This window comes from Bubalus kerabau, chromosome 14, assembly GCF_029407905.1.
Source record: "Bubalus kerabau isolate K-KA32 ecotype Philippines breed swamp buffalo chromosome 14, PCC_UOA_SB_1v2, whole genome shotgun sequence".
Lineage (NCBI taxonomy): Eukaryota > Metazoa > Chordata > Mammalia > Artiodactyla > Bovidae > Bubalus > Bubalus kerabau.
In genome coordinates, this window is record NC_073637.1 from 3724575 (window position 1) to 3785522 (window position 60948).

A 60948-nucleotide genomic window follows, 5' to 3' on the forward strand; every position below is an offset into this window, starting at 1 on the left:
GTCCCCCGAGGCACAGCTGTGGGTGAGGACCCAGCCCAGCCCCAGAAGGCTCAGGTCCCTAAGAGGGGAGGCCTTGCCCTGATGGTCTCCCCCGGTGGGGCCAGGCCTGGGTCTTGCAGGAGAACAGCACCGCTCAGTGGGCAAGATCAGTGCCCGGGAGCCCTGATATCGTATCAAGCTGTTCCCAGGCAGAACCCTTCTCCTCCCCAGCATGCTGGGTACCGAATTCTCCACACTTCATCCCTGGTCCTTCCTATCCCCACTCCAGGCTCAGAGCCTGCGTCCCAATACAGTTCTCAGACTCCTTTCCCTCTTTCCCTGGCCTGGGGGAGTCAACCGGAACCCCAGCAGTGGCCCAGCCCCTGCCTCAACCTGCCCACAAAGGTCGAGCCCCAGGAACCTCTGGCCTGGATATCTGAACTCTTTGCTGTCCCCTGGGGGGAGTGGACTGTCAACTGCAGTGTGAGCCCAGCCAGGATAGATGGTGCACCTCCTCGAGGAGGCAGGGGCCCCCTACTTGATGCACTGGACCTCACAGATCTCAGCATCTGCAAGGTCCATGCTGTTAGTAACAGTCTGTGTGCAACAGAAAAAGATGAGCAATGTGCCAGGATGGCCACTCCTAGGTACATATCTGAGAAAAGTAAACACGCTAATTTGGGAAGATGCTAGAACCATTATTTACAGCTGCCAAGATATAGAAACAGCATGAGTCTCCATCAGCAGAGGACTGGATGAGGAAGAAGTGGTGTATATCCATATATATACACGTGGATATATATGAACATATAGAAATATATATGTATATATACACATGTATAATATGTATGAATATATGTATAGTCTATATGTGAATATATAGAAAGTGAAAGTGTTAGTCGCTCAGTCGCGTCTGACTCTTTTCCACCCCATGGATTGAGGCCCACCAGGCTCCTCTGTCCATGGTGTTCTGCAGGCAAGAATACTGGAGTTTCCATGCCCTTCCCCAGGACCTCTTCCCAACCTAGGGATCAAATCGAGGTCTCTTGCATTGCAGGCAGATTCTTTACCATCTGAGCCACCAGAACTATGTGGGAAATACTACTCAGCCATAAAAAAGAATGGAATTTTGCCATGTGCAATAAGATGAATGCACTTGGAGGCCATTGTGCTAGAGAGGGAAGTCATACAGAAGAAGACAAATACTGTTATGTTATCACTCATACGCAGAATCTGAAAAATAAAACAAAAAAGAACCAACTCACAGATATAGAGAACAAACTAGTGGTTACCAGTAGGGAGAGGGAAGGAGAGGGGCAGTAGAGAGGTGGGGGACTCTTCTGTATACAGTAAGCCACAGGGACATATATTGTACAGGACGGGAGATGGAGCCCATTTTTATGGTAACCATAAAGGGACTATGCATTTAAAAATTTTCAGTCAATATATCCTACACCTGTAACTTAAGTGGTATCATACATCAACTCCAATTTTTACAAAGTGGGACATTCACCCAATTGAACTGTATGAGTGATGTAAATGAAGGTTTACCTTTCATTCACATACTTAGCTCAATATGAACAGAGAGAATATGTCCCCTTTGCTTACAGTCACACAATTGAATTTCTAACGATGATGGACAGAATTACTGCAGGACACACGAAAAGGAGGATGACCAAAAACAGAAGGACCGGCTAGCAAGACAATATTGAATGAATGAAACAGATATCAGAAGTTTGCAGCATCGTAATACACTTTGTGGAGAAGGAAATGGCACCCCACTCCAATACTCTTGCCTGGAGAATCCCATGGATGGAGGATCCTGGTAGGCTACAGTCCATAGGGTCCCTAAGAGTTGGACACGACTGAGTGACTTCACTTTCACTCTTCACTTTCATGCGTTGGAGAAGGAGATGGCAACCCACTCCAGTGTTCTTGCCTGGAGAATCCCAGGGATGGGGAAGCCTGGTTGGGCTGCTGTCTGTGGGGTCGCACAGAGTTGGACACGACTGAAGCCACTTAGCAGCAGCAGCAATACACTTTGTATCTGGACTGAACTAGACACTTATATGCACCAAAGAAAACAGTTTCAAATAGGATGAGAAGCTGAAGAGTGGAAAGATCCAGTGATGATTACTGTGAAGGAAAATTGGAAAGCAGGTCTGCCGAGGATGTGGTGGTTAATGCCGAGGTTCTAGGGCTCGGTGAAGGCTTGCATGTCCAGAAGGTCTGGGCAGGACACAGATCAGATCAGATCAGTCGCTCAGTCATGTCCGACTCTTCACGACCCCATGAATCGCAGCACGCCAGGCCTCCCTGTCCATCACCAACCCCCGGAGTTCACTCAGACTCACGTCCATCGAGTCAGTGATGCCATCCAGCCATCTCATCCTCTGTCGTCCCCTTCTCCTCTTGCCCCAATCCCTCCCAGCATCAGAGTCTTTTCTAATGAGTCAACTCTTCGCATGAGGTGGCCAAAGTACTGGAGTTTCAGCTTTAGTATCATTCCTTCCAAAGAAATCCCAGGGCTGATCTCCTTCAGAATGGACTGGTTGGATCTCCTTGCAGTCCAAGGGACTCTCAAGAGTCTTCTCCAACACCACAGTTCAAAAGCATCATTTCTTCAGCGCTCAGCCTTCTTCACAGTCTTACTCTCACATCCATACATGACCACGGGAAAAACCATAGCCTTGACTAGACGAACCTTTGTTGGCAAAGTAATGTCTCTGCTTTTGAATATGCTATCTAGGTTGGTCATAACTTTCCTTCCAAGGAGTAAGTGTCTTTTAATTTCATGGCTGCAGTCACCATCTGCAGTGATTTTGGAGCCCAGAAAAATAAAGTCTGACACTGTTTCCACTGTTTCCCCATCTATTTCCCATGAAGTGATGAGACCGGATGCCATGATCTTCCTTTTCTGAATGTTGAGCTTTAAGCCAACTTTTTCACTCTCCACTTTCACTTTCATCAAGAGGCTTTTTATTTTATTTTATTTTATTTTTCTTTTTTTTTTAATTTTATTTTATTTTTAAACTTTACATAACTGTATTAGTTTTGCCAAATATCAAAATGAATCCGCCACAGGTATACATGTGTTCCCCATCCTGAACCCTCCTCCCTCCTCCCTCCCCATTCCATCCCTCTGGGTCGTCCCAGTGCACCAGCCCCAAGCATCCAGTATCGTGCATCGAACCTGGACTGGCAACTCATTTCATACATGATATTTTACATGTTTCAATGCCATTCTCCCAAATCTTCCCACCCTCTCCCTCTCTCACAGAGTCCATAAGACTGTTCTATACATCAGTGTCTCTTTTGCTGTCTCGTACACAGGGTTATTGTTACCATCTTTCTAAATTCCATATATATGCGTTAGTTCCTCTTCACTTTCTGCCATAAGGGTGGTGTCATCTGCATATCTGAGGTTATTGATATTTCTCCCGGCAGTCTTGATTCCAGCTTGTATTTCTTCCAGTCCAGCGTTTCTCATGATGTACTCTGCATATAGGTTAAATAAACAGGGTGACAATATACAGCCTTGATGTACTCCTTTTCCTATTTGGAACCAGTCTGTTGTTCCATGTCCAGTTCTAACTGTTGCTTCCTGACCTGCATACAAATTTCTCAAGAGGCAGATCAGGTGGTCTTGTATTCCCATCTCTTTCAGAATTTTCCAGTTTATTGTGATCCACACAGTCAAAGACTTTGGCATAGTCAATAAAGCAGAAATAGATGTTTTTCTGGAACTCTCTTGCTTTTTCCATGATTCAGTGAATATTGGCAATTTGATCTCTGGTTCCTCTGCCTTTTCTAAAACCAGCTTGAACATCAGGAAGTTCACAGTTCACATATTGCTGAAGCCTGGCTTGGAGAATTTTGAGCAAGACACAGGGTGGGAGGTGGGGGTAGGAAGTTCTAAAGTCTGGGAAGAATATGGGACTACAGGAAGGATCCAGAATTCTTGGCAGGATGCATCTCAAGGAAGGCTCCAGAAGGTCTTCAAGGAACACAGACCCTGGAGAAGGTTCCAGAAGGCCAGGCAGGACCTGGGGGAGTAGGGGCAGAAGGGTGTGGTGGCAAATGTCCCAGAAGGTCTAAGCAGAAGCCAAGGCCACAGGGAAGGTCAGTAATCTGAGCAAACACAACTGGGAAGGTTCCAGAATATGGGGTAAGATATGGTTGTCATGGGGAAACTTCCAGAAGATCTGGGCAGAAAAAGGAGACAAAATATTATAGATGCTCTGGACAAGAGGATGGAAGGGGTTGGGAGCAGTGAGTCAGGGGCTTGGGGAGGGGGTAGGTCCCCGAAGTTCTGGGCAGAACACGGAGAGTGTCGAATGCTCTAGAAAGTTGGGCAGGTCAAGGGTGGTGGGGGGCTAGAGACCCAGACTTGGCCTCAGATCAGTGTTGACAGATCCTGGCATTTGACCCTGCTCCCCTAGAACAAGGTTGCAGAATCCCACTGACACAACTCTGCCAGCCGAGCCCCAAAGCATCCCCACCCATGGGGTCCCCTCGGCTTCCCCAATCCATCTAGCAGCCCCACCCCTGGGTACAGGAGCCTCCACCTGACACATAGCGATGCATCCCCATTCCAGTCTCTGCTGTTTCTGTTTTAGGCCCTTCATTTTGGGTTGAATTTGCTGTCACTTTCCGGGTTTTTGGAGTTGGAAAATGAGATCCCTGGTCTGTAGCGTTTCTGTGTGATTGTATACGTTCTTATCCTGCCACGTCTGGTTTTGTTCTGTAATACTTTTCTTATCACGTTTCCCAAATATTTTCTATTTTCTACTGGGAATGATGAGGGTGGGAAGTAGGGAGGGCATTGATATCTAGAATTGTGTTCTTAATTTGCAAACAACAGAAACGACTCTCTTCTTGCTTAATCCAGTTAGGAAAGGTACTCTGAGTTTCAAAATCCCTTCTGAATGCAAAATCTCCATCCTCCTTTAGCTCTCACGCATTTTTCCACCTTGAAGTGCTCATGAGCTGATACGAACAGAGCCATTTCCACATCTCATTCTATACCTCTTCAACTTCGGGCTGTACTTGTCATGTGTTTTATTTCTAAACGGGGTGAGGAGTCAGTGTGTCTTGCAGTGGTGATCTCAGGCGGCCTTGACCTGCAGCAGCTTGAAGCAGGGCTTCAGTTACCGGCCAGAGACTGAGGACGGACTGTGCAGTGAGCACATGGAATCTGAGGCACTAGACCAGTGGCAGACAAAGGCTCGATCTAGAGTCAACAAGCTTTGGCTACATTCCGCACCCTGGGGACCACCACACCTACTCCGCCTGATTGCGACCTGCACTCTCCGAAGCCAACAAGTATCTCTTTCAATAGGGGCTTGCAGTCCCATGGGGGGCACTTCAGAGACTGCACTGGCACACTGGCAGCCACGGCAGTAATGTGGCCAAGGCCCTGTCAGTCTGGCCTGGCTAATCCAGCTGAGGAGCAGAGAACCCAGAACACAGGGTCACTGGCAGGGAGTGGGAGGGTGGCCTGCAAGCCCCTTCTCAGCCAGAGTAATCAGAGATCCCAAGCACTCCCCATCCGCCCCCCACCCCACTCCCCGTATGGAGTGTGTGCTCAAGGCCCACATCCTTCTTTCCTCCAGGAACATGAGCTCCAAGGGAGCTCCAGGGGCGTGATCGTGGGCTCCCCACTCTCCCAGGGACCCAGCAGGCACACAGCTGGAGCCCTCCCTGTGCTTGGGGGATCCATAGTTTGGGGTCATGAGTTGTCTCACCCTCCCCTGGCAGCTTTCCCAGAAGGTGCATGTTCGTGTCACCATTTCTATTTTCAAGGAAGAGATGGATGCCCTGGGCTTCAGTCACCCCCCAGAGCCTCCCCCTCCCGCCTGTACATCATAGATAAACACACAAACACACACACACACACACACACACACACACACACACACACACACAGATTCACACACACACACACCCGCTGAGACTCAGAATGAAATTTCAATTAATCTGTAGATTAATTCCTACTCTATTGGGAATTAGTATTCATCCGCTTGGTTATCCTTCTATTTTTCAAGCATTTAACTTCAACAGAAGACCTGGTAGCTAGTTTTTCAAAAATTGAGTCTGATTATTTCAGCCTACAGCTTCACTGTGAGTCAGCTTTGGTTCCCAGTGTTCTTCAGGTTTTAGTCCATTTCATTAGGAATGTGACGTTTATCACAGGAAGCCTACTCATCGCAGCCACTCATTTTCTTTATAAGGTCGGTGACGGCTGATTTATGCTTCCCTTTCCATTTCTGATATTGAGAATGAGAATTTACTTTTCTTCCTTGTGATCTCATCTTCTATTTTGCCGATACTTTGAATCCCTCCAGATAGCCAACTTTGGCTTTGTGTGTTTACCTCCTATTCATTTCTCCTCTCCTTTTTGTATTTCCTTCCTCATTTCTTTGGGTAGGTAATCTATTCTTATCTAACTTCCTGAATGGAGGCTGGGAAAATATTCACCCTGTTCTTCTGCTAGATGCCTGTGATGTGATATATTTTCACTAAGCATCTTTTCCGCTCTTTTCCCTGCACTTTTAACATGTAATCACCTCACAATCCTTTAGACCTTACTGTTACCCAGTATCCGCTGGGGCCTCTCTTCTGTGTAATTGGTTTAGGAGTAGTTACCAAGAATTTGGGTATTAGCTAGTTCTCTTTTGAGTAATGATTCTCCCTCAGTTTCACTGTAACAGAGAAGGAACGCTAGTACTATCAGTCATGGAGACTTGTGAAGCTGGGCTATGTCACGGCATGAACCTGCCCCGCCACCCCGGCTCCTGCCCAGACCTCCTGGAACCATCTCCCCGCTCCGTGTCCTCTAACACTTTCAGGCATCGACCTCCGCCGGGCGCTCTGACGAGAGTGCCCCTGGGGGCGCTCCGAGCGCGGAGAAACCTTCTGGAAGCCGCGCAAAGCCCGTTGGGAGGCGCCACTCAGTGCTTCCGGGTGGAGTGTGAGCGCCGAGCCGGAGCGGCCTGTCCTCACACACCCGCGGCGGTCGCACTACCTATAGCCTGCGGAACCCCTTGCAGGTCGTGTCCGGGAAGGTGCCAGAAGGTTTGGACAAGACGAGGGTGGGGTCGGGAGGCAGTGGAAAGGAAATTCCACGGTCTGGCTGGGACACGGGGGCGGGGAAGTTCCACGGTTCTTGGCAGGACGCGCGTGTCAGGGAAGATTCCAGAAGGTCTTCGCAGAGCACGGGGACCGAGGGTTCCAGAAGGTCTGCCGGCACATGGGATGCCCCCGGGGAACGTTGGGATCGCCTGGGAAGGCCATGGAGCACGGAGACGTTTCTAGCAGCACACGACAGTTGTAGCCCAGAACAAGACGACGGGTGGACAGTGAAGTCAGGGGCTTGTGGAGGAGATAGGTCTCCGGAGCTCTGGGCCGGAAGGGGGAGTGTTGACGCTTCTGGAAGGTTGGGCAACGAATGGGAGGTGGGGGCTGTGCTACAGGCCCGGAGTCGGCCTGAGATCAGTGTCGGCAGATTCTGGGATTTGGCCCTGGGCCCTAGAACAAGGATGCGAGATCCTGCTAGCGCCACTCACACCGCAGAACTCCAAAGCACCCCGCGCCCATGGGGTGCCCCAATCCATCTAGCAGCCTCGGCCCTGGGTACAGGAACCTCCACCTGGCACATAGCACTCCCTCCCCTTTGCGTTCTTGGCTGATTTTGCTTTAGGGCCTTCGTTTCGGGTTGAATTGGCTGTCACTTTCTTGGGTTTTGAGATGGAATATGGGACCCCGGGTCTGCAGCATTTCTGATGGATGCTTGTCTCCCTACTTTTCCTGCCGGGTCTTGAGGCTGTTTAGGTCTGGTTTTGTTTTGTAATATTTTTATTATCGTGGTGCCCCAAATAGGTTGTGTTTTCTACGGGGAATGAAGGGGGTGGGAAGTAGGGAGGGCATTATTATTTTGGAACTGTGTTCTTCTTAATTTGCAGACAGGGGAGGTGACTCCTATCTTGCTTAATATCCCTGTAGTTAGGAATGGTACTCTGATTGAGGTTCACGGTCCCGTATGGACATGAAATCACCATCCTCCTTCATCTCTTACGGTCTCTTCCTGTTATCTTTTTTGCCTTCAAGTTCACACTGACTAAGGCGAATGAGCCGTTTCCACATCTCGGTTCTATTACACCGTCTGCTTCAGGCTCTAGTTTCACGTGCTTTATTTCTAACTGGGATGTGCAGTTAACTGTCTTGTAGTGGGACCTGCCGGTAAGTAGACAGGGGAAGTCTTCTTGTGTTGAAGCATATTCATTTTACCTTCATTTTTGAAGTATCATTTCCCTTCATTAGAGTAGAGGTCCTGGTGCACAGTGTCTTCACTCATTTGGAAGCGATTGTCCCTGAGGGTTGTGGCAAGACCAGACATGGCTGCTGCCCGGAGGTACTGCCTGGGTTTCCTCTGGCTCACGTTCAGATTGTCTCTGACTAAGAATCGTTTTCCACTGTTCAGCTGTGGTCCATCTAAGATTGCTCTTCCTTGTGTGAGATTTCCTATTGACCTGCCACACTGAACTTTTTGGGTTGTGGGCTGATGGCCCAAGTCATCTTGGGAAATTGTCGTGCCTGGCATTATTTCTTCCGAGATTGGCGCTCTCTCTTTCCTCTCATTCTAGGACTCTGCTTAGGTGGATACTAGGTGTGGGACTCTGACCTATGCTGAGTCCCGCTTTGGCTCTTCTGTTCATTCCTTTGTTGGCGTTTCTCTGGGTATCAGTTTGGATATTTTGTGTAAACCTTTCTTCACATTTCCTATTGCTCTGTTTTGTAGCATCTGCTTATCTGTTTGTCCCGTTCAGTGAGTTTTCATTTTCAGATATTTTGTGTTTCTGTCTTAGGATGTTCGTTTCTTTCTCTTTCTGGAGGTTGTAATGCCTTCTAGGTTCCTTTGCCTGGTCTAATCAAGTTGATGTCAGCCCTATTAATAGAAGGAAAAGCAATTTAATTTTGTATGTATGGAGGCCCCACAGCTATAGGACCTAAGAAGCAATCACAGGAAACTGTTTATGTGACCTTCTAGATAAAGAATTAATTATTTGAGAAGAATTTAAAAGAAAGAGGGATTTTTCCTTGTGGTACCACATTAATGAAGATGTAACAAAGTTTGTTTATGCCCCCATTCAGCCTCAGTATCTCCCTGTCTTCCACCATAAGGATGCTCTCCAATCCTCCTCACACAGGTGGAATACCTTCCCCTGGGAGTTTTTCCTCTTCCTTTCAGGGGAACAAAGTAGGGTCAGAGCGTGTCCTCTTTTACTGGGTGTTTGTTAAGTCATATTAAACCAAAGTAATCATTATGCAGAGTTGGTGTATTTTGTGGAGGTGTGCCTCGAGTCCTCTTAGTGTCCTCTTCAGCTTAACCTGGAATGTTCGCACGTTAAAGCTGAGGTGGCAGGTGTCCCCATTTTTCATTGAATTACGCGCTTAGTCTTGAACAGAGGTCAGGTAAGTAATTGTGTCTCATTCTAGGGGGCAGTGATGCAGCTGACGTTCTAAGTTAGCCCTACATTGTGGGAGAAGCTGGATATTTAATGAGGCGTTGCCATGGAAAAAAAAGGAAGTAACGGTGAATGATGGGAGCCAGTGGTAAACCAGTTTTTGAGTGTTGAGCGCGGCCAGTACAGCAGAGCTCTCATATCAGATTTGAAGTGTTTACCTAGAGGGCAGGTGGCGGCAAATTGACAGATTTTCCTGGTTTGCAGTTTGAAGGTCTTGAGTGATGGTCCTGAGTGGCCCACATGGCAACAGGCACCATGACTGTCTATACATGAGCTGTTGTGGTAATTGCTGAGAAGTTTAGACAGAGTTGTCCACCTGTATTGCATGGCTTTCAAAAAAGGACAGCTTTAGTTCTTAATGACCGCAAGTCAAGAGGGTGGGAAGAAAACAGGAAATTTTAGTTTGGAAGGATGTAGCCAAATAATGAGGGAACAGGACTAGAAGAATTCAGGGTTTAGTCCAGTTTACAGTTCAGAAACCACCTCAAAGGTAGACAGCAGAAGTAGAACCTGATATTCATTCAGTGGTATTACCAAAACATAATTTTTTCTCTCCTTGGATACCCCCATTTTTGTTGGAGACAACCATAGTGAGACTGCGTTTGCCAGTTAGTCTAGTTGCAATCAGCTTGGCTTGATCATTCCAATGAGTGCAACAAGAATAGAGGTTGACCATGTAAAATTTAAAACACTGTTTGCTGGAACTTTTCATGAGGAGTGACTGATTGGACTTCTGAAGCCCGCTCGAGGCTGAGGAGCCAGTTCAGTTATTTGCCATCAGATGTTGTCTGCAATACCTAAGGTTTGGGTGAATTTGTCCTTTCTCGAGGGTCCCAGACCATCCTGAGGTTCCTGTGCTTGTCAGGAAGTGACCTTCCTTAGTGACCACGGAGGACTGCCAGAGGCCTGTAAGCAAGCTGCGTGTGTGCTCAGTTGCTCTGACACGTGCGACTCTTTGCAGTCCTGTGGACTGTGGCCCCCCAGGCTCCTCTGTTCATGGAATTTCCTAGGCAAGAATACTGAAGTGGGTTGTCATTTCCTTCTCCGGGGGAAGCTTCCTGACTCAGGGATCAAACACACATCTCCTGCATTGGCAGGTGGATTCTTTTCCGCTGAGCCACCGAGGAAGCCTCATGATCATCTCTAGGTCCATCCATCTCTACTGCTGAACATGGCATTATTTAGTTCTTTTTGTGGCTGAGTAGCATTGCATCATGTTTTTCACCTCTTCCTTTGTCAATGGACATTTAGGCTGCTTCCATGTCTTAGCTATTGTAAATAGTAGAGCAGTAATCATCGGGGTACCTGTGTCTCTCTGACTTATGGGTTTTCCCAGATCTATGCCCAGAAGAGGGATTGCAGGATGATATGCAGCTGTGATACTCACTGTTTGAGGAACCTCCATTCTGTTCTCCCGAGTGGCTTCACCAATTTACATTCCCATCAACAGTGTAGGAGGCTTCCGTTTTCTCCACAGCCTCCCCAGCATGTGTTATTTGTAGATTTTTATATGATGGCCCTTCTGACGAGTGTGACGTGATATTTCTTCACTAGAGTTTTGGTTTCCATTTCTCTAATAATTAGTGATATTGAACATGTTTCATGTGCCTTTTGGCCACCTTTATTTATTTATTTTTGGATAAATACCTATGTGGGTCTTCGGCCCATTTTTCATCTTTTAATATCTATATTGTGATGTTGATTCTGCTTCTACATTTTGGAGATTGACCCCTCGTCTGTCTCATTGTTTGCGAATGTTTTCTCCCATTCTCTACATTGTCTTTTCATTTTTGTTTATGGCTTCAGTTGCCGCGCAAAAGCTTTCAAGTTTAATTCAACCTGTTTTAATTTTGTTTTATTTCCATTACTCTAGTAGATCCGCAAGGGATTGCTGTGATAAATGTCAAAATGTCCTGCCTATGTTTTCTTCTGGAAGTTTTATAATGCCCGGTCTTATATTTAGGTTGTGAATACATTTTGAATTTATATTTGTATGTGGTATGAGAAAATGTTCTAACTCCATTCTTTTACGTGTAACTGTCCCGTTTGCCCAGCACTGCTTAATCAAGAGACTGTCTTTTCTCCATTTTATATTCTTGCCTCTTTCACTGTACATTAATTTACTGTAGATGCATGGCTTTATTTCAGGATTTTTATCCTTTCCCACTGATCTGTATTTCTCTTTTTCTGCCAGTACCTTACTCTTTATGAGGACTGTATGAAGTGTGGCTACAGTCTGGGAGTGTGGGAAGTCTGGGAGTGTGATTCCTCCGGCTCCACTATTCTTTCTGAAGATTGATTTGGCTGTTGCAGAACTTTTATATTTCCATGCAGATTTCAAACATTTTTGTCTAGTTCTCTGAGAAATACCATTAGTAATTTTCTAGGACTTGTATTGAATACATAGATGGTTCTGAGTATGAGAGACAATTTGACAATATTGATTCCTCTAAAGCAAGAACATGGTCATATGGTTCCCTCTGTTTGTGTCATCTTTGATTTCTTCCATCTGGATCTTACAGTTTTCAAAGTAGAGGTCTTTTGTCTCCTGAGGTATGTTTATTCCTAGGATTTTCACTCTCATTTTTCTCACTGTTATTTGATTATTTATTTTTGACTGTATAGAGTCTTAGTTCCTGTGCAGATGTTTCTCTAGTTGCATCACAGGGGGCTGCTCTCTAGTTGTGGTGCGTGGCTTCTCGTTACACTGGCATCTCTTCTTACAGAGCTTGGGCCCTTGGTCTGGAGGAGTTCAGTAGTTGCCGCTCCTGGTCTCTCGATCACAGGCTCAGTAATTGTGGCACACACAGGCTTCACTGTTCTGCAGCATGCAGGATCTTCCTGGACCTGGGATTGAACTGGTGTCTCCTGCACAGACAGGTGGACCGTTTACTCTGTAAGCCACCAGGGAAGCCCTGGGGTGTCATTGTCTTTTTTTTTAACTTTTTTTTTTATTATTAAAGGATAATAGCTTTACAGAATTTTGCTGTTTTCTGTCAAACCTCAATATGAATCAGCTGTCGGTTTACATATATCCCCTCCCTTTTGAAACTCCCTCCCATCTCCCTCCCCATGCCACCCCTCTAGGTTGGTACAGAGCCCCTGTTTGAATTTCCCGAGCCATACAGCAAATTTCCATTGCCTGTCGATTTTACATATGGTAAAGTAAGTTTCCATGTTACTCTTTCCATACGTCTCACCCTCTTCTTTCCCGATGTCCATAAGTCTATCCTCTATGTCTGTTTCTCCGTTGCTGCCCTGTAAAAAGTTCTTCAGTCCCATTTTTCTAGATTCCGTGTATATGTGTTAGGATAGGATACTTATCTTTCTCTTTCTGACTCACTTCACTCTGCATAATAGTTCTAAGTTCATCCACCTCATCAGAACTGACTCAAATGTGTTCCTTTGAATGGCTGGATAATATTCCATTGTGTATATTTACCACAACTTCTTTATCCATTCATCTGTCGATGGACATCTAGCTTGCTTCCATGTTCTAGCTATTGTAAATAGTGCTGCAGTGAACAATGGGATACATGTGTCTGTTTCAATTTTGGTTTCCTCAGGGTTCACGCCTGAGGAAGGAGTGGGATTGCTGGGTCATATAGTGGCTTCATTCCTAGTTTTTTAAAGAATCTCCATACCGTCTTTCATAGTGGCTGTATCCATTTAAATGCCACCAACAGTGCAAGAGCGTTCTCTTTTCTCCACACCCTCTCCAGCATTTACTGTTGTAGACTTTTTGACGATGGCCATTCTGAGTGGTGTGAGGTGATATCTCAATGTAGTTTTGCTTTGCATTTCTCTTATAATGAGCAATGTTGAGCATCTTTTCATGTGTTTGTTAGCCATCTGTGTGTCTTCTTTGGAGAAATGTCTGTTTAGTTCTTTTTCCCACTTTTTGATTGGGTTGTTTGTTTTTCTGGTATTGAGTTGTATGGGCTGCTTGTATGTTTTGGAAATTAATCGTTTTTCAGTTGATTCATTTGCTATTATTTTCTTTCCGTTCTGAGGGTTGTCTTCTCACCTTGCTTATAGTTTCCTTTGCTGTGCAAAAGGTTTTAAGTTTAATGAGGTCCCACTTGTTTACTTTTGTTTTTATTTCTGTTACTCTAGGAGGTGGGTCATAGAGGATCTTGCTTTGATTTATCGAGTGTTGTGCCTATGTTTTCCTCTAAGAGTTTTATAGTTTCTGGTGTTACATTTAGGTCTTTAATCCCTTCTGAGTTTATCTTTGTGTGTGGTTTTAGGAAGTGTACTAATTTCATTCTTTTACATGTAGCTGACCAGTTTTCCCAGCACCATTTATTGAAGAGGCTGTTTTGTCTCCATTCTATATTCTTGCCTCTTTTGTCAAAAACTAAGGTACCCATAGGTGCATGGGTTTATTTCTGGGCTTTCTATCTTATTCCATTGGTCTATATTTCTGTTTTTGTGCCAGTACCATACTGTCTCGATGACTGTGGCTTTGTAGTATAATCTGAAGTCAGGAAGGTTGAATCTTCCAGCTCCATTCTTCTTTCTCAAGACTGCTTTTGCAACTCGGGGTCTTTTGTGTTTCCATATGAATTGTGACATTTGTTGTTCTAGTTCTGTGAAAAAGTGCCATTGGTGATTTGGTAGGGATTGCAGTGAATGTGTAGTTTGTGTTTAGTAGTACAGTCATCTTCACAATATTGATTCTTCCTCCCCAGGAACATGAAATCTCTCTCCATCTGTTGATGTCATCTTTGATTACTTTCATCAGTGTGATATAATTTTCAGTATAGAGTTTTTTGTCTCCTTAGGTAAGTTTATTCCCAGATACTTAATTCTTTTTGTTGCAATGGTGAATGGGATTGATTCCTTAGTTTCTCTTTCTGATTTTTCATTGTTAGTGTATAGAAGTGGAGTGATTTCTGTGTATTGGTTTTGTATCCTGCAACTTTGCTAAGTTCACTGATCAGCTGTAGTAGTTTTCTGATACTATCTTTAGGGTTTTCTATGTACAGTATTATGTCATCTGCAGACAGTGAGAGCTTTACTTCTTTTCATATCTGTTTCCTTTCCTTTTTTTTTTCCTTCTCCGACTGCTGTAGCTAGGACTTCCAAAACTATGTCGAATAATAGTGGTGAAAGTGGGCACTCTTGTCTTGTTCCTGATCTTAGGGGAAATGCTTTCATTTTTCACCATTGAGAATAATGTTTGCTGTAGGCTAATCATATATGGCCTTTACTATGTTGAGGTAGGTTCCTTCTGTGCCCATTTTTTGAAGAGTTTTCGTCATAAATGGGTGCTGAATTTTGTCAAAGACTTTTTCTGCGTCTATTGAGATGATCATATGATTTTTGTATTTCAGTTAGTTAATATGGTGTATCACATTGATTTGCATATATTGAAGGATCTTTGCATCCCTGGAATAAACCCAACTTGATCACAGTTTATGAGGTTTTTGATGTGTTGCTGAATTCTCTTTGCTAAAATTTTGTTGAGGATTTTTGCATCTATGTTCATCAGTGATATTGTCCTGTAGTTTTGTTCTTTTGTCTTGTCTTTATCTGGTTTTGGTATCAGAGTGATGGTGGCCTTGTAGAATGAATTTGGAAGTGTTCCTTCCTCTGCAATTTTTGGAAAGTGTTTTAGAAGGATAGGCATTAGCTCTTCTCTAAATGTTTGATACATTCTGCTGTGAAGCCATCTGGCCCTGGGCCTTTGTTTTTTTGGGAGATTTTTGATCACAGCTTTAGTTTTAGTGCTTGTTACTGGGTTGCTCATAATTTCTATTTCTTCTTGGTTCAGTCTTGGAAGATTGAAGTTTTCTAAGAATCTGTTCATTTCTTCCAGGTTATCCATTTTATTGCCATATAGTTGTTCATAATAGTCTCTTATAATCCTTTGTATTTCTGCATTGTCTGTTGTAACCTCTGCTTTTTCATTTCTAATTTTATTGATTTGATTCTTCTCTTTTTTTTTCTTCTTGAATCTGGCTAAAGGTTTCTGAATTCTGTTTATCTTCGCAAAGAACCATCTTTTAGTTTTGTTCATCTTTACTCTTGTTTCTTTCATTTCGTTTTCATTTATTTCTGCTCAGATCTTTATGATTGCTTTCCTTCTACTAATTCTGGGGGGTGGGGGTTGTTCTTTTTCCAGTTGTCTTAGGTGTAAATTTAGTTTGTCTATTCGAGGTTTTTCTTGTTTCTTGAGGTAGAGTTGTATTGCTATAAACTTCCCTATTAGAACTGCTTTTGCTGCATCCCACAGGTTTTGAGTTGTGTTTTCATTGTCATTTGTTTCCAGAAATTTTTTGATTTCCCTTTTGCTTTCTTCAGTGACCTGCTGGTTATTTAGAAACATGTTGTTCATCTCCGAGTGTTTGTGTTTCTTATGGTTTTTTTTTTTTTTTCTTGTAATTGATATTTAGTCTCAAGCGTCCTGGAGAATGTTCTATGTGCCCTTCAGAAGAAGGTGTACTCTTCTGCATTTGGATGGAATGTCCTGAAGATATCAAGGCGATCCATCTCATCTAATGTATCATTTAAGACTTGTGTTTCCCTATTAATTTTCTGTTTCGATGATCTGTCCATTGGTGAGAGTCGGGTGTTAAAGTCTCCTAGTATTCTTGTGTTACTGTCAATTTCTCCTTTTATGTCTGTTAGTGTTTGTCTTATGTACTGTGGTGCTCCTATGTTGCGTGCATAGATATTTACAATTGTCATGTCTTCCTCTTGGAGTGAGCCCTTGATCACTATGTACAGTCCTTCTTTATCTCTTGTAACCCTCTTTAATTTAAAGTCTATTTAGTCTGACATGAGGATTGCTACTCCAGCTTTCTTTTGCTTCCCGTTTGCATGGAATATAGTTTTCCATCCTCTCAGTCTACATGTGTCTTTAAGTCTGAAGTGGGTTTTTTGTAGACGGCATATGTATGGGTTTTGCTTTTGTGCCCATTCAGCCAGTTCGTATCTTTTGGTTGGAGCATTAGTCCATTTACATTTAGAGTAATTATTGATATATATGTTCCTATTGACATTTTCTTAATTATTTGGGACTTTCTAGATCTTTTCTCCTCTCTTGCATTTCTTGGCTATATAAGTCCCTTTAACGTTTGTTGTAAAGCTGGTCTGATAGTACTGAATTCTGTTAAGAAATGAGATCCTTGCGGGTTTGGTAATCTTGGTCGTAGATTTTTTTTCCTTTCAGTACTTGACATATATCCTGCCATTCCCTTCTGGCCTTCGGAGTTTCTGCTGAACCATCAGCTGTTAAGCGTATGGGGTTTCCTTTGTATGTTACTTATTGCTTCTCCCTTGCTGCGTTTAATATGCGTTCTTTGTGTTTAGTCTTTGTTAGTTTGATTAGTATGTGTCTTGGCATGTTTCTCCTTGGGTTTACCCTGTATGGGACTCTGTGCCTCTTGGACTTGATTGACTATTTCGTTTTCCGTGTTGGGAAAATGTTCAAGTATAATCTCTTCAAAAATTTTCTCATACCCTTTCTTTTTCTCTTCTTCTTCTGGGACCCCTATAATTCGAATGCTGGTGAGTTCGATATTGTCCCAGAGGTCTCTGAGACTGTCATCAGTGGTTTTCATTCTTTTTACTTTATTCTGCTCTTCAGAAGTTATTTCCACCATTTTATCTTCCAGCTCATTGATTCGTTCTTGTGCTTCAGATATTCTGCTATTGATTCCTTCTAGAATACTTTTAATTTCAGTAATTGTGTTGCTTGTCTCTGTGTGTTTATTCTTTAATTCTTCTAGGTCTTTGTTGATTGAATCTTGCATTTTCTCCATTGTGTCTTCAAGGTTTTTGATCATCTTTACTATCATTATTTGTAATTCTTTTTCAGGTAGTTGCCTATTTCTTCTCCATTTATTTGGACTTCTGTGTTTCTAGGTTGTTCTTTCATATGTGTAGTATTTCTCCGCCTTTTCATTATTTTTTTAAATTTATTGTGTTTGAGGTCTCCTTTTCCCAGGCTTCAAGGTTGAATTCTTTCTTCCTTTTGGTTTCTGCCTTCCTAAGGTTGGTCCAGTGGTTTGTGTAAGCTTTTCTTTGGGTGAGATTTGTGCTGAGTTTTTGTTTGTTTGTTTTTCCTCTGATGGGCAAGACTGAGTGAAGTGGTAAACCTGTCTGCTGATAATTGGGTTTGTATTTTTGTTTTGTTCGTTGTTTAGATGAGACATGTTGCCCAGGGTGCTACTGGTGGTTGGGTGATGCTGGGTCTTGTATTCAAGTGGTTTCCTTTGTGTGACTTCACACCATTTGATACTCCGTTGGGTTAATTCTCTGGTAGTCTAGGGTCTTGGAGTCAGTGCTCCCATTCCAAAGGCTCAAGGCTTGATCTCTGGTCAGGAACAAGATTCCGCAAGTGGTTTGTTATGGCATTCAGTGAGATTAAAACAAACATCCCAAAACAAGAAAACAAAGATGAACCCCACACAAATAGGGTTTGGCAGTTACAAAATCAGGCAAATAAGGATTGAAACAATGGAATGTACACATATACACCCATGAGCTAATGAAAATAGTCCAGCAAAAATAAAGTACAGTAAATTAACCTGGCAAACAAAGGAAATTAAAAATTATATTTACCAGTTAAGAACAAAACTAACTAAAGCACGAACTGGAAAACAAAACTAAAGCAAGGTGCCGAGTGGGGAATAAAGCAATGAAAACACAACTCACAGATATGTTGAGAGGAAAGGAAAGAAAGAAAAGAAAGAATAGATGTATGAAGTTAAATAGAGGTAGATGAAGATTTACATACATTAAAGCTTAACTGCAAGGGGAACAGAATAGTCAGAAAGGCAAAGAAAGGGATACATGTAGAAAATATATGATATGTTTCAAAAAATGAAAATTGAAAATTGGAAAAAGAGGAAAGTAAAAAATCGAAGAAGAACGAAAAAGGAAAAAAATAAAAAAGGAAATCTGCACAGAACTGCAGAAGCCCATTGTAGAGGCAGAGGTTTATAACACTAAAAAGTGTGACTGAGTATACATGTATACATATACACCCATCAGTTCAGTTCAGTTCAGTCGCTCAGTCGGGTCTGACTCTTTGCCACCCCGTGAACTGCAGCACGCCAGGCCTCCCTGTTCATCACCAATTCCCGAAGTTCACCCAAACTCATGTCCATTGAGTCGGTGATGCCATCCAGCCACCTCATACTCTGTCGTCCCCTTCTCCTGCCCCCAATCCCTTCCAGCATCAGAGTCTTTTCCAATGAGTCAACTCTTTGCGTGAGGTGGCCAAAGTATTGGCGTTTGAGCTTTAGCATCAGTCCTTGCAAAAAATACCCATGACTGATCTCCTTTAGAATGGACTAGTGGATCTCCTTGCAGTCCAAGGGACTCTCAAGATTCTTCTCCAACACCACAATTCAAAACCATCAATTTTTCAGTGCTCACCTTTCTTCACAGTCCAACTATCACATCCATACACGACCACTGGAAAAACCATAGCCTTGGCTAGATGGACTTTTGTTGGCAAAGTAATGTCTCTGCTTTTGAATATCCTATCTAGGTTGCTCATAACTTTCCTTCCAAGGTATAAGCATATTTTTATTTCATGGCTGCAATCACCATCTGCAGTGATTTTGGAGCCCCCCAAAATAAAGTCTGATACTGTTTCCACTGTTTCCCCATATACACCCATAAACAAAATCAAAACAGTCCAACAAATATAAAGTACAATAGATTGACCCAGCGAACAAAAGAAACCAAAAATTAAATCTACCAGAAAAAAACTAACTAAAGAACAAACTGGAAAGCAAAACTAAAGCAAGGTGCCAATTGGGGAATAAAGCAATGAAAATAAAGCTATCAAATATGTTGCGAGGAAAGAAAGAAAGAATAGATGTGCAAAGTTAAATAGAGGTAGATGAGGAAGATTTATATACATTAAAGATGAACTTAAGGGGGAAAGAATAGGAAAAGCAAAGGAATAAATGAAGAAAAAATAATAATAGGTTTAAAAAAAATTTTTTTAACAGAAAAGAAAAAAGAAAAAAACATGAAAACTCCACAGAACTGCAAAAGCCCAATGTAGAGGCAGAGGTTGATAACAACTATAAAAAAAAGTGACTGAGAAAAAAAAAGCTCAACAGGTTAATCAGATTTCATAGTGCAAAGAAAATCGACAACTACAGTGGTGAGGGGGGGTGGAGGGAAAGAAGAAAAATCCAAAGAATATACAGAAGAAGTCAAAACATAAGAATAGTAAATGTTTTTCCATTACTTCTTTTTCTGCTCTGATTGCTGTGGCCAAAATGTCCAAAACTATGTTGAATAGTAGTGGTGAGAGTGGGCACCTTTGTCTTGTTCCTGACTTGAGGGGAAATGCCTTCAATTTTTCACCATTGAGGATAATGTTTGCTGAGGGTTTGTCGTATATAGCTTTTATTATGTTGAGGTATGTTCCTTCTATTCCTGCTTTCTGGAGGGTTTTTATCATCAATGGATGCTGAATTTTGTCAAAGGCTTTCTCTGCATCTGTGGAGATAATCATATGGTTTTTATCTTTCAGTTTGTTAATGTGGTGTATTACATTGATTTGTGGATATTGAAGATTCCTTGCATCCATGGGATAAAGGCCACTTGGTCGTGATGTATGATCTTTTAAATATGTTGTTCGATTCTGTTTGCTAGAGTTTTGTTAAGGATTTTTGCAGCTATGTTCATCAGTGATATTGGCCTGTAGTTTTCTTTTTTGGTGGCATCTTTGTCGGCTTTTGGTATTAGGGTGATGGTGGCCTCATAGAATGAGTTTGGAAGTTTACCTGCCTCTGCAATTTTCTGGAAGAGTTTGAGTAGGATAGGTGTTAGTTCTTCTCTAAATTTTTGGTAGAATTCAGCTGTGAAGCCGTCTGGTCCTGGGCTTTTGTTTGTTGGAAGATTTCTGATTGCAGTGTCAATTTCTGTGCCAGTGATGGGTCTGTTAAGATTTTCTAGTTCTTCCTGGTTCAATTTTGGAAAGTTGTACTTTTCTAAGAATTTGTCTATTTCTTCCAAGTTGTCTATTTTATTTGCATATAGTTTCTGATAATAGTCTCATGATCCTTTGTATTTCAGTGTTGTCTGTTGTGATCTCTCCATTTTCATTTCTAATTTTGTGGATTTGGTTTTTTTCCCTTTGTTTCTTGATGAGTCTGGCTAATGGTTTGTCAATTTTATTTATCTTCTCAAAGAACCAGCTTTTGGTTTTGTTGATTTTTGCTATGGTCTCTTTTGTTTCTTTTGCATTTATTTCTGCCCTAATTTTTAAGATTTCTTTCCTTCTACTAACCCTGGGGTTCATAATTTCTTCCTTTTCAAGTTGCTTTAGGTGTAGAGTTAGGTTATTTATTTGACTTTTTTCTTGTTTCTTGAGGTAAGCCTGTATTGCTATGAACGTTCCCCTTAGCACTGCTTTTACAGTGTCCCCTAGGTTTTGGGTTGTTGTGTTTTCATTTTCAGTCGTTTCTATGCATATTTTGATTTCTTTTTGATTTCTTCTGTGATTTATTGGTTATTCAGCAGTGTGTTGTTCAGCCTCCATATGTTGGCATTTTTAATAGTTTTTCTCCTGTAATTGACATCTAATCTTACTGCATTGTGGTCAGAAAAGATGCTTGGAATGATTTCAATTTTATTGAATTTACCAAGGCTAGATTTATGGCCCAGGATGTGATCTATCCTGGAGAAGGTTCCATGTGCGCTTGAGAAAAAGGTGAAATTCATTGTTTTGGGGTGAAATGTCCTATAGATGTCAATTAGGTCTGACTGGTCTATCGTGTCATTTAAAATTTGTGTTTCCCTGTTAGTTTTCCGTTTAGTTGATCTGTCCATAGGTGTGAGTGTGGTATTGAAATCTCCCACTATTATTGTGTTACTGTTAATTTCCCCTTTCATACTTGTTAGCATTTGTCTTACATATTGCGGTGCTCCTATGTTGGGTGCGTACATATTTATGATTGTTATATCTTTTTCTTGGATCGATCCTTTGATCATTATGTACTGTCCATGTGTGTCTTGTTTCACAGCCTTTGTTTTAAAGTCTATTTTCTCTGGTTTGAGTATAGCTACTCCTGCTTTCTTTGGTCTCTATTTGCATGGAATATCTTTTTCCGGCCCTTCACTTTCACTCTGTATGTGTCCCTTGTTTCGAGGTGGGTCTCTTGTAGACAACATATATAGGGGTCTTTTTTTGTATCCATTCAGCCAGTCTTTGTCTTTTGGTTGGGGCATTCAACCCATTTACATTTATGGTAATTATTGATAAGTATGGTCCCGTTGCCATTTACTTTATTGTTTTGGGTTCAAGTTCATACACCCTTTCTGTGTTTCCTGTCTAGAGAAGATCCTTTAGCATTTGTTGGAGAGCTGGTTTGGTGTTGCTGATTTCTCTCAGCTTTTGCTTGTCTGTAAAGCTTTTGATTTCTCCTTCATATTTGAATGAGATCCTTGCTGGGTACAGTAATCTGGGCTGTAGGTTATTTTCTTTCATCACTTTAAGTATGTTCTACCATTCTCTCCTGGCCTGAAGAGTTTCTATTGAAAGATCAGCTGTTATCCTGATGGGAATCCCCTTGTGTGTTATTTGTTGTTTCTCCCTTGCTGGCTTTAATATTTGTTCTTTGTGTTTGATCTTTGTTAATTTGATTAATATGTGTCTTGGGGTGTTTCGCCTTGGGTTTCTCCTGTTTGGGACTCTCTGGGTTTCTTGGACTTGGGTGATTGTTTCCTTCCCCATTTTAGGGAAGTTTTCAACTATGATCTCCTCAAGTATTTTCTCATGGCCTTTCTTTTTGTCGTCTTCTTCTGGGACTTGTATGATTCGAATGTTGGGGCATTTAACATCGTCCCAGAGGTCTCTGAGGTTGTCCTCATTTCTTTTAATTGTTTCTTCCTCTCTTTCATTTATTTCTACCATTCTATCGTCTACCTCCCTTATTCTATCTTCTGCCTCCGTTTTTCTACTGTCGGTTCCCTCCAGAGTGTTTTTGATCTCATTTATTGCATTATTCATTATATATTGACTCTTTTTATTTCTTCTAGGTCCTTGTTAAACCTTTCTTGCATCTTCTCGATCCTTGTCTCCAGGCTATTTATCTGTAACTCCAATTTGTTTTCAAGATTTTGGATCATTTTCACTATCATTATTTGGAATGCTTTATCAGGTAGATTCTCTATCTCTTCCTCTTTTGTTTGGTTTGGTGGGCATTTATCCCAATCCAAATTGGAAAAGAAGAAGTAGAACTCTCACTGTTTGCAGATGACATGATTCTCTACGTAGAAAACCCCAAAGACTCCACCAGGCAATTACTAGAGCTAATCAATGAATATAGTAAAGCTGCAGGATATAAAATTAGCACACAGAAATCCCTTGCATTCCTATACACTAACAATGAGAAAACAGAAAGAGAAATCAAGGAACAATTCCATCCACCATTGCAATGAAAAGAATAAAATTCTTAGGAATATATGTACCTAAAGAAACAAAAGACCTATATATAGAAAACTATAAAACCCTGGTGAAAGAAATCAAAGAGGACACAGACAGATGGAGAATTATACCGTGTTCATGGATCAGAAGAATCGATATAGTGAAAATGAGTATAATACCCAAAGCAATCTATAGACTCAATGCAATCCCTATCAAGCTACCAACGGTATTTTTCAGAGAACTAGAACAAATAATGTCACAATTTGTATGGAAATACAAAACACCTCGAATAGCCAAAGCAATCTTGAGAAAGAAGAATGGAACTGGAGGAATCAACCTGCCTGACTTCAATCTCTACTGCAAAGCCACAGTCATCAAGACAGTATGGCACTGGCACAAAGACAGAAATATAGATCAATGGAACAAAATAGAAAGCCCAGAGATAAATCCACACACCTATGGACAGCTCATCTTTGACAAAGGAGGCAAGAATATACAATGGAGAAAAGACAAACTCTTTAACAAGTGGTGCTGGGAAAACTGGTCAACCATTCATAGAAGAATGAAACTAGAACACTTTCTAACACCATACACAAAAATAAACTCAAAATGGATTAAAGATCTAAACGTAAAACCAGAAACTATTAAACGCCTAGAGGAAAACATAAGCAAAACACTCTCCGACATAAACCACAGCAGGATCCTCTATGACCCACCTCCCAGAATATTGGAAATAAAAGCAAAAATAAACAAATGGTACCTAATTAAAACTAAAAGCTTCTACACAACAAAGGAAACTATGAGCAAGGTGAAAAGACAGCCTTCAGAATGGGAGAAAATAATAGCAAACGAAGCAATGGACAAAGAATTAATCTCAAAAAGATACAAACAACTGCTGCAGCTCAATTCCAGAAAGATAAACGACCCAATCAAAAAGTGGGCCAAAGAACTAAACAGATATTTCTCCAAAGAAGACATACTGATGGCTAACAAACACATGAAAAGATGCTCAACATCACTCATTATCAGAGAAATGCAAACCAAAACCACAATGAGGTACCATTTCACACCAGTCAGAATGGCTGCTATCCAAAAGTGTACAAGCAGTAAATGCTGGAGAGGGTGTGGAGAAAAGGGCACCCTCTTACACTGTTGGTGGGAATGCAAACTAGTACAGCCACTGTGGAGAACAGTGTGGAGATTCCTTAAAAAACTGAAAACAGAACTGCCATATGGACCCAGCACTCCCACTGCTGGGCATACACACCAGGGAAACCAGAATGGAAAGAGACACATGTACCCCAGTATTCATCTCAGCACTGTTTATAATAGCCAGGACGTGGAAGCAACCTAGACGTCCATTGGTAGACGAATGGATAAGAAAGCTGTGGTACATATACATAATGGAATATTACTCAGCCATTAAAAAGAATACAGTTGAATCAGTTCTAATGAGGTGGATGAAACGAGCCTATTATACAGAGTGAAAAAAGCCAGAAAGAAAAACACCAATAGAGTATACTAACATATATATATGGAATTTAGAAAGATGGTAATGATAACCCTGTATGCGAGACAGCAAAAGAGACACAGATGCATTGAACAGTCTTTTGGACTCTGCGGGAGAGGGTGAGGGCGGGATGATATGAGAGAATGGCATTGAAACATGTGAATTATCATATGTGAAACGCATCTCCAGTCCAGATTCGATGCACGATACAGGGTGCTCGGGGTTGGTGCACTGGGATGACCCAGAGGGATGGGATGGGGAGGGAGGTGGGATGGGGGTTCAGGATGGGGAACACATGTACACCAACGGCAGATTCAAGTCAGTGTATGGTAAAACCAATACAATATTGTAAAATAAAATTAATTAATTAATTAATTAAAAAACAGAATAATAAATGTTTTTCTTGAGTCGCTGCTGTCAGAGTCCTTTCCCTCACTGGGAGTCACAGTCCACCTCACCTTCCTAGGATGCCCTCCAACACTGTGCTGGTCTCTGGACCTGCTGCAGGGGCATCTCATATTCTAATCTGGTCCTACTCCTGTGTGTTCTTGTTTTCAGTGTCCACAGCTATCAGAACTAGTTCATTTTCTTCTGTGGGAGCTCTCAATGTGCTTTTATATATACTGTAGACACAGAGTCTGCCTAGTTGATCCTGTGGATTTAATCTGCAGCTTGTAAGGCTGGCGGGAAGATTTTGGGTCTTCTTCCTTAGCCACACTGCTCCTGGGTTTCACTTGTGATTTTATTTCCACCTGTGCATGTGGGTTGTCCTTTGGGGTTTGCTCCTGGGGCTGCCTAGAGGACTTGGGTTTGCCCCTGAGAGGGCCAGGTGTGGAAGTGGTGCAGCTGCTTGGGTCACAGGGGTTCTGGCAGCACAGGTACTCAGGGGAATTGGCAGCTAGGGCAGCAGAAAATATAGTGCTCTAGAAGGGTATGGCAACCAGTATTAGCCCATCCGCTCCAGTATTCTTGCCTAGAGAACCCCCTTCCCTGACAGAGAAGCCTGGCAGGCCACAGTCTACAGGATCACAAAGAGTTGGGACACTACCGAAGTGCCCCTGTGTGTGTAGATACAAGACTTTTTTGCCTGCGGCAGCTCTGCCCCAGTTAGAGTTGAACGTGAAGGCGGCACAGCTGCTTGGCTTGCGATGACCCTGGAGCACCAAGTGTGCAGGGACATGGACTGCCTCTGCCACAGGAGTTATGGCCCTATCAGAGTCTTTGTTTCAAGCGTCTTGTAGCTGGCGATCAGAAGGCCTCTTTGGCCAGTCTTTCTCCGTAGCTCCGCCCATTCAGGCACTTAGAGGATTCCCTTGCCTAGGGTCCTTCTCTGTTGTTTGGCGCATCAGGCACATAGAGGGGTCCCCCTGCCTGGGGTCCTACTTTGTAGATCGGCACATTAGGCACTTGGAGAGGTACCCTGGGTGGGGTCCTACTCTGTGGTTCAGTGTGTCAAGCGTTTGATGGGCCATCCTCTCTATTGTTCAGCTGCCGATGCTGGTGTGTGGAGAGAGAGAAGCTATGTTGATGGCTTCATGCCCTGCATGTGACTCAGCAGTATTGCCTTGCTTCCATGGCTGCCTGGCTTTCTTCCACAGGCATTTCCCACCACAGTCTCCCTGCTCACATCCCTCGCTGTGTCTCGCACAGTCAACAGCAGTCGTTGCCCTGGGGTTGCCCCACAGTCCCTAAGCTCCAGCTCCCAGTCGATGCGCCTTCCAGGGGACCTGCGTCCCTGTCTGGGGTATGTATGGCTGTGGAAAGGACTCTCTGGTTCTCATTCCATTTAGGTGGCCACGGAACAGCTGTTTCACTCTGAGCCTTAAATGTTTCTGGTCTGGCTCAGACAATCGCCCCAGTGTCGGGATCAGACCCCTGTTTCAGTTCCCCCACTGGCTGAGGGCAGGTCCAGTCCTGCTAACAGTCCTGTTTATCCCTCTAGTTGCTTTGTCCTACTGAGTTTTGCATGGCTTTGTATATTGTTTTCCACTGGTCAGGCGCTCCTCTCCACTCTCAGCTGGAGTTCTGGACGCATTTCTGTGTCTAAAGGTGTATTCCTGATGTATCCGTGGAGAGAGACGTACTCTATGGCCACCTGCTCCTCCACAGTCTTGTTCTCTCCCTCGCTATCCTGATGAGATGGTGGATATGACAGTCTCCTTGGTTTCTCGATCTGAGGCTCCTCTTCCGGGAGCACTTGGGGTGGTTCTGGGTCTGAGCTGCCCTCGAGACTGGCAGTGGGAGCACGGGTGGCTTGAAGGAAGGGACAGATGTAAGAAGAGCAGACAGGACGGGTGGGAAGGGGTTTGGACATGGAGACGGTGGTACCACGTGGGAGGCTGACTGGCTGGGCAGATCAGCAGCCCCTGCAGGGCAATGACTCTGATCCCCTCCTCAGTCTTGGTCCTCTGCACCTGCTGCTTTGACCCAAATTCACCTCGAGTGGGAGGACCTTTGGCCATAAGCAGGTTGAGGCCCAGCCATCCCTGAGAGAGCATGAGTGAAGAGAGCCAGGGGCCCAAGGGCAGGACACCGATGGTCCCCACCCGAGGAGCATTGCTGGCTGATGCACAGTCAGCCCGCATCCTGGGCTTCAGCTGGTCCCGTGGCAGGTACCTGTCAGGGGCTGCCCCTGGGTCTCCTCAGGGTGACAGGCAGCAGCAGGCGAGGCATGTCCCTCAGACAGGAGCCCCTGAGCAGAAAGGGCAAATCTCCTGGTTGACAAGGGAGACGGGGCCCCTGGGGGCGGGGAGGGAATATCCGGAAGGACCGTAGACATCGGAGGCTTCAAGGTTGCTGATGAGTCCCCACAAGGAAATGTTTCAGATGCGGGCACTCCTGGTGCTGGGGGTGCTTTCCCTCCAGCCAGTGCTGGTGTGTGGGCTCGGGTGACGAGCCGCAGGGCCTCCCTTCTAGAAATGTGGAGCCATGGGACTCCCAGTCCCCGGGAGACATGATGGCATGTGGTCCATGCTTCCTAGCATAGGCACTGGGCTTCTGGCTTCTTCTCCACTAGTTCCTCTTCTCTTGTCACTGCCCTCTACCTCTGTCTCAGAGCTCATACAAGTTAGAGGTACTTGAATGGAGCATGTTCCAGATCTTCACACAGGTCAGCCTTGAGGTTGGGACACCACAGGGAGATCAGGGGTTTCTTGTGGAGTGTGAGGGCCACGAGGAGACAGCCCCAGACCACTCTGAGCCTCATGCTCTGCCTGATGGAGAGTAGGAGCATGTCTTCATCTAGGATGAAGGCTTGAGCGAGGCGAAGCCACTGTGTGTAGGAAAGGGCTGCAAGCTCGTCACTACCCAGAGCCATGCTCAGCCGAGAGCCAGAGGTGCTGGAAGGTGGGAAGGGTGGCCAGGACTCGTGCTGCTCAGATGAGAGACCAGAAGTGGCTACAAGAGCCACACACTTGCTGACTTGTGCCCTGGCTTTCCTCACCTACAGGTTCAAGCCCTCACAGGGATGATGCTCCTCTTTGCCTTCCTCCTCTTCATGGGATTGCCACTGGGCTTCGTCGAGCCCTGTGAGTATCAGTGCTTCTGTTTCTTGAAAAGGATGAGACTTGACTTGATTGGGGTCATTTTAAGGGTCTGAATGGACTTTTCACCGTTTTAGCCAGCTGAGATCTCCATCTTAGCAATTGTGCAGTTGGTGAGCACAGGGTGTCCAGGAGCAGGGGGAGGGTCAGGATGGAGGGAAGCCCCTCTAAGGACCAGTGGACGCAGGGCCGCAGGGTGGGCGCGGGGGAGTCTCTGGCTGTGGCCCTTCCTCTTTGGAACAGGCGGGCATGGCTGGGTGCAGGGAACTCAGGGATGCTTTGGCCCCTTATGACTACAGGCTCTGCGTGAAAAGGTGGGTCAATCAACAGAGCAGAGGCTCACAGTCCTGACGGCTGGGAGCTTTCCTGAGAACCTGTCTCTGAGAAGAAAAAACTCCTGGGTGTACCTGGCGTCCTGGTGTCCAGGAAGCTCGTGCTGCCCAGGCTCAGAGCCCACTGAGGACTGAGCTGTGTAGCCTCAGGGAGTTCTTGAGGCTGAGGGAAGGGGCCGGCTGCTGGGCAGATGCAGTGAGTGGCAATGAAGGAGGAGTCTGACTCCGTTCTCTTTTATCTAGGGACCTTTAACGTACAATGCCATGAGTGTATCGTGAAAAACACCTTCCATTGTCCAGTTAAGAGAACGTGTCCTTATCATATTAGGCGCTGTTTTACTGTCTCCATGCGTAAGTACCAGATTACCTTCTTACTCCTTAATGAGTCACCCCACCAATGCAGTTTTAAGGGGACAGCGCCACTCTTTTCTCTCTCTGTACCCACCCTGAGACCATGTTTCTATGTTGAGGCTCAGCGCCCCATTAAAGGGCAGGCAGTAATAGCCTCTTGCAGAGACACATAGCCTGCCACGTGGGCCCATGTGTCCACAGGTGTCCTGCCGTGTCTTCAGGGGCTGGAAGGACTGCTGCCACTCAAGGCCTCCACTCCTTGGCCATCCCTGGTCAAGGAGGTAGATTCCCCAGTGCAGCTTAGGCAATTCCTTGTTTCCCACAGGAGCGTGGTCCTCAGGCAAGGTTTCCCAACAAAGCAGGCCCAAAACGTGGATGCACCTTAGATCCCTCAGGAAAGTGCTTACCACCCAAGGAGCTGATGTAGAAGGGCCGTGGCGACCGCAGACTATCAGCAGAAGACCATACTATAGGCGCTTTCTTGTTGAGGGTCTGTATGATCTTTGGGACATCAGCAAAAACATATTGCCTGGTCTCCATTCATTTCTGGGTCCCTAGATTCCTTACGACAAATAATGAGCAGAGCGACTCCTTTGTATAGCTTCCTTACAAGGGACTGTAAACTTACTTAGGGAGGCCAGGTGCCTAGATAAGTTGGCAGTGTAGATGGAAAATCATCTCCAGGTGAAGTTGTTCATGGGGTAATGAAAATTCTAGTGGTCTTGAATATTCTTGCTAACTCAAGAAGTTTAGGCACTGGGGACTTCCCTGGTGGTCCAGTGTTAAGAATCTACCTTTCAGTGCACGGGACATGGGTTCAACGCTGGTTGGGAAACTGAGATCCCACACGTGGCAGGGCAGTTAAGGCCGTCTTCTACAACTAATGAGCCCTCATGCTCTGGAGCCCGTGGGCCACAAGGAGAGAGAAGCCTGGGTGCCAGAAGGAAAGCTCCCACATCCTGCATCTAAGACCTGATGTGGCCAAAATCATGGAATGCATAAACATTTTTCAAAAGAATTTAAGGCCTTGTAACAAAGAGGAACCAGATATCAAATTGTCAACATCCATTGGATCATCGAAAAAATTAGAGTTCCAGAAAAACATCTACTCGTGCTTTCTTGACTATGCCAAAGCCTTTGTGTGGATCACAGCAAACTGTGTAAAATTCTGAAAGAGATGGGAATACCAGACCATCTGACCTGCCTCTTGAGAAATCTGTATGCAGATCAAGAAGCAACAGTTAGAACTGGACATGGAACAACAGAGTAGTTGGTTCCAAATCAGGAAAGGAGTATGTCAAGGCTGTATATTGTCACTCTGCTCACTTAACCTATACGCAGAGTACATCATGAGAAACGCTGGGGTGGATGAAGCACAAGCTGGAATCAAGATTGCCGGGAGAAATATCAATAACCTCAGATACCCAGATGACACCACCCTTATGGCAGAAAGTGTAGAAGAACTAAAGAGCCTGTTGGTGAGAGTGAAAGAGGAGAGTGAAAACGCTGGCTGAAAACTCAACATTCAGAAAACTAAGATCATGGCATCTGGTCCCATCACTTCATGGCAAATAGATGGGGAAACAATGGAAACAGTGAGAGACTTTATTTTGGGGGGCTCCAAAATCACTGCAGATGGTGACTGCAGCCATGAAATTAAAAGACATTTGCTCCTTGGAAGAAAAGCTGTGGCCAACCTAGACAGCATATTAAAAAGCAGAGACATTACTTTACCTACAAAGGTCCATCTAGTCAAAGCTATGGCTTTTCCAGTAATCATGTATGGATGTGAGATTTGGACTATACAGAAAGCTGAGTGCTGAAGAATTGATGGTTTTGAGTTGTAGTGTTGGAGAAGACTCTTGAAAGTCCCTTGGACTGCAAGGAGATCCAACCAGTCCATCCTAAAAGAAATCAGTCCTGAATATTCACTGGACGGACTGATGCTGAAGCTGAAACTCCAGTACTCTGGCCACCTGATGTGAAGAACCGACTCACTGGAAAAGACCCTGATGCTGGGAAATATTGAAGTTGAGTGGAGAAGGGGACGACAAAGGATGAGACGGTGGGATAGCATCACCACTCAATGCACATGAGTTTGAGTAAACTCTGGGAGGTGGTGATGGACAGAGAAGCGTGGCATGCTGCATGCAGTCCATGGGGTTGCAAAGAGTCAAACATGACTGAGCAACTGAACTGAACAAATAAAAGTTTGTGTGCACCAGGACTCATGTGAAAGGAGCAGTGACCCCACAAGAGACCAAGGCAGACTTGCTTGTGAATGTTTGAGAGTCTCTGGCAGAGGTGTGGGTTGACAGTGGCCTGCTGTGGGGTCAGGGGCACAGGCCACAGCAGTCCTGGGAGGTGTAGCGTGTTGGCTTAAATCCTCTTGGAGGAGAGCACCATTAGCCTGACCATAGAGCCTGCAGCCTATCATAGACACTACAGACTCCAGGACTGGGCTGCTTTAGACCAAACTACAGTGAGGGAGCACCACCCCACCCATCAGCAGAGAATTGGATTAAAGGTTTGCTGAGCAAGGCCCTGCCCACCAGAGCAAGACCAGGTCTTCCGCAAAGCCAGTCCTTCCCATCAGGAGGTTTGCACAAGCCTCTCATCCCCATCCATCAGAGGCCAGACAAAATGAAAACCACAATCACAGAAAACTAATCAAAAAGATCACATGGATCACAGCCTTGTGTATTTCAATGAAACTCTGAGCCACGCAGTGCAGGGCCACCCAAGGCAGATGGGTCATGGTGGAGAGCTCTAAGAAAACGTGGTACACTGGAGAAGGGAATGGCAGACCACTTCACCATTCTTGCCTTGAGAACCCATGAACAGTATGGAAAGGCAAATGATACTGAAAGATGAACGTCCTAGGTTAGTATCCAATATCCTACTGGGAAGAGCAGAGAAATAGCTCCATAAAGAATGAAGAGGCTGAGCCAAAGCAGAAACAACCCTCCATTGTAGATGTTTGGTGGTGAAAGTCTGAAGCTGTAAAGAACACTATTGCATAGGAACCTGGAAGGTTAGGTCCATGAATCAAGGTAAATTGGATGTTGTCCAACAGGAAAGTGGTCAAACCGGAGATGGCAAGAGTGAACATTGACATTTTAGGAATCAGTGAACTAAAATGGACGGGAATGGGAGAATTTAATTCAGATGACCATTATATCTACTACTGTGGGCAAGAATCTCTTAGAAGAAATGGAGTAGCCCTAATAGTCAACCAAAGAGTCCAAAATGCAGTACTCGGGGGCAGTCTGAAAAGTGACAGAATGATCTTGGTTTGTTTCCAAGACAAACCATTCAACGTGACAGTAATCCAAGTGTTATGTCCCAGCCACTAATGCCAAAGAAGCTGAAGTGGAACGGTTTTATGAAAACCTACAAGACCTTCTAGCATGTGTGCATGCTAGTTGCTTCAGTTGTGTCCGACTCTCTGCAATTCTGTGGACTGTAGTCCGCCAGGCTCCTCTGTTCGTGGGATTATTGAGGCAAGAATACTGGAATGGGTTGCCGGGCCCTGCTCTAGGGGATCTTCCCGACCCAAGGATCAAACTTAGATCTCTTACATCGCCTACATTGGCAGGCAGGTTCTTGACCACTGGTGCCATCTGGGAAGCCTCACGAGACCTTCTAGAACTAACACACACACCGAAAGATGTCCTTTTCATCATGGGGAATGGAATGCAAAAGTAAGAAGTCAAGGGATATGTAGAGTAATAGACAACTTTGTCCTTGGAGTACAAAACGAAGCAGGGCAAAAGCTAACAGAGTTTTGCCAAGAGAATGCACTGGTCATAGCAAACACCCTCTTTCAACAACACAAGAGGTGAGTCCACACGTGGACATCACCAGATGATCAATACCAAAACCAATTGATTGTATTCTTTGCAGGCAAAGTTGGAGAAGCTCTATACAACAGTAAAAACAAGACCCAGAGCTGACTGTGGCTCAGATCATGAACTGCTTATTGGAAAATTCAGACTTAAATTGTAGAAACTAGGGGAAACCACTCGGCCACTCTGGTGTGAGCTAAATAAAATACTTTGTACAGTAGAAGTGACAAATAGATGCAAGGGATTAGATCTGAAAGACCGAGTCCCTGAAGAACTATGGATGGACGGACGTTCATAACATTGTACAGGCGGTGATGACCAAAACAATCCCCAAGAAAAACAAATGCAAGAAGGCAAAATGGTTGTCTGAGGAGGCCTTGCAAATAACAGAGAAGAGACGTGAAAGACAAAGGAGAAAGGGAAAGATGTATCCACCTGAATGCAGAGTTCCAGAGAATAGCAAAGAGAGATAAGAAAGCCTTCTTAAGTGAACGGTGCAAAGAAATAGAGGAAAACAATAGAATGGGAAAGACTAGAGATCTCCTCAAGAACACTAGAGATACCAAGGGAACATTGCAGGCAAAGATGGGCTCAATAAAGGGCAGAAATGGCAAGGAGCTAAGAGAAGCAGAAGAGACAAAAAAGAAGCATCAAGAATACACAGAAGAACTATACAAAAAAGGTCTTAATGACCTGGATAACCACAATGGCATGGTCACTTACTTAGAGCCAGACATCCAAGAGTGTGATCAAGTGGGCCTTTGCAACCATTGCTAAGAGCAAAGCTAGTGGAAGTGATGGAATTCCAGCTGAACTCCTTCAAATCCTAAAAGATGATGCTGTTGAGGTGCTACACTCAATATGCCAGCAAATTTAGAAAACTCAGCAGTAGCCACAGGACTAGGAAAGGTCAGTTTTCACTCCAGTCCCAAAGAAGGGCAATACCAAAGAATGTTCAAATTGCTGCACTATTTCACTCATTTCAGATGCTAGCAGGTTGATGCTGAAAATCCTTCAAGCTAGGCTTCAACATTACAGGAACCTAGAACTCCCAGATATACAAGGTGTATTTAGAAAAGGCAGAGGAACCAGAGGTCAAATTGCCAACATCTGTTGGATCATTGAAAAAGCAAGAGAGTTCCAGAAAACCATCTCCTTCTGCTTTATTGACTACACCAAAGCCGTTGACTGTGTGGATCACAACAAACTGTGGAAAAATGTTAAAGCGATGGGAATACCAGACCACTTTACCTGCCTCCTGAGAAACCTGTATGCTGGTCAAGAAGCAGCAGTTAGAACCAGACTTAACAATGAACTGGTTCAAAATTGGGAAAAGAGTACATCATGGCTGTATATTGTCACCCTGCTTATTTAATTTATTCAAAGATTACATCGTGCAAACTTCCAGGCTGGATGAATCACAAACTGGAATCAACATTGCCAGGAGAAATATCAGCAACCTCAGATATGCAGATGGCACCACCCTAATGGCAGGAAGTGAAGAGGAACTAAAGAGTCTTGATGAAGATGAAAGAGAAGAGGGAAAAGGCTGGCTTAGAACTCAACATTCGAAAAATGAAGATTATGGCCTGCAGTCCCATCACTTCATTGCAAATAGATGGGGGGGAAATGGAAACAGTAACAGATTTTATTTTGTTGGGATCCAGAATCACTGAGAATGGTGACTGCAGAATGGTGAAATTAAAAGATGCTTGCTCCTTGGAAAAAAAAAGATGAGACACATCTCAAACAGCATATTAAAAAGCAGACACATCACTTTGCCGACACAAGTCCTTATAGTCAAGGCTATGTTTTTTCCAGTAGTCGTGTATGGATGTGAGATCTGGAGCATAAAGAATGCTGAACACCAAAGAATTGATGCTTTTGAACTGTTACAGAAGATCTTGAGGGTCCCTGAAACTCCAGTACTTTGGCCACCTGACGCAGAGTCGGTTTATTGTAAAAGACCCTGAAGCTTGGAAAGGTTGAAGGCAGGAGGAGAAAGGGGATACAGAGGATGAGATGGTTGAATGGCATCGTCAGTCAGTGGACACGAGTTTGAGCGAACTTCAGAAGATAATGAAGGACAGGGAAGCCTGGCGTGTTGTCTTCAAGGCACATGGGGCCGAAAAGAGTCAGATATGACTGCACGACAGAACAACAACAATACTTAGGGATGGAGCTAGTTAAGATAACTGTGCTTCGATATTTGGATGTTGAAAGCATGAAATCAGTGATTTTCATTTCTATTTCTTTTTTAGGTTTGAATTCTCGGGAAATACTCGTTTACAAGAACTGTACATTTAACTGTACATTTCTGTATAGAGCCCAAGAGCCTCAGGAAACCCCCAGAAGAAAGACGACTCATAGATTTAACAGTTTCTATTGGGTTAATTGTTGTGGTTCGAACATGTGCAATTTTGGAGGACCTACTAATCTGGAGAGGGACATCACAGTCGATTATCCACTTGAAGAGGATATCGAAGGAAATGCGCAATTGGTGCAGTCCACTGTGTTCCTAAGCATTGTCTCCATCCTAGTCAGGAACACACTGATGTGAGAGGCCTCCTTTGGAGGGGCTGACTATCTCCCCATCTCTCCCAAGGCAGCTGTCCTTTACTGTCTTGTGAGCCAGACACTGACCCCTGGAGCCCCCAGTTGATGAGTTCCCCATTTAGGAATTGTTACCAGAGAGAAATAAACACCAGAATTGTTCAGGTTCTGTGGACTCAGAGATTTCTTTGTGGTTTTAACGTTTGATCTTTCTTCCCTTCGGTAGGTGTCACCTCACACAACCTCTTGCCACTTTAGTGAGCAGAGGTGGAGTATTTTAGTAACAGCAAAAGCATCACAGGGCCTGGTCTACATGCCCACCTAAAGAGCGGCCCCAGGTTTGCTCAGACCGCACGCCCCTGAGGCACCCGAGCCTGCACGCTCCCAGTCTTCAGGTGGGGATGGCGGAAGTCGAGAGTGTGCTGGGCGATGCAGTGGAATGAGGACAGGCAGAGCTGCCATGGAGACTGTGCATCGCCCTGCGTGGTGCCGTCACACACCTTCTGCAGGACTCGAGCCGTCTCCCACGGTGGCGCCTGGCTTCCTAAGAGTGACAGAACGTTTCTCCAGATGCTGCCTACTTAGGAGGGTGAGGGCCCTAAGGCCAGCCTCTGACTGCCTTGAAGTGGCAGGTACAGAAGTCCAGGCGACTGCTGTCACGCTCCGTGCTCCCAAGGTCAGCATCAGAAAAAGGTGTTGACGGAACAGAAACTCAGACCATCTTTGCTCTCTTCCTCCTTCTACTCCTTTAAATCACCCTGAATTGAAATGACTGAGATAAAGCAGTGCATCAAATTCACATTTTTAACAGCACTCGCTGCCAATTTAAGAATCTCGCCAAATCCAGGATCATGAAGAATTCGCTTCATGTATTCTTCTGAGGCTTTTACACTGTTAGCTCTTATGATTAAGTCTTTGGGCATTTGAGTCGGTTCTTGTCTGAATGAGATAAAGGTCCACCTTCTTTTTTTCCCATGTGGCTAGAAAGTTGTCCCAGCAACATTCCTCAAAAACAGATGCTCCCTGTTGAATGGCCTTAGCCCCTCTGTAAAAACTCAAGTGACCACAGACATATCATTTCATTTCTGGACGCTGTGTTCAAGTCCATTGGTCTGTCTGTCCTTGTGCCAGTACCGTCCTGTCTTGAGCAGTTTGCTATGCAGTAAGCTTAGAAATCGGCAAACGCGAGTCCTCCTGCCTTGTCATTCTTTTTTAGGATTACACTGGCCATCTAGGTTCCTTGCATTCCATGTGGATTTCAGAATCAACTTGGCATTTTCTACACAGATGAACATGGAGTTTTCAGAGCACGCATGTATGCTCAGTACTTTCCGTCATGTCTGACTCTTTGCAGCCCTATGAGCTGTAGCCCATCAGGCCCTTCTGTCCATGGGATTCTCCAGGCAAGAATGCTGGAATGGGTTGCCATGCCCTCCTCTAGGGGATCTTCCCAGACCAGGGAATTAACTTGGATCTCCTGCATTGCAGGTGGATTCTTTACCCCTGAGCTGCCAGGGAAGCCCGGAAATTTCACTGGGATTACATCAAACCTGGAGAGTGATGTGAGGAGAATTGTCCTGGTAGCAATATGCTCTCTTCTGACCCATGGATGCAGGAGGCTTTACAACTCTAGCCGTCTTTCATTTCTTCGGTGGTGCTTTGTGGTTTTCCCAGGACAGATTTGAACATCTGTTGCTGAACTAATTCCTAGGTGTTTCCCTCTTTTTGACACTCTTGTAAATGGAATGTGTTTCCTTCATCATTACAAGTGAAGAGAAATGCAATAGATTTTTATACCCGGCGCTTGGATCTTGAAATACTGCTGCACAGCTTTCTTAGAAATCATCCTTTGAAGTGATTTCCTTCGGGTGGTCTGTAAGCAGGATCATCTGATCCATCCGTAGAGACAGTTTTCCTTCCTCTTCTGTCTAGATGACTTCTAGTTGCCAAACTGCTCTGGTAGAACCTCCAGGACTGGGCTGACTGGCAGTGGTGAGAGCAGACCTCCTGTTCCTGGTCTGAGGAGGAAAACAGCCTGTTTTTCACAATGAAGTATGGTGTTAGCCCTGGGTTCTCATAGATGCCCTTGTTCCACTCCTGGCTTGTGGCGTATCTCTTAGCACAGCAATGGTATTGAATTTGGTTAAATGCTCCTCTGTGTCTATAGAGGTGGGGAGGATGTGAATTTTCTTTACTATGCTACTAATGGGGTAATTGTCCTCTTACAATGAACGGACTTTTGGATATTGATAAGCACGTGTTAAGTGATCAATGAAAGGGGATACTTAGCCATTTGAAACTGACCCGCAATCTGACTGGTGTCCAGGGTTCTACAAGCACCTAAGACCCCTCCTGCAAGGTAGGCAACTCCTCCCACAAGAAAGCTGAGGAACACTTTGTGGAGATGTGACAGTTGTGGGATGCTCGGTCAACCCCCAGGGCAGCCAGAGGCAGAAAGCTTCCAGACACCAGCTGTCTGCTTAAATGAGCCACTGAGTGTCCTCGGGTTCGAGCAAGGTTCAAGCTAATATTCTGAAAATCCCCCCACTCCAGCAACTCTACACAATGCAGAACATGTAGAAAGTGCATTTCTGTGCTTGTAAAAGGGCAGGATGTCTTCAGGACCAGGAGGCAACGCGCAACCAGGAGCAGGGAGGAGGGAGCACGGAAGCCAGTACAGCGCCACCAGGGGAGGCTTGGGGCCAAGCCACCGAGCCTGATGGTCTGCTGGCCCCACTTCCCAGGGAAAGGCTTGAAGCACAGGACAAGAGTGAGATTAGGAATCGCAACTGGAACCCCACGGAGAGGCAAGGCTTTTAAAAGAAGGCTGAACTTGAAACACCCGTCAGCTGCATGTATTGTTTAATGTATTTATTTTTAATCAGAGGACAATTGCTTTCCAGTGTTGTGTTGGCTTCTGCCATATCTCAGCATGAAGCAGCCACAGGTATACATGGTTCCCTCCCTCTCGAGCCTCCTCCCACCCCCTCCCTTCCCTCCCCTGTAGGCTGTCCCAGAGCCCCACGTGGAGGTGAGACCTTGAAAACACTACACTAACACGGCAGCTGCCCTCAGCACCATCAGGCAAGCAGCGAGCCTAGCTTTGCAAGGTGGCATGAGGACGAAGCCCCAGATCCCCATTGCCTCCCAAGAACCGAGACAAGGCCCTCAAAGGGGGTTTAAGCTTGACACTAGTCAGCCCAGAGGAAACCCAGGCTGAGCAGTGAGCACAGAGTGGCTCCAGGACAGCGACAGCCCTGGGCAAGAGATGGCACGGCCCCGAAGCAGACCCCAGCAGCGGGGAGCGCAGAGGGTGCTCCGGTCCCTGGCATCGGGCTTCTTAAAGGCACTACTGCTGCTACACTGAAAGACCCGAAGAGGCGCATGAGGATCACACAGCAGACTCGAGACCGCAATAGCCTGGAAGGCTGTCAGAAAGAGCCGGACAGATCCTCACACTGCAAGACACGGGAAATTCCCCCCCAGATCAAGAAAAAGGGGCCCCTCCATAGACTTGAAAGCGAAAATCTGGAGAAACCGGGAAATCCAGGAGAGGATCTGCAAAGCAGACAGACATGCTTAGCTGGAGTTTGTCTCCACGATGTCCATGAGCGCTACCAAACCAAGGTTCCTTAATGAGGCCTTAGAGATCAGATGGTCCTCACGGCTTCAGGCAGTACCCCTTCCATGGAAGCGCCATGAGACTCTGCCAGATGAGCGAATTCTCTGAGCCCCGGTTTTCTCACCTGCAAAATGGGAATGAGGGTAGCACGTGCCTCTTCGGGCTGCCGTGAAGATCAAGCATCCACACGTGCCAAGCTCCACTGAATGACACACACTCACCACGAGGGGACTAGGTTTTCACTCCTTTCCTGTCACCACACTTGCTCCACTCGTTGCAGAGGAGGGCCACTGAGTGGTGGGAGAAGGATCGGATAGGTTGAGTGCCAGTTGAGCCAGAAAACTCAGCACTTCCCAAAAACCCATCTCACGGTGCCTCAGTGGGCCCAGCGAAATGGTGATTCTATAGAATTGCCATAAGAAGAACTCAGGGCTCAGAGGGAATGAAGGCTGGGCCTGTGCTGGGCGAGGGCTCCAGCTTGTGCCTGTGTGACCACAGAGTCTGGAACCTCCTCCGTCCTCCATGAATCTCTGAGTCCCTTTCAACAGTCCTGTCTGGGGTGGGAGAGATCACACTGGCGGCCGCAGGCCTCTTTGGCCGCGGATGGACTGGAGTGGTGACGGGGTGTGCGGCTCTTGTCCTCCTCCAGGGATCTTGGCACTGAAAAGATGCCCTGGGGGGTGGTTCACTGGGGCAGGGAGAGTGGAGAGACCCCCCAGCCCTTACTAGGGCAGGGCTGGTCCAGCTAGAAACATGACTGCTCACACCTTGCTGCCTGCTCGGCCTGCCTGCGCCTCAGCAGACTTAAGTGGGGGTGGCGAGGGTGGGGGAGTGGAGAGACCCTACCGCCCCTCATCCTGCCTCTGGGGCCACTTTCCACCTGGGGTGTCACCTGACCCTAGGTGGGATGGAACAGACTGCCTACTCCTGCCAACGAGGGGATCCCAGTTGGCTCTCAGTGGTTCAAAGCCTCTTCTGGCCTTGAGATCAGGGTGGTCCCTCTGTGGTCACTGTGAGAGGGTAGTGGGCACTTCAGACTGGCTCTACTGAAAGGAGTGCAAGGTGGCCCCACACCCCCTCTAGAAGAATCTAGAGGCTTCTCTATGGCCGGCCTGCCTTGTGCCAGAGGGGTTCATCATCCCTCATGCTCTCAGATGAGTATCATTGACCCTGATGTCCAGGTTGGCTTTTGGCAGCGTCTCTTCTAGGAAACCTGACTCCCGACCTGCCTGTCCGGGCCTGGGCTGGGCACTTCAGCCACAGTCGCAGAGGATCAGCACTGCCAGGGAGAGCCCAAGAGGCTAGGTAGACAGATAGTAACCCAGCTTAAAGGCAAGTCCATGCCAGAGCTCTGGAGGCAAAGGGGATGGCACTTGAAATGGCAGCCATCATGACAGGGCACGCCCAAGTTGTCAGCTCTTGCATTGGAGCAGAGTTTAGCACAGGCGGTATACAGACTGGACAGGGAGGCAGACGGTATGGTCTGAGGCCCATCGCTTGGATGGCCACACGAGGGGCTGGGGCTAGTGCTGGGGTTACTGGGGTCAAGGGCCCTCAGACAGCGCCTCTTGCTGGAGAAAGAGCTGGTAGGACTGGGCATGTGACCAGTACCTGCCACCAAGGTTAGTCTCCAGCTCTGCCCTGGCCTTGCTGCGCAGGCCGGCAAGCCTGACCCGCGGGGGCCTGTGCTGTTCCAGGAGTGCAAAGTGCTGGCTGCACAGTGGTGTGACTCAAAAGGCAGGGCCCGTAGGAGAAGAGAGGTGTGGCCGGGGTCCAGCAGAGGGGCTTGTAGCGTGCGTGGCCCGGCAGTGAGCTGACAGGACTACTGGATGGCCCGGAAGGTGAAGAGGGGCAGGGTGGAGGGCATCAGTATGAAGCGGTAGACCATCTTTATGTCCTCTTGCTCCAGTGTCTCCACCAGGAAGGTCTTCAGCACCTAGGACAGAGGCAGGGTTCCTCCTGGCCCAGCTGACCGGCCTTCCAGGGCCCTGAGGCTGGGCGCCCCAGAACGAAGCCAGGGGTCCACGGCCAGGCTGTCCACCCGTGCCCCTCGCGGCCCACTCACATGGTGCAGCAGGAGCAGCATCTCCACCTCGGCCACGTGCCGCCCCAGGCACTGGTGCATGCCAAAGCCAAAGGCCAGGTGCGGGAACCTGCTTCCAGAGCCCTGGCGGTCCAGCCAGCGCTGGGAGTTATAGCTCTCAGGCCTGGCAAACACGGTGGGGTTTCGACCCAGCGAATAGAATAGTACCTTCACCAGCGTCTGCAGCAGCGGGAAGGGGCTGATGTCAGCTGGCCCGTGGGTGAAGGTCGGCGGGGCTCCAGGGCCTCACTTACCCCAGCCGGGATGTGGTAGTTTTGCAGCACCAGCTTACTTGCCGCTCCACGGTGATACCCACGGGGTAGAACCTGCACACAGGGGCATCCAGCAGGGTCATCAGCTGTGACCGTGCCCCGAACACCCTCTGCAGCCTTCCTAGCCCAGTGCAAACAGCCTGAGGGCAGCCCCCCAACCCCGGGCCCTCACAGGTCACTCCTGGCACTGGGAAGCCCAGATCCTGAGGCGCTCCTTCCTTGCATCTCCACAGTTAGCCAAAGCTCCCCAAGGCCAGTGAGGACGTGACTGACGAGGGCCCCGGGACACTGAGGAGGGATCCTGGAGGAAGAAGCACCAGCCTCCCTCCAGGGAGAAGAAGAGGAGGTAAAGGGGGATGCACCCCTGGGCAAAGGATCTGTCAGCCTCAGCTGTGGTCGTCCAGCAGGCAAGAGGGCTCTGCAGGAACGGGGCCAGGGCCACAGGGCAGTCCAGGTCTACCTTTCCTACCTCAAGGTCTCCTTGAGGGCCGCCCGCAGCAAAGGCAGCTCCGTGATGGCTCTCTGGGGATTTTCTGAGATCCGGGCCTCAGCCACCAGGCTCTCCAGGCGCAGGGCCTGATGCACCTCTGGGTTCCGAGCCAGCTCAAAGAGAGTCATCAGCAAGGGGAAGGCTGTCTGCAGGGGGCGCAGAGGGCCAGGGCTCAGACCTCAGTGTAGGCCGTGCCTCTCCACTCCCGAGCCCCTCCCAGAAAGATGGTGGTCCCCTGGGGCAGGGGACCTGCATGCGCGGACACCGCAAAGCCCAACCTGGAGTCCTGGAGATTCTAAAACTAGCTTGTCAGCTTTCCCTGAATCCCTCAGGGGCGGCGCCCCCAACGTCACTGAGACCCAGGCCTCCTCTGGCCACCTCAGAACCTGAGGTTCTCTTCCTCCTCTGGGTCCAGGAGAGGCTCACTCTTGGCATCTACTCAGTGGGGAGAGTTGAGGGGCTGAGGTCCATCTGGGCGTCTACAGGCAGGTCCGTTCACAGGGTCCTAGCAGGAACCGGCTGCCCAGACTCCCAGCCGTTGCCTCCTCCTGGATCATTTCCATGTGCAAAGAGCAGTGCCCGCTATCCAGCCAGAGACCTGGGCAGCTCAGTATCTCCTAAATGTCGTCCCCAAGGTAACCTGCCCCTGGCATCCCCTGCCGTGCAGATCCGGCCTCCCCGCGGCTCCCTGAGCTACAGTCCATGCTGCACTCTGCCCTGTGGCCTGTGAGGGACCTGATGCCTGAGTGAGACACTCCCCACACTGGCTCCCTCTAGCCTAGGATACATGTCCTGGTATGCAATGCACTTCCTGACCCTGACCCTGTCTGCCCTCCTCTGCCCGCTTGCCCTGTTCCCTCCACTCAGCATTATGGCCTTTCCTCGCTGCCAGCTCTGCAGGGCCTGGCCTGCAGCCCTCCGGGCCCTCTCTTCTGTGTGGTGTCTCCAATTTCAGTGAAAGCCCTCCTTCTCCAGGAAGCCTTCCCAGAGCAAGCACATGCCTGGCCCACCCTCTCTCACCTTATGGCTGCATCACAGCGCTGGCTCAGGGAGTGCCTCCACCACAAGCCCGCGCCTCTGCTCAGGGCATGGGTGCCTGGCCCTCAGAGATGCTGGCAGAGGGAGGCTCGGTCTAGAGGCAGGACGCTTCAGCTGCACTGTACACCCTGGGCCTGGCCCGCCACCTGCTCTCTCCCCCACATGCTGGAGCCCCTTGCTGCCCCTCCCATTAGCCAGTCACCTCCACAGTATCGTCTCTGTCCCTGGAAAAGGTCTCTAGTGTGACCCTGCAGCCGGATCTCAGCCATTCCCTTCCCCCCAGGATCCCGAGGATCTCTGATGCTGTAGGTACCCAGGCCTCCGGCCACTCTATACTCTGTCTGGAGCCTGGTTTCCCATGTGGGTCACCATAGACGCCTTCCCTTTGGGAAGCTGGAGGCATAGATTGGGGAGGGGTGTGGAGGAGATATTTGCCATGGGAGGAGGCTGCCTGGAGGCAGGGGAGCTCCCTGCTCTATGGGAAAGGCTGGGTGCTGGCCTGACCATGTCCACACTCCCAGCAGTGAGGTCGATCGTGTTGGCCTTGATGGTATCCAGGGTCATGTCTGCTGGCATCAGCAGCTCTGCCACGATGCCGCTGTAGTGCCATGGGTGGCCGAGGGCCAGCTCCTGATAGATTCTCTGGATGGCTCTGTTGGCTGCAGGATGCATAGCGACAGAAGCCCTGGGTCTGGCGCTGGGAAGCACTGCTCTTTGTCATCCTCCTTCCCTTTACCCTCCATACCCCCAATTCTTCACGTTCTGCCCCAGTTCTCAGGCCCGCCCAGGCCAGCATCACTGCCGATGGTGTCTGGGACCATAACGAAGCCACAAGCCCCTCCCAAGATCTCAGTCCTTCCGCGACTGTGGTGAGTGGAGGGGGCCCCGGGGTCCCTAGTCACTGAACTGCCCGGGCTCCAGCCCTCACCATACTGGAAGATGTAGTCCCTGTTCTTAAAGTGCTCCCTCCACGTGTTGGTGCTCGTCCACCGTGACAGGCGCCTGGGAACAAACATGAGCTGCACAGTGGACTTGAACATGGCCTCCAGCACGTGGATAAAGTTCAGGCTGTCAGGGTTTGGTTGCTGGGTCAAAAGGCCAAGCCGTTCTCCATAAAGGACTGAGGTGCTGGTGTGGGATGAGGGGTTCCTGAGTCCTGGGCAGCCCGGGCCTCAGGGCCAGCTCCCCCCACGCCCTGAGGTGTGCCTGCCTACCCAGCCCACACCTTCGATGGTGTAGCAGAAGACGCTGGGTGCGATGTGCAGGGTCAGACTCCCCACAGCATGTGGCAGCACCCTCGCCTTCAGGGTCTGGGAGAAGTCCCTGGCCACGCCATCCACCAAGGGCGTGTACTTCTGCAGGGCTGGCAGCGAGAGGACGTCTGGGTTCAGCCTCAGTCGGTCCAAACGCCACTGGGGCCCGTTGCTATAGAGAGGGGAGCGGAGCGTCAGGGTGTCAGTCAGCAGTGGCCCCGTCCTGCACCCCACCTTCCTCTCTCCAGAGCGAAACGGGCCACACAGGGAGCTGCCTGCTGGTTGTCAGGGGCAGGCTGACCCCGTTGGGATCAATGCAGCACCTCTTTCCTCGGGGCAGCGTCGTGTACTTCACCCAGGCTGAGACTGGGGCTTCTGGCTAAGACTGCTGCCGGGGTGTCTGCAGACTCGCAGGCCCCCTGCCTGCCACACTATGTCCCCTCCGAGGCAATCCAGGCCTGGAGGCTTCTTCTGAGCGAAAGGAGGCCGAGCCCCTGGGAGCTGGCCCAGCTTGCTCTCACGTGCCCCAGCGTGGGTGAGGCCTCTACCATGCTGCCCGCCTGCTCCCCTCCTTGCACAGACCCTGCCCCTCGAGGCAGAATCCAATCGTGCATCTCCTGGTGTTCCCCACACAGGGCCCAGTGCCCATGGGGGGCTGCTTGCAGGGCCTAGGGGCTGGAGGAGGGGAGACGTGCACCCCGCTGGCAGGGCCCTCGGAAGCCTCTGCAGGCTTCCCCCTCCCTCCTCTGGCCCTGCGGGGAGGGTCCCCACTGTGGCCCGCCCCTTACCCGGCTCCAGGGCACACAGGTTGCCTGGGGCACGGGCCCGATCCGGAGCCGGTGGGCACCCTCTCCCCAGCCACCCAGGTGGGCCTCGGGCAGGCTCGCTTTGAGGCCTTCCCTGTCCCACGTGCTCTCTGCACCCAGGCCGCCCTGCCCCTCCCTCCGCACCCCCACCAGCCCTCACAGCAAGAACATGCCACACTTGTGCCCGCGAGCCTGTCGGTAGGCCAGCCAGGGCTCCAGGATCATCCGCTGAGGGTGATGGCTGTCCACCTGCTGCAGCCTCTCCATGTCCTTGGGCAGCATCACGAACACCATGTGTCTCCCTCCCACGTCGTACCTGTGGGGCAGAGCTCCGCGGCCTGCTGGGGGGCTGTGTCCTGCCTGGTCCCCGCACCATAGAGCCAGGCGCTGGATCAGAGCAGGCGGGCCCTCCCGCGGTCTCACTGAAGCCTCCCCTCCTCCAGGGTCTGCGTTCTGCGCTCCCAGCAGCGAGCCGCCCAGGGCTTCTGCTCGCCAAGGGCCCTAGTCTGCGGTGGCCGAGACACACACCTGCCCCAAGGAGCCCCTTCCCTGCCCCTTCCCTGCGGCCCGGGTGACCTGGCCGGGATGTGGGCAGTGGGATGTGGCACAGCCCTGGCCCAGTGGGACTCAGGCACCAAGGGGGACAGAACATGAGGGTGTTCTCGCTGAGGTGAGCGGGGAGAGCTTTACCTGAAGATGGGCCCCAGCTCTTGGAAGGTCTGATGCATGTCCAAGTGCATGTTCTCAGAGCCCTGCTCCTTCCAGATCTGCAGCATCCGCATCCACTTGTTGCCGGGACACCGGGGCAGCACCGCCTTGGGGGCTGCAGTGGCTCTGGTGCCCAGTGGGCGTGCCTCGTGCAGGGACAGCCAGGGCCCTGCCATCCGCACCCTGGCCTTTGCCCACAGTGCCATCCTGCTGCTCCCTGCCCCCTCAGCCCCTTCCTTTTATCTCACCGGGCCTGCTCGCCCAGGCGATCTGATCACGTCACAGGCCAGACTGGCTCTGGGCCAGACCAGGAAGCCTGGGGCCACGCTCAGACTGAAGGCCTCCAGCGGGAGGAGGGAGATGGATGGCGCCGGGTCCGGCAGTGACGCAGGCCTGCTGGCGGGTGGCTCTTGGGAACGGGTCAGGGTTGGAGTAGGAACCCAAAGGGGTGGCGGTGGGGGCAAGAGTCCCCCTCGCCCTCCAGTGTGGGACAGGCGCAAGATGGATGGGTGCCTTATCTTTGCAAGGGATGAAAGGGGACCTTGGGTATGTTCGTCACTCTTCTACAAGGACCAGAACGGGGAGCAGTGGGAAGGGCTGGGCTCTCATCTCCTGCAGCCCCGGGTTTTGCCTACTCTTGCCGGGGCCGGATGCTGAGTCCAGGGGTGGAGGCAGGAGCCAGCCAGGGTCCTTCCCAATGGGGGCTTGCGGTCCCACAGAGGGCACTTAGAGGATGCAAAGACCCCACTGGCACACTGGCGTCCAGGGCAGTTTGTGGCCAAGGCCCCGTGTGTCTGGCCTGGCTGGTCCAGCTGAGGAGCAGAGAACACAGAAGATGGGGTCACCGGCAGGGAGGGGAGGCTGGCCTGCAAGCCCCTCCTCAGTCAGAAAGGTGAGAGGACCCTGCCCCCATGGGGTGTGTGCTCAGGGCGCACATCATTCTTTCTTCCTGGAACATGAGCAGCTCCCAGGGTGGGGAAAGTCTATGACAGGGGCGTGGTCATGGGCCCCACACCCTCCCAGGGACCCAGCAGGCACATAGCTGGAGCCCTCCCTGTGCTCGGGGGCCATAGTTTCCGACCCCGTGTCGTCTCACCCACCACTGGCAGCTCTCCCAGGACGTCAGTCTTGCTGTCCCTGGCCCTGCTTTCAAGCAGGAGATTGACAACAGGTCTTCTGTGCCCTCCCCAGGTCCCCCATGTGTCAGTGGGGCCCCAGGGCCCTCATGCTTGGGCCTCTGCAGAGGTGCCCAGGAGCCCCAGCCCTGATTTGGGGATGGTGCCCTGAAGACACCGCCGTGCAGGCTCTGGAGGTAGGACAGGGAGCGCGTGGGCTTCTAGCAGGGTGGCTGAAGATCTGAGTGTTCCTTGTTCTTCTACTTTCACTCATTCCCTCTCTTGACACTTCCTTGGGGGATATTCAGCTGTGGCCATGAGTCAGAACTGCCAAGGTCCCTCATCAAGCAAGATGCACGATGGGCCTCAGCCCTGGGTTGCCTAAGAGCTGTCCTCAGGCTGAGACGCAGCCTGGGGCCCCAGCCTGCCCTTGGGGTGCCGCTGCCTCGGCCCAGCCCACCCTGGCCAGCCTCCTGAACCTGTTGCTGCCTGTGTGGCCTCTGCCTGCACTATCACCAAAGGCTCCTGAACTTGAGCCGAGCTCTTGGTACCTCCTAGACCGCCCAAGCTTCAGAGAAAGGTGCAGGTCCCAGGGGAAGCTTCATGCAGTGAATCTCACAGAGGAAGACCCAAGAGCTCTCTCAGGGCCCCTGGTCCCCACGCCACCGAAGGTGGGGCTCTGCCTTCCACATGGGCCCTGCAGCCCACCCCTGGCAGACCTCTTCTTGTGCTGAGGGCCAGCCAGCCGGGCTGTCGTCCCCTGAGGCACAGCTGTGGGTGAGGACCCAGCCCAGCCCCAGAAGGCCCAGGGCCCTGAGAGGGGAGGCCCTGCCCTGATGGTCTCCCCCGGTGGGGCCAGGCCTGGGTCTTGCGGAAGAACAGCACCGCTCAGTGGGCGTCCCAGGGCAAGATCAGTGCCCGGGAGCCCTGATATCGTATCAGGCTATTCCCAGGCAGAACCCTTCTCCTCCCCAGCATGCTGGGTACCGAATTCTCCACACTTCATCCCTGGTCCTTCCTATCCCCACTCTAGGCTCAGAGCCTGCGTCCCAATACAGTTCTCAGACTCCATCCCCTCTTTCCCTGGGCTGGGGGAGTCAACCGGAACCCCAGAAGTGGCCCAGCCCCTGCCTCAACCTGCCCACACAGGTCGAACCACAGGATCCTCTGGCCTGGATATCTGAACTCTTTGCTGTCCCCTGAGTGGGGTGGACTACCAACTGCAATGTGAGCCCAGCCAGGATAGATGGGGCACCTCCTCGAGGAGGCAGGGGCCCCTTACTTCATGCAGTGGACCTCACAGATCTCAGCATCTGCAAGGTCCATGCTGTTAGTAACAGTCTGTGTGCAACAGGAAAAAGGTGAGCAATGTGCCAGGATGGCCACTCCTGGGTACATATCTGAGAAAAGTAAACACACTAATTTGGGAAGATGTTAGAACCATTATTTACAGCTGCCAAGATATAGAAACAGCATGAGTGTCCATCAGCAGAGGATTGGATGAGGAAGATGTGGTGTATATCCATATATATACACGTGGATATATATGAACATATAGAAATATATATGTATATATACACATGTATAATATGTATGAATATATGTATAGTCTATATGTGAATATATAGAAAGTGAAAGTGTTAGTCGCTCAGTTGTGTCTGACTCTTTTCCACCCCATGGATTGAGGCCCACCAGGCTCCTCTGTCCATGGTGTTCTGCAGGCAAGAATACTGGAGTTTCCATGCCCTTCCCCAGGACCTCTTCCCAACCTAGGGATCAAATCGAGGTCTCTTGCATTGCAGGCAGATTCTTTACCATCTGAGCCACCAGAACTATGTGGGAAATACTACTCAGCCATAAAAAAGAATGAAATTTTGCCATGTGCAATAAGATGAATGCACTTGGAGGCCATTGTGCTAGAGAGGGAAGTCATACAGAAGAAGACAAATACTGTTATGTTATCACTCATACGCAGAATCTGAAAAATAAAACAAACTTGCGACTGCAACAGAAACAAACCAACTCACAGATATAGAGAACAAACTAGTGGTTACCAGTGGGGAGAGGGAAGGAGAGGGGCAGTATAGAGGTGGGGGACTCTTCTGTATACAGTAAGCCACAGGGACATATATTGTACAGGACGGGAGATGGAGCCCATATTTTACGGTAACCACGAATGGACTATGCATTTAAAAATTTTCAGTCAATATATCCTACACATGTAACTTAAGTGGTATCATACATCAACTCCAATTTTTACAAAGTGGGACATTCACCCAATTGAATTGTGTGAGTGATGTAAATGAAGGTTTACCTTTCATTCACATACTTAGCTCAATATGAACAGAGAGAATATGTCCCCTTTGCTTACAGTCACACAATTGAATTTCTAACGATGATGGACAGAATTACTGCAGGACACACGAAAAGGAGGATGACCAAAAACAGAAGGACCGGCTAGCAAGACAATATTGAATGAATGAAACACACATCAGAAGTTTGCAGCATCATAATACACTTTGTATCTGGACTGAACTAGACACTTATATGCACCAAAGAAAACAGTTTCAAATAGGATGAGAAGCTGAAGAGTGGAAAGATCCCATGATGATTACTGTGAAGGAAAATTGGAAAGCAGGTCTGCTGAGGACATGGAGGTTAATGCCGAGGTCTAGGGCTTGGTGAAGGCTTGCATGTCCAGAAGGTCTGGGCAGGACACAAGGGCAGGCAAATTTCCAAGAGGTCTGGGCAAGACACAGGGCGGGAGGTGGGGGTAGGAAGTTCTAAAGTCTGGGAAGGATATGGGACTACAGGAAGGATCCAGAGTTCTTGGCAGGATGCATCTCAAGGAAGGCTCCAGAAAGTCTTCAAGGAACACAGACCCTGGAGAAGGTTCCAGAAGGCCAGGCAGGACCCAGGGGAGTAGGGGCGGAAGGGTATGGTGGCAAATGTCCCAGAAGGTCTAAGCAGAAGCCAAGGCCACAGGGAAGGTCAGTAATCTGAGCAAACACAACTGGGAAGGTTCCAGAATATGGGGCAAGATATGGTTGTCATGGGGAAACTTCCAGAAGATCTGGGCAGAAAAAGGAGACAAAATATTATAGATGCTCTGGACAAGAGGATGGAAGGGGTTGGGAAGAGTGAGTCAGGGGCTTGGGGAGGGGGTAGGTCCCCGAAGTTCTGGGCAGAACACGGAGAGTGTCGAATGCTCTAGAAAGTTGGGCAGGTCAAGGGTGGTGGGGGGCTAGAGCCCCAGACTTGGCCTCAGATCAGTGTTGACAGATCCAGGCATTTGACCCTGCTCCCCTAGAACAAGGTTGCAGAATCCCACTGACACAACTCTGCCAGCCGAGCCCCAAAGCACCCCCACCCATGGGGTCCCTCGGCTTCCCCAATCCATCTAGCAGCCCCACCCCTGGGTACAGGAACCTCCACCTGACACATAGCAATGCGTCTCCATTTCAGTCTCTGCTGTTTCTGTTTTAGGCCCTTCGTTTTGGGTTGAATTTGCTGTCACTTTCCGGGTTTTTGGAGTTGGAAATTGAGATCCCTGGTCTGTAGCGTTTCTGTGTGATTGTATACGTTCTTATCCTGCCACGTCTGGTTTTGTTCTGTAATACTTTTCTTATCACGTTTCCCAAATATTTTCTATTTTCTACTGGGAATGATGAGGGTGGGAAGTAGGGAGGGCATTGATATCTAGAATTGTGTTCTTAATTTGCAAACAACAGAAACGACTCTCTTCTTGCTTAATCCAGTTAGGAAAGGTACTCTGAGTTTCAAAATCCCTTCTGAATGCAAAATCCCCATCCTCCTTTAGCTCTCACGCATTTTTCCACCTTGATGTGCACACGAGCTGATACGAACAGAGCCATTTCCACATCTCATTCTATTACCTCTTCAACTTCGGGCTGTACTTGTCATGTGTTTTATTTCTAAACGGGGTGAGGAGTCAGTGTGTCTTGCAGTGGTGATCTCAGGCGGCCTTGACCTGCAGCAGCTTGAAGCAGGGCTTCAGTTACCGGCCAGAGACTGAGGACGGACTGTGCAGTGAGCACACGGAATCTGAAGCACTAGACCAGTGGCAGACAAAGGCTCGATCTAGAGTCAGCAAGCTTTGGCTACACTCCACAGCCTGGGGACCACCGCGCCTACTCCGCTTGATTGCGACCTAAACTCTGCAAAGCCAACAAAGATCTCTTCCAATGGGGGCTTGCAGTCCCATGGGGGGCACTTCAGAGACTGAATGTGGCCAAGGCCCTGTCAGCCTGGCCTGGCTGATCCAGCTGAGGAGCAGAGAACCCAGAACACAGGGTCACTGGCAGGGAGTGGGAGGGTAGCCTGCAAGCCCCTTCTCTGTCAGAAAGGTGAGAGGTCCCTGCCCTACTCCATGGGGTCTGTGCTAGGGCCCAAATCCGTCTTTCGTCCAGGAACATGAGCTCCAAGGGTGGGGAAAATCTGTGACAGGAGTGTGATTGTGGGTTCCCCACTCTCCCAGGGACCCAGCAGCCACACAGCTGGAGCCCTCCCTGTGCTTGTGCGACCCATACTTTGGGGTCACGAGTTGTCTCACGCTCCCCTGGCAGCTTTCCCAGAAGGTGCATGCTGCTGTCACTATTCCCATTTTCAAGGGTGAGATGGATGCCCTGGGCTTCATTCACCTCCCAGAACTTTCCCCTCCCCCTTGTTCATCAGAGGGGCCTTTAAAATTCAACATTCTACACAAAGTGCATAACACTATGTGGACAGCTTTACGGATTTTCACCAAATGTACATAAGCCCCTACCAGAATACATCTCAGGAAACTGAACTGGGTGGAGAGCCCCAAATTCCTCCCCACATCCCTCTATTCAGGCAGTAGAAGCAGACACGTGCAACTCTAAGAAGAAAGGGGCTGGGTTCCTGAGCCTATACGTGAGTTTGTCTGCTTTTGAACCACTAACAATGAAATCCTGCTTTGTGAGTTTTTGTTGCTGCCTTCTCTTCTCTACTGATGTTTGTGATATAAGTCCCTGTCTTTGTGTATGGTTGTTTGTTCTTCATTCTCACAGTTGTATGCTCTGATGAAGACAGTTTATTGTTGGGCATTATTGGCGGACTTTAAGGCTGGTGCTGGTTGTAATCTACACCAAGTAGTGCTGCGGTGAATGTACTTGTCCTTGTCTTGAGGTGTGGCCATGCGAGCATTTCAGGAGCTGAGTGCCCAGGAGTGGTAATCTGGGGGCTCAGATATGCTTAAGTATTGCTTTGGCAGAGGCTGTGGGAGACATTTCAACTGATTGTACCTATTTGTACTCCTCAGGAGCCCACACACTTCAAAATCTCACCAACACATGGTATGGTTGTCTTTGAATGTTTAATCATCCCTGTTGGGACCATTATATTGCAGTTTCAGGTTGCATTTGCTCCAAGAGAAATTGTGTTCAGCCACTTCTCTTATATTTAGTACCCTCACAAATTTCCTATCTGGTAAACTGCCTTTATGCCTTTCTCTCAAATTTCTATTGGATGATCTGCTATTTTAGTTACCAGTTGGTAGGAAGAAGGTCTATAACCTGAATACCAGTGTTAAGGAGATAAGTGTTACATACTTTCTCCTGGGTTTGCACTGTCTTGTTAGTAGAATAGCAGATGTTGTGAGTTTTTACATATTGTCATGTATCACTTTTTCTTATGTGACCAGCAATATTTTTTTTCAATTTTGTATATTCTTAATTTTCCAACGGACACCAGGATAGCTTTGTACATTTTCCTTTTTCCTTTCTGAGAATTCATTGAGATCCACAAATGTCCTAAACTGCTTCTTTTTTTTTTTTTTTTTTTGCTGCCCGGGGCACTGAACTGCTTCTTTTGTGTGGTACCCGTGTATAATATCTCGTCTATCCACCACTCGTCAAGGCACACAAGAACGTTTCCCCATGCCAAGGCAGGGGAAGCCTCATCAGAAAGCCTGTAATTGGATATTTGTGCTTTCTGACTTTGCTTTCTCCTCTATTGGTCTGTTTTTCAACCCTGAGCCAACACCATACTCTCTCAATAAGTGAGAAAATATAAATATCTTGGCCGTTGGGAGCTCAAGTCCTCCAGCACTTTTCTTCTCCCAGTATATTGCCTTGGCTACTCCTAGCCCTTTCCATTTCTGAAACATTTGAATATTTGGAATCAACTTCATGCACATGCACAAACGGACACACACACACACACACACACACACAGCACCTGTTGAGACTCTTACTGAAATTGTATTGAATTTGTAGATTTATCTTTACTCTTTTGGGACTTAGCATTCATAAGCTTGGTTATCTTTCTATTGTTTAAAGGATTTAACTTCGATAGAAGACCTGGTACCTAGTTTTTCAAAAAGAGTCTGATAATTTCAGCCTACATTCGCATTGTGAGTCACCTCTGGTTCCCAGTGTTCTTCAGGTTTTAGTCCATTTCATCAGGAATGTGACGTTTATCACAGGAAGCCTACTCATCGCAGCCACTCATTTTCTTTATAAGATCAGTAACAGCTGATTGATGCCTCCCTTTCCATCTCTGATATTGGGAATGAGTATTTTTCTTTGTTGTCTCTTCTGTTTCACCAATACTTTGAATGCCTCCAGATAACCAACTTTGGCTTTGTGTGTCTACCTCCTATTCATTTCTCCTCTCCTCTTTGTATTTCCTTCATTTCTTTGGGTAGGTAATCTATTCTTATCTAACTTCCTGAATGGCGGCTGAGAAAATTTTCACCCTGTTCTCTCTTCTACGAGATGCCTGTAACGTGATATATTTTCACTAAGCACCTTTCCCGCTCCTTTCCCTGCACTTTTAACTTGCGATCACCTCACAATCCTTTAGACCTTACTGTTACCCAGTTTCCGCTGGGGCCTCTCTTCTGTATAATTGGTTTAGGACTAGTTACCAAGAATTTGGGGATTTGCTGGTTCTCTCGAGTAATGATTCTCCCTCAGTTTCATTGTAACAGAGAAGTAACGCTAGTACTGTCAGTCATGGAGACTTGTGATGCTGGGCTATGTCACGGCATGAACCTGCCCCGCCACCCCTGCTCCCGCCCTGAGCTTCTGGAACCATCTCCCCGCTCCGTGTCCTCTAACACTTTCGGGCATCTACCTCCGCCAGACGAGACTACCTCTGACGAGTCTGCCCCTGGGGGCGCTTGCACTTGCGAGCGCAGCGAAACCTTCTGGAAGCCGCGCAAAGCCTGATGGGAGACGCCGCTCAGTACTTCCGGGTTGAGTCTGGTCGCGGAGCCTAAGCGACTTCTCCTCACACACCTGCAGCTTCGTGTGGGTTCCCACTGGAGTTCGTGTCCTGGAAGGTTCCAGTAGGTTTAGACAAGACAAGGTTGGGGGCGGTTTGGGGGCGGGGCAGAGGAAGAGGAAATCCCAAAGTCTGGCTGGGACACGGGTGTGGGGAAGTTTCCACAGTTCTTGGCAGGACGAAAGTATCTGGGAAGATTCCAGAAGGTCTTCGCAGAATAGAGGGGCTGAAGAAGGCTCCAAAAGGTCCTCCGGGACATGGGGTCTCAGGTGAGGTTAGGGAGGCCTGGGAAGGACAAGGCGCAAGGAGACGTTTCTAGAACGTCTGGGCAGGCCCCTTAAGGGTTGGAGGGGAGAGAGACGTGGAAGGTTCCCGAAGGTCTTCACAGAACACAGGGCTGGGGAAGGTTCCAAAGGCCTGGGCACAACGTGGCGGGGCGGGGAGGGGGGATGGGGGGGCGGTGGTTTAGAAAACCTGGGCAGGAGATGGCAGGCGGGGTACAGCTGGATGGAGGAACAGATGGGAGGTGGCTAGAAGATTCCAAAAGTTCTAGGCAGGAGGTAGGGTGGTGGACCCAGCACTTCAGGCTTGGACTCAGTCTCAGGTCAGTGTCTGCAGATTCTGTGGTTTGGCCCCTCCCTCGTGAAGCCGGGATGGCAGATGCAACTGCGACCATCCCCATCCGTTCTGACCGCATGCATCCCTCTACTGGGGTCCCATGGCTTCCCCTACCTACCTGGCAGCCCTTCCTGTGGGTATTCTTTCCACCACCCCCTGGGCCATTCATCATCATCTTCTGGGGATGGGTGATGTGGGAACCCACACAGCATCTTCACCACTGAAAGCCACGTCCCACCAGGACCCCACCCAGCATCTCCGATCTTGAGTCCTGACGCTCCCCAACTCATATACCCGTCACCTGCAGAGTCCACATTGATTTAAATCACACCCCTAGGAGGATCAGGTATTTCCTGCTAAAAGCAATTCACAGGTATGACATTTCTGTTAGCTTTCTGTTAGTCAACACCATCAGTGGACGACCAGCACAGAGATTTAACCAGGTCATCACTTTCTTCGCCAAGCTAGTGGTACCAAAAGAAAAGGAAAATGATGTTATGGGATGCCACTGAACTTTGCCCTTTACAACCTTTTGTAATGTCTGGAGCTAAAATCGGGAGGGGGTAGTATCACAATAATCCAGGGTCCTGAGTAATCTCCAGGATCTTTTTTCCGGAGACTCTTTCGGATGATTTCTTTCCAGTTGGCACCAAATAAGGTTCTTTATCACACTTTTCTTGGAGGGAACTCATCCACATGGTATTATCAACGTAGCAACTCACTAAGTCATATCATTATCATTCTTGAGATCCACCACACTCGATTTTTCACATATGCTGGCAAATTCAAACACCTCTGTGGGAAAACTCAATGTGTGATGAGTCCCATTTCCAAAGAATACAACTTTTGCTTGAATTGGGAAAAGGTGTTAGCTAAGTTGGCCTCATAGACCAAGTCTCCCATGAGCTGTTTTTCTTCTTGGACAGTCTTTGCCATATCAGGGACAAGTGAAGCAATGCAAAAGGCCACCTGTTTTAATTCTCATTCATTTAATGATGTTCTTAATCCTTTTTCTACCCCCATAGAAGTTACTGTAGCTTGTAAGACTGTGACTAGCAATGTTAAAACATTCTAAATATCACTCCCAGCCCATTTAACCTATACGCTGCAGAAGCCTTAGATTTCTACATGCAGGGTTAGGCAGTCAAATTCTGGATCTTTAGTTTTTAACTGAGAAGGTGAATTAAGACTCTCGTTCAAATAGTTTCTGCCCTATGCCGTGATTCTCATAATGGGTTAAATCTGGGCTAAAAAAATGTAGAACACATTTAAAATAAAAAAAATTGGCCATGCCACCTGGCTGGCTGCATCTTAGTTATCTGATGAAGAATTGAACGTGGGCCCATGGCAGTGAAAGCATGGAGTCCTAATGACTACCAACAGGGAATTCTCTGTAGAGCACATTTTAAATCCCTGGCATTTTATACAAATTATCTGAGGCAGTAATGTTGAAATAGTTTACAGTGAGTGCAAGGATGTGTGTGTGTGTTTGTTCAGTTGTGTCCAACTCTGTTCGGTATAAGCAAGTGAAAGTGTTAATTGTTCAGTCATTGCTCTTTGTGACTCCATGGACTGCAGCCTTCCAGGCTCCTCTGTCCATGGAATTTTTCAGGCAAGAATACTGGAGTATGTTGTTATTTCCTCCTCCAGGGGATCTTCCCAAGCTAGGGTTGAACCTTTGTCTCTTGTGTCTCCTGCATTGGCAGGCAGTTCTTTACCACTGCGTCACCTGGGAAGCCCACCACCTTGTCCACCTTAACATTTTACTAGTTTTCCCACATATCTATCCATCTGTCTAACAATGTGTTAATTCACTTTATCTTTTGGATTCCTTTCAAAGTTAACTACAGGCATCAGCGTTATTTCCCCTACGAACTGTAGCAGTTTTGCTCGTGTGATTCATGCTTTATACATCTTATCTAAAAAGTTGACATCCAACATCTGTTGTATCATCAAAAAAGCAAGAGACTTCCAGAAAAATATTTACTTTTGCTTAATTGACTATGCCAAAACCTTTGACTGTGTGGACCACAACAAACTCTGGAAAATTCTTAAAGATGTGGGAATACCAGACCACCTGACCTGCCTCTTGAGAAATCTGTATGCAGGTCAAGAAGCAGGTTAGAACTGGACATGGAACAACAGACTGGTTCCAAATTGGGAAAGGAGTACGTCAAGGCTGTATATTGTCACCCTGCTTATTTAACTTATATGCACAGTACATCATGTGAAATGCCAGGCTGGATGAAGCACAAGCTGGAATCAAGACTGCCGGGAGAAATATCAATAACCTCAGATACCCAGGTGACACCACCCTGGGTCAGGAAGACCCCTGGAGAAGGAAATGACTACCCACTATAGTATTCTTGCCTGGAGAATTTCATGGAGAAGCCTGGAAGGCTACAGTCCATGGGGATCACAAAGAGTTGGACACAACTGAGTGACGAACACTTTCATTTTTCACTTTTCAAAGGGAAAGTCATGTTTATGTTTTTCTTTTTCTTTTTTGCATTTGGGGGCATCATTTTTGCATCTGTTTGTTCAAAGGTCTCAGCATTATTTGTCACAGAAGAGGCTATTTCTTCATTGTGTTTTTTTGCTTGTCACCTTTGTCTAAAATCAGTCAGTCACACATGGGTAGGTCTACTTCTCGACTCTTTATTCCATTCTGTTGACTGTATGTCTAAGCTTTCTGCAGCATCATGCTGTCTTTGGTTATCATAGCTTTCTAGTAAGTCTCAAAATCAAGTAGTGTAAGTCCTTGGCTCTTCTATTTCCAAATTATTTTGGCTATTCTAGGTCTTTCACTTTTCTACTTAAATTTTAGAATCCCAGTTGATTATTTCTACGTTGAAAATATATCTCTGGGAAATTTGAGCTTGTGCTAAATCTACAGATCAATTTAGGGAGAACTGACATCTTAGCAATAGTAAGTCTTCTGATCTGGGAACACAGTATATCATTCCACTTTTTTAGGGCTTGCTACTCTTCAGATTTCTGTTTACCTGGTGACATTGCAAATTCAGCTTTCTGGTTTTCTCTTCTTGCTGTCGTTGTGTTTGTGGTTGCTAGAGTTAATACAGGTTCTCATTTGGCTTTCTACTTCCTAACCAGACAAACCAAAAAAGAATCAATCAACAATATAAGTGTGTAAGAGCATAAGGTTGGCAGGCCTTGTGAGAGAGAGGGCTAGCCTCAGCACCAATCTGGGCAGTGAGGCTGGGCTGGGTGGTGCAGGGGTAGTCAAGCCTTCTTGTACCCTGGGGTCAGGCTGCACCAGTGAAGACCTGGCCATGGATGGAGAGGAAGATGAAGAGGGAAGAGGAAGGGCAGTAGCGCTGGATGGGAAAGTACCCCATGGTGTCTCCTAAGAGAACAGGAGTTCAAATCAGGGGTGGGGGAAACCCGGTACTGCCTTGGGGGAGCTGCGGCAGGAACACTTGCCAAGCAAGTTTTCTGGGGCATGGGTGAATGAATGTAGAGTTCCAGGGAGTGATGGGGTGCCTGGGGACAGAGGGGACTTGGTGGTGGTGGTGACAGTCCCCCCCATCAGCATTGAGAGCCCACACCCAGCCCCTGGCCCATGGATGAGGAGAGGGCCTGCCCCAGTGACCAGTGGGGAGGGCTCTAAATGGTACTAGACCAACAGGGGTCAAATCTAACTCCAGAGTCAGAGCTGACCAAGTGGCCCTGCTTGTTCCTCATGTCCAGGACCAGGCATCACTGGAAATGATAACCCTCCTTGCTTTGCTTCTGGTCTTGGGCCTGCCACAGGTGGAGAGCAATCTCACCGTGTCTGGAAGACAAGGTCAGTTCTGGCCCTAAGCCTCCTGGGCTGGGAGGAGGAAGTCTGCAATGCCTGTGCAGACACAGGGTGGCCATGGCCCCAGGTGGGTCCAGGCAGGTGTAGCCCAGAGAATTCAGTGGGCAAGACAGCCTTAGGAGGGTGGTCAGCTGATATGGATACATAGTTGGGGAGCCTCTTAATGTGGGGTCCCCAAGGGCAGGCAGGGATGGCTGGTTTTATTGCCCAGCACCCAGCTCTCCCTGCCATGGCCCTGCCTTCCTGGGGATGGTTGGGCTGGAGGCCAAGCCTGAACCAGCCATCTTCAAGCCTTCTGGGGCTGTCTCTGAAAATGGAGAGCTGCTGGACTGTGACCAGCTTCTTCCCCAGGAACAAGTCCTGCCCTGACACAGACCCCATAGTGGGCCGCCTCGGCTCCTGGGTCAGGCGGGACACAGGGTCTCAGGCCAAGGAGTGTGGAGCCAGGCACTGGAGGCAGTGGGGTCAGCCAGGAAGGTGGGTGGACAGGGTGCATGGGTGCAGACTGCACAGCCATGGGGCTGCTTTCTCTAGAGCAGCTAATGTGAGGCGCCAGTGAGGTGTGGTGATGTGGGCATGTCCTGAGTCGGGGCTGGGGGAGGCAGGGACTCGGCTGTTTCCATAAGACAGTGCATGTCTCCGGGGTGAGGCTCTGCGCTCGTCTGTGTTCATGCTATGGGTGTGGTGTGGGTCTGTGAGACACATGCAGTGGGCACACGAGAGAAGCCCAGAGAGGAGAGGAGGAGCTTGCCGGATAGGGCAGGCTGTGAGGCGCCAGAAAGATGGACGGACCCAGGGCTCTGTCCTCACTCAGAGGAAGGAGAGGATGGCAGGTGTTGCTCTGATGGGATCTGAGAGCTGCCACATTGCGCTTTCTTTTTATTCCTCCTTTCAGATGCTGTCCTGAGGTGTCACGTTTGTGAGGAGGAGAACAGTTTCGAGTGCAAAAGGCCGGAAAACTGTGACAATGGCTCCACGCACTGTGTCTCGGCCGCCGTGAGTACGTGTCCGGGCCCCAGTGGGGCTCCACACACAGGCCAATAGAACGCTTTCAGGACTTAGGGCCTGTCGAGTTTTCCTCAATAAAGAATAACTAATATAAAAATGATCCTTTTTTAAAATTTGAAGAGCAAAGTCCTGTGAAGCCAGGAGTGCCAGCAGGCCACTGAGGAGACTCAGCTTACACAAGTAAGCCCAGAGCCGATGCAGGGTGGCACACAGCAACCGCTGGCCAGACTGAAATACTGAGGTGCAGGGAGAAAGTAATGGAGAGTTCTTTTCATTCACGTCTAGGTGAGCAGTTGAGCCTTAATGACTTCAATGTCTGACCAAGAATAGCTTTTACAAAAGATGTACATAATCAGGCTTAAAATATGTCCTGAAAAGAGGATGCATGCTTTAAAACATTTGGAGACCACGGCTCTGCCGTCTGTAACTCCCCCAAGCACTTCTGGCCTCATGAAGAACTCTCTCCCGAGGGTGACTTTGAAGGCCCTGGCATGACCCAACAGTGGCCTTGTCTGGCCTGGAGAATTCACTTTCCATTCATCAGCAACTTCTGGGGCTTCCATGTTCCAAGAAGCGTGTGGGCTACTGAGTCAGTCGAGGCATAAGCCCCACTGCAGCCTCACCTGGACTTGATAACTTAGTGTGGAAAGATGACTGCACAGTGAAATATGGGAGGAGGTGAAGTCGGAAGACAGGCCATACCCCCAGTGCTGAGCCGTGCCGGCAGCAGGCTCACAGTCACAGCAGTGACACCCAGGCCGCAGGAGTGGCTCCTTGAGAGGCCAGCTCCAAGCCCTGGGCAGTGGCCAGGATGGCCAGGTGCCCCTTGCTCCCGTGTGTCTCATCTGTGGTCACAAAGGCTTGAGCAACCATGTTTGAGAAGTTGAGGCCCAGGGAAACTATGCGTTCCCAAATGGAGACTGCCAGGCTCAAGTGCAGACAGGTGTGTGCAGACAGGTCAGAGATGGTGGCATCTGATGCCACGCCACCCCCAAAAGCAGCTCTGAACACAAAGGCCTGACGCTCTGCCTTTGCAGTGACTGCCCCCAAATCCCTGTCAGGTGCCCTCTTTGAGTGGGGCTCTGGTAAGGGGCAATAGAAGGGTCAGGGTTGGGCAGACTTCAGACAGAAATGGTGTTGGTGTTGCTGCTTTCAATTCATGAGACCCCCATCTCTCTGTCCTATTTCCCACTAGGAGTATTTCCACGGTTCTTCCTTATTTCCAAGCAGTGTGCGCTGAACTGTGGGATGAATGAGGCATTTTCGCGGATGGCCAGGTCATTCGTGCTCGTAAAGCCCACACCCTTTCTGTACCTGGCGTGCTGTACATCCAACCTGTGCAACATCCAGAAACCAATCATCAAAGAAAACACAGAAGATGCTTACTTGAAGTTCATCAAGGGGCAGGGCACGGGCAGCAGCGCCGGGCTGATGCCTTTCCTGACACTGGCCTCTGTGCTCCTGGGCCTCAGGCTGCTGTGACGAAGTCAGCTGGTTGCAGGTGGTTGGAACTTGTTGTATTAAATTTCTTTTCCATCGATTAGCTCAATGGTGGTCTGACTTTCCAGGGACCTTGACATGGGGTGGGGAGAATGAGTCCATTTGGCCTTACCTCACAGGTTGAATTACAGCAAGGCCAAACCTTCCCCACAGCAATTTTGTCTACACGTTGTTTCTCTTTGAAATCAAACCTTGTAACTGTTTATTGCTGACAATCACTCTTGACTCCTCTTCATCTTGGGGGGCCTTGGTATTGATGGAGGGCAGGGCCTGAGGCTCACCCATGAAAAGTA

At 48.0% G+C, this 60948-nt stretch overlaps 3 protein-coding genes across 4 annotated transcripts; 2 read left to right on the top strand and 1 right to left on the bottom strand.

The window, feature by feature from the left end:
* The first annotated feature begins 6713 nt into the window (after window positions 1–6713).
* LOC129627168 (glycosyl-phosphatidylinositol-anchored molecule-like protein) lies at window positions 6714–35217 on the top strand. The gene is made up of 4 exons (XM_055546820.1): window positions 6714–7056; window positions 27873–27951; window positions 28542–28649; window positions 34759–35217. Exons 1-4 carry the CDS (start codon window positions 6718–6720, stop codon window positions 35055–35057), a joined length of 825 nt encoding a protein of 274 aa, XP_055402795.1. The 5' UTR covers window positions 6714–6717; the 3' UTR covers window positions 35058–35217.
* A 5277-nt stretch (window positions 35218–40494) lies between these two features.
* LOC129627169 (cytochrome P450 11B1, mitochondrial-like) lies at window positions 40495–45528 on the bottom strand. Its single transcript, XM_055546821.1, is given in 10 exon segments — window positions 40495–40608; window positions 40738–40935; window positions 41010–41044; window positions 41047–41081; window positions 41497–41663; window positions 43060–43214; window positions 43484–43687; window positions 43781–43980; window positions 44775–44930; window positions 45305–45528. Coding segments are annotated over 10 exon segments (1488 nt in total).
* An 8110-nt stretch (window positions 45529–53638) lies between these two features.
* Window positions 53639–60689, top strand: LY6K (lymphocyte antigen 6 family member K). 2 transcript variants are annotated; one of them, XM_055546823.1, is made up of 4 exons: window positions 53639–53732; window positions 58036–58132; window positions 59043–59147; window positions 60351–60689. In XM_055546823.1, exons 2-4 carry the CDS (start codon window positions 58054–58056, stop codon window positions 60635–60637), a joined length of 471 nt encoding a protein of 156 aa, XP_055402798.1. In that variant the 5' UTR covers window positions 53639–53732; window positions 58036–58053; the 3' UTR covers window positions 60638–60689. The 2 variants fall into 2 exon arrangements, with proteins under 2 accessions (XP_055402798.1, XP_055402797.1); XM_055546822.1 differs by having other exon boundaries at window positions 53649–53770.
* Window positions 60690–60948: the final 259 nt, after the last annotated feature.

Excerpts from the sequence above, each read along its gene's own strand:
- LY6K (XM_055546823.1), top strand. The coding sequence starts at position 58,054 with ATGATAACCCTCCTTGCTTTGCTTCTGGTCTTGGGCCTGCCACAGGTG. Across the intron at positions 58,133-59,042 it reads CACCGTGTCTGGAAGACAAG|ATGCTGTCCTGAGGTGTCAC; the intron begins GTCAGTTCTGGC and ends TCCTCCTTTCAG. Across the intron at positions 59,148-60,350 it reads CTGTGTCTCGGCCGCCGTGA|GAGTATTTCCACGGTTCTTC; the intron begins GTACGTGTCCGG and ends ATTTCCCACTAG.
- LOC129627168 (XM_055546820.1), top strand. The coding sequence starts at position 6,718 with ATGGAGACTTGTGAAGCTGGGCTATGTCACGGCATGAACCTGCCCCGC. Across the intron at positions 27,952-28,541 it reads ACTGGGCTTCGTCGAGCCCT|GGACCTTTAACGTACAATGC; the intron begins GTGAGTATCAGT and ends TCTTTTATCTAG. Across the intron at positions 28,650-34,758 it reads CTGTTTTACTGTCTCCATGC|GTTTGAATTCTCGGGAAATA; the intron begins GTAAGTACCAGA and ends TTTCTTTTTTAG.